Here is a 58679-nt window from a genome sequence, read left to right on the forward strand (position 1 = left end):
TTAAAATGGTGATTCTTAATTCAAAACATTAAAGCAAAAACATGACATTAGCAATGAATTAAAAAAAAACACTTATATCTAAATTAACTTGTTCTAAAACTTAGATACAATTACTTTTTTTTTCTTTTTTAGTGTAAGTAGGAGTTTTCGAATCAGAAACTTTTCACTACGATTAGGGCTGCAAACGAATCGAATCGCTCGCAAGCGGCTCGAGTCGAAATCGAGCTCAAAATATTAAGCTCGTTAGCTCGCGAGCCGGCTTGCGAGCTCGAATATATATATAATATTTTTTATTTTAAGTATATATTTTTTTATTTTCTTATTTTAATAGTAAAATTACATATATATCCTTAATATTTTATTATTTATTAAGAAAAAAGTATTATTTTATTTATTTTTTAAAAATAAAATAATTATTTTTTTTTTCGAGCTCGAGCTCGACTCGACTCGATTCGAGCTTTAAATTGCCGGCTCGTCGAGCTCGAGGTCGAGTTCGAGTTTGGTAAAATTTAGTCGAGACTTGACTAGATTAGCTCAAATCTCGACTCGACTCGGCTCGTTTGCAGCCCTAACTACGGTAATATGTCAAGATTTCTGCCATTTTGCCTAAGCTAAAATCACAAGTCTGCGTGACTGCCACTTGAGTTCGGCTCAAGATTGTTAATGTGTGAACAAGGTCAAACAAATTCTATTCACACGATTAGTATGACGCAACCGAATGAATTCCTAGATAAGTTTTAAGTGCTATAGAAATTTATTTTCTATGGCTTATGCAATGCAACATTGCAGCTTTCTTTCAAACGCGTTAGGAATTAGGATTTGATGCCCACTGCTGCAATCGTTTTCCTTTCCCTGCAGTATACTACTCGAAAATAAAGATAAAGACATTAAAAAAAAAGGAACAAATATAATTACATATAAGGCTTGGATTGTGTTTTTTGCAATAGTAATTTTTGGATTTCCGTGAGAATATTCCTTATCAATTTTTTCAATCCAAATGGGCTTTAATTTTTTCAGAAACCATTATTAGAGGGTGTAAAAGTCATTAATTGATAATTGCCTCTTTTGTTAGAGGGTCTAAAAGTAATTGATAATTGTCTCTTTTGTTGCACTTCCAAGCTCCATGGTAAATGCTTCAAATAACAAAAGAAAACGAAAAAAGGGTTTAGTATTTTTTTTTTGAAATTTGAAATCAAAAAGATAAATCATTGTCCAAATATATAGTTTTCAATGATTTACATTACATGGCACCATTTTTAGTGATCAATAGGAATACCTATCACGATTTTTTAGTTTTCCTTCTCAATACCCATTGCATCACCAACCCAAAAAAAAAAAAAAAAAGAAGAAGAATTTTTATGACACCTTGTATTAAAAAAAATTGATTCGGTTCCCTACCCGTTTTAAAGAAGCCGGATTGTATCAAATTACACTTGCTGACAAGCATCATTCTTTTAAACAAATTTCATTGAATTAATTTTTCCGGGTTTATGTATATGACACATAATTTCAATGGGACTTTGGATACCAAACTTTACAAATATGTTATGAATCTAAATTCGTTAGTATATATACTGCCAATGCATAAAAGATTTATCCAATTTCATTTAATCAACATGTTCCAATTTGTTTGACATTTCCTTTCAATGCTTCATACTTCGGATCCTCCTTTGCTTCTGTTGATCATTCAAGAAAAATATCTAGACATAAAAACTTCAAATTTACACAAAGATATTGGGTCTTCTTCTTCTTCTTTTTTTTTTTCTGTCCCATTATCTTTCACAAATTGAATTGGGTGCAACTGAAAATATGATTGTTTGAAATTAAGGCTTTTGGACTCGGTATCACAAAATTTTGGAGTAGCGTATTTTATGCATGCCAACACATTGAGGTTCTTAAAATTCATATTTGTCTATTTAGCAGTTACAATCTTCCAGATTTAGGGTGCGTTTGATAAAACTGAAATTTAAAAATTGAAGTCTGAAATCTGAAGTTCGAATTTATTAAGTTATTGAATTATTAAGTATTAAATTTAATATATTTGAGTGCATATTACATTCAGTGATAGGTGAATAGCTTATCGCTTAATTAATTCAAATGTTTAATTTTTTTATTATCAAACTGTCTAAATATATTAAGATCTGAATCTATTAAATTTAAATATTAAATTGAGTTATCAAACGGGACCTTAGTTAGTTTTGACGACAAACTAAAATAAATCAGGCTTGCAACTGATGACACAACAACTGTACAGCTTTCTTTCTTTTGGATATATACAATTTATACAGCTAGCATAACTGAAATGGTTTTCTTTTTGGGTTCTTGCAAGTAACATGATTCATTCAGCAGGCAAAGCATGAAAAGGCTTTCGTATAAAACTTCACTTGGTCCAACGTTTGTCCCATGGCGCATAATCTAACACGGGTCAAATGTCAGCATTTGTAATATGTTCGACACATTATTATTCTTTTTATTAAGAAAATAAAATGAGACAATATAAATTGAGTATTTCAGAATCGCTTGTCATTAAAGGGTAATGGGATGCGTTAAACAAGCTTCCCGGAGAATGACAAGTGAGCATACAAAAATTAATAAAAAGGACGAAAAAAATGCCCTTTCCAAATAAAGTGCAGACTGAGCTGGAAATTGGCTGCAACAACGAATTTCATACACTTTTTTTTCCCCGGCTAATAAGTACGTTATACCTTTCTAACGAACTCGTTTCGGCGAGTTGGACACCGCCCACCGTAGGAACTTTAACTTTTTTTCGTTGGGGTGCTGCTTTGAGTTAATCGAAAAGATGCTTAAATGTGCTTTTCTAATTTAGGGTGTGTTTAATAAAACTGAACTCTGAAATCCGAATCTATTAGGTTATTAAATTGTTAAGTACTAAAGATGTGTTTGATAAAATTGAAGTTTGAAAACTAATATCTGACATCTAAAGTCTGAGTTCATTAACTAATTGATTTGTTAAGTATTAAATCAAGTACATTTGAGTGTATATCACATTTAGTAATAAGTAAATACATTATCACTTATTTTTTTGGAATAAGTTTTGCTTAGAAAATTTAGTACTGGATGTTCAATTTTTTATTATCAAACGCATCTGAACATATTAAGATCTGAGTCCATTAAATTTAAGTACTAAATTAAATTGTCAAACAGGGTCTAAATATGATATATTTGAGTGTATATCATGTTAAATGGTAAGTGAATAGCTCACCACTTATTTTTTGGAGTAAGTTTTACTTGAGAAATTCAGTACCATTTAATTAATTCAAATGTTCAATTTTTTATTATCAAACATGTCTGAACATATTAAGATTTGAATTCATTAAGTTTAAATATCGAATGGATTATCAAACATGACCTTAGTTTCATTTAGGTTCCTTTTGATCCCTTTTAATATCCCCTTCCCTTAGCGTAAGAGTATTCTTTTAGTTTAGTTCCTTCTAAATTCTCCTTGACTCCTTCATGTCTACTCCCTTACCTTAATATAGTATTACGAGAAGGAGTAAATTAGTAAATATCGGCCGGCTTTTGGAGTATGATCTGGGATTAAGGTTTGTTTAATCAGTAAAAGTCAATTGACTTCTTGACAAAAAAAAAATAGTAAATATCGTGTTGACAAGGGAAAAAAAAGTTTCTCATCAAAATTGCTAATAATTTGAATAACCGGTGAGCAATTTCATGTTGTGAATGAAATATAGCTTTGTGAGGGACAAAACTTTAGGATTGAAATAATTTAATGGATGGTTAAATACTTGATAACAAGGTAGTTTAAAAAGAATTAACCTTTTGATTTAATGATTTTTTCACACTAACAATTTTGAGTGTATAAAAAAGTTATCTGTTTAAAAACCGAATTTCAGCCTTTATGGTAGACCATGAATTTTGACCCTATACAATTGTTTTTGCCATCACCAGAAAATGAAAGGTAAGGAACTAGAAAGTGTGAATATCGAGTAAAATTTGACCGTGTTCTAAAACAGGGGTAAAGTCTGGCCGCCGCTTCAAAAGCAACCGCTGGCATGGTGGGGATTCGGCCGCGGCTGAGGCCATATCACAGGAAAGTTCACTCGGCTTTGCCTTCGGATTATTTCTGGACGCAATCGGACCAATCACACTATCTGATCCTGACGACTGGATAAAACTATATTGAAATTTCGACAAAGTTCAAATTAGACGACAGATTGGAGAAAGGGAAACCTTTGGTGATAATTAAAGCAACGTATATGCAAACAATTTATCCTAACTCCCTTTAGTGGAGTTGGCTTTCACCTTTAGTATGGAGTAGGAGGCCACGGGTTCAACTCTTACCTATAATCAAAGGTGCCACTTAATGTGGCTTTGTTTAAAATTCATGTGGATGCTGTGCACTTGTATGATCCGATGGTGATTTAGTCCCGTCGGTTCCCTGTATAGAAACTAAAAATTAATTCGAACACATTTGTTATAGAGGGTTTATTAGAGAATTTCATTAAATGATATTTTAATTTTTGATTCAGATAGGATGGAAGAAATTGGACTTATCACTAATTCAAAATTTGTATAGCATGTAAATGAATTGGAACTTATCAATTGACCAAATTGAATGATAAAAATGAAATTTAGCTAAGGCTTGAATTCGAGCTCGAAAGCTAGAGTCTAGTTCAGGTTTTATATGATTGTACGTACTTGCTAGCTTGAGTTCAACTCAAAAACTTATTTTCACTTTTTCATCCCTTGATTTTTATGGTTTTTATTTAAGGCTAATAAGTTTGAACGTTGAATTAGTATCTTATGCAACTATTCATTCAAGAAAAAGAAAAAATAAATATCTTAAGCAACTACAAAGTATTTAAGCATTGGATAAGATTTCACAAGAAGGGCTTATTAAGTGGTGCTCAATTGTCACTTATCAAGAGGATTTCATTGCACTCAAATGAAATTAAATTGAAATTTTTTCTGAAATAAAAGGAGTATATATAAGTGGCTGTGTGTTCATTAAAATGTGTAATTTTTTTGTGCACTAATAATTCCCCTTCACCCGTTGGAAAATTCCTTACAAGAAATATAAATATTTAGGTTTCCTCTGTACCATAAATGAGATTATGTACAAAATATGTTGATTTTAAATACTTCTTAATGGTCTATTTGAGACATCGTTGTTGACAAAGGTACTCCCTCCGTCCCACTTTGATAGTCCTATTTTTTCCTTTTTCGTCTGTCCCAAATTGTAGTCTACTTTCTTATTGAAGAATGTAGTTGTATTTTAATTTTTCTAAAATACCCTTATTTAATGTAAGTTGTTGTTACTATAAACTTACCCCATTCAATGAGAGTTGATTCTTTTTTTACCATCAATTCAAGTTCCCATAAAGCTGTACTCTAATTAATGTGAGAGTATTTTAGAAAAATAGCTACCTAAATTGATTGTTCCAATAAAGTTAACTATTTTTTATTAAACTGTGTGAAAAAATAACCAGAACTATCAAAATGAGACGGAGGGAGTATTAAATTTAATGAATTTCTCAGGTTCAACTTTCATTTTGATATTAAAATTTAATGAATTTAACTATCTTCTTTAAAACTCACCAACCCTATAACCTAAGCAAGCTATTCTTATACATACATGTAAATGGAAATTGGAATCACATCTTCTTAGTAGCTTTCTTTTTGGTGATACAAAAGGGTGAGGATGACAGTTTGAAGACATACGTACTTTGTATTTTCTCGCATTCTGAATTTCGGATATTAATACATCGTAATAAGTTACATCATGATTCATGTACCCAATATATTGGGAAACCAACCAAGTGTATGCTTTGGATTGTATTTTCTAGGTGCAGGAACCAAAGAGAATAAAGAAATCATCAGAATGTACAATGCTTGGATAGGAGATTTTTTTTTGAATAATATTTTGAAAAAATATGGTAATATTTTTTTAATGTGATGTATATCAGATAAAAAATCATATATATCAGATAAAAAAATGATTAAAAAGATGAAATGGTTATTAAAAAAAAAAGTGTCTGTGGTATAATAAAAAAATTTTTGTAAATAAATCTCTATCCAAACAGACAATGACATTTGTGAGTTTTTTTAGGAAAGTATTTCGAGGAAGTGTTAAATGCAAATAATGAAATAAATGCAAAAATAAAAAAAGGACAATGTGTGTTTTAAATGGTAAATTATTGGTAGATTACGACTTAAAAGAATTATATATCCATTAAAACTTTTCAAAAATAAAAAATATAACAAATTATACATCTCCAAATACATTTTAGCTATTCCGAAAGGATTTTGATTTAATGGCTAAGATTGAAATCTTAGGCCATGTTTGGATTGCTTCTTTCCGTCGGAAAATATTATCTTTTTCCGTGATCACATATTCCTATCATCTTTTTCCCTCACATATATCAAATCGCTACAGTAATTTTTTCATAAAAAATGACGGAAAATGCAATTCAAACACGACCTTAGCATTTAGAAGTTTTGGATTCAAATATCCATTCCCGTTTCATAAATCCTATCGTTACCGGAAAATGAAAAAAAGAAAGGAAAGAGAAAAAGAAAAACAGAGTCCAAGTGTAGTCACTCTTCAGCTTCCCCACCGTACAAGAACATATAGCTTCCCCTCACCGCGTACAGCAGTCTTTCCTCTGTCCTTAGTTTTCTTAGCCGACCAAATGCACCCCCGACCTTTTGCCTTTTTTCTGATTGTCTAAAAATCCCCAAATTTCCGCCGCTCTCTTCTCTCCATTACCTACCAAGGGGAAAAAAAAAAGAAAAAGAAAAAGAAAAATCTGTACATTTCACACTTAACAAAAAGGTCAAAAAAGGGAAGAAAAAACTCATCTACAGTGTCCAAAAGCCATTACTTCACTTACTTAACCAGCATTTCTCGCCAAAATAAAGAAATCCCAGATCAAATCTCCCAAAAAAGTAAGCTAAACATTCAGATCTCTGGGGAACAGGCTAACCTGGGTTTTTGTTTCTTTTTTATTTTTTTGGTTAGTGTTATTTTAAAGATTTTGGTTGAGATTTTGTGAAGCCGGCTCTGCATTTGTGTGGACTGTGGCGTTAGTTTGGGAAAGGTTGAAAAAGATGCTCTGTTTTCACTTCCTGGGACTTTCATCAAATGCTTATTTTCAGAACCTTTTTAGCTGAGTTTTTGATATTTATGGCAACTTACCACTAAACCCCTTTACCAGTTCTTTGCCTATTCTCTCTCTTTTGAATCGGCAATTACTGAAATTAAGTATATTCTTCTAGAGGGCTGTCCTTAATTTTTCGGTTTGATTTTAACTTTTAACTGTTCGATCTGGTGGTGTAACTAAAGTTTCACTTTCAAGATGATAGTTCAAACTACGTACATGCCTGTTTCAGGACAATGTACTGTTGGTAAATCTTGTCACAGTTTTGCTGAACAACGCGAGAGAAAATTAAGAAATCTCTTAAAAATGATAACAGAATGTGGAACCATTTACCTTATCCTGTCTATTTACACACAGTATTTGCACTAATCATAATTAGTTGGTTAATCGTATTACATGTTACTTAATCTTCACCTGGTTGAATATTCAACTGACTCGTGTGAAGAAATTTTTACTGTGGGTATGAAGTAAAAACTAGTATTAGAATATTTGTCTGATATTGATTTTAAATTTGAAATTTCGTGTTTACATGTTGTGGGGTCCTTTGTATAGCTTGGTTACAGTTGTATTACGTTGTAGTAGTACTAAAATTTGACATACGCAATCAGGTACTATTATATCATATTATAAAGTGGTTAATGTATTTGTCCCGTTTGAATGTTTCTTACACGTCTTCAAGGCGCTTTAGTTGTTTTTATATGTATGTCGCTATTATTGTGCTCAATCAAGAGTAGTATTGGCTTAGGAGTGGAGGTGCTCTATAGCTAAGACATGACCAGTACTATATAAGATCTATCTAAATTCTAAAGTGCTTGTTCACACGTTTTATGGTCAGTATATCTGCAATTGAAGGCTTCTTTGGGTGTTTGGTGGAGTTGAACGACTTTCTTGAGGGGGGTGTTGCGTTCTGGTTGGCGTCTGACAAAGTTGGATTTTCCTGCAAATGGTGTGTGATAATCTTGAACGTTTTCCTTGCTGCTTCTGTTTTTGTTTCTCGAGATTGTAGATGCATTTTTTTTTCTTTGTGGGTTGCTTTAGTTTGAACTGGCTTTTATGAGCTTTGATGAGGAAAAGCCCAGTTTTTGGGCTCAAAAGCAGCTCTTTGGTGCTTTTTGTGTGGGAGATGACTTCGAACGAAGAGAAAGAGGGTTATATATTCAATTAGTGATCTTTTGATCTATTTAAAGATACATGATTTTCCATAAAATAATGTACCTATGTATCTTGAATTGTGTACTAAGATTTAGTTTGTGAAATGATTGTTAGTATTGTATGCGACGATATTCTCTCTTTTTGGTATATAGAAGAGATTTTGGTTAAAAGTTTGAATCTTTTTATGGGAATCTAGACGTGTTTTTTGAATCTTAAGCTAATTAGTTTGATTTGTACTCATTGTCAACTTTCAGGTTTTGGTGACAAAAACATAATCTTCTAGTGGTGAAATTGAAGTAAAATGGCTGCAAGATCTTCTCAACTGGGGAAGAATGGTGCCCCAATGGTGACCTTTGCAAGGAGGACATCATCTGGTCGGTATGTGAACTTGTCTAGAGAATCTCTTGATAGTGAGATTGGCAGTGGTGAATTTGCAAACTATACCGTGCATATCCCTCCAACCCCTGATAATCAACCTATGGAACCTATGGATGCTTCTATATCCCAGAGAGTTGAGGAACAGTATGTGTCAAGTTCTATGTTTACTGGCGGGTATAATAGTGTTACTAGGGCTCATTTGATGGATAAGGTGATTGACTCTGAGACTAGTCATCCCCAGATGGCTGGTGCAAAAGGGTCATCATGTGCAGTTCCAGGTTGTGATGGGAAAGTCATGAGGGATGAGAGGGGGGAAGATATTCTCCCCTGTGAATGTGATTTCAAGATTTGCAGGGATTGTTATATTGATGCTGTGAAAACTGGCGAGGGGATCTGCCCTGGCTGTAAGGAGCCGTACAAGAATACTGATTTGGCTGAAACTACTGTCGACTCAGCAAGAGGACCTCTGCCTCTGCCATCAAATGTTGGGATGTCTAAGATGGAGAGGAGGTTGTCTTTGATGAGATCGGCTAATAGATCTGTGTTAATAAAAAGTCATTCAGGGCTGATGAGGAGCCAGACAGGAGATTTTGATCATAATCGGTGGTTGTTTGAGACAAAGGGAACTTATGGTTATGGGAATGCAATTTGGCCAAAAGAGGGAGGATTTGGAAATGATAACAGTGACAATGGTGGCCGTGGAGGCGAGCCAGCTGAACTTCTTAGCAAGCCATGGAGGCCACTAACGCGCAAATTGAAGATATCTGCTGCTGTTATCAGCCCATATCGGTAAGTCATTACAAAATCTTTTGTGAATATTCTTTTATTCTGTCACACTTTTTCTTATATTTTAGTAAATGATGTTAATTCAAATTTCTTCTCAAGCATACTGTGTCTCTAGTTTGGCAATCCATTTCATTCCAATATGGAGTTTCCTACATGAATGATTTATATTAAATAAATAATTATGATAAATCCTTGTATATCTTAAGCTTTCTTGGGTCGTATTCTGCTACCTGTAAACTGTTCTGGATTTGGTGTTCTTGTTAGAGTAACACTCAACTCAATTCACTTCTCAACACTAAAATGTTTGAGTCCTAAATACTTATGATTGACACTAGTCATTGATTTTCTCATTTGACAGGCTTTTGATTGTAGTTCGAATGGCTGTACTTGCACTATTTCTTCAGTGGAGAATTAGCCATCCTAATGAAGATGCTCGGTGGCTGTGGTTAATGTCAGTTATCTGTGAGATTTGGTTTGCCTTCTCTTGGCTACTCGACCAGCTTCCAAAGCTATGCCCAGTTAATCGGGCTACTGACCTAAATGTTCTGAAAGAAAAATTTGAGACACCCAATCAAGACAATCCCACTGGGAAATCTGATCTTCCGGGAGTAGACATGTTCGTCTCTACTGCTGATCCAGAGAAAGAGCCGCCACTTGTTACAGCAAACACCATTCTGTCTATTCTTGCAGCCGACTATCCTGTTGAAAAGCTTGCCTGTTATGTTTCTGATGATGGTGGTGCACTTCTAACGTTTGAGGCCATGGCAGAAGCTGCAAGCTTTGCTAATATATGGGTTCCATTTTGTCGAAAGCATAGTATTGAGCCCAGAAATCCAGAATCTTACTTCAGTTTGAAGAAAGATCCCTACAAGAATAAGGTACGTCAAGACTTTGTCAAGGATCGTAGACGGGTAAAACGTGAATATGATGAATTTAAGGTTAGAATCAATGGTCTACCTGACTCTATTCGTCGTCGATCTGATGCTTACAATGCTCGAGAGGAAATTAAGGCTATGAAGCTTCAGAGGGAGACTGCAGGTGATGAACTACTAGAACCTGTGAAGGTCTCCAAAGCCACATGGATGGCAGACGGAACCCACTGGCCTGGCACTTGGATGGTTTCAGCTCCCGAGCACTCTAGGGGTGATCATGCAGGGATCATTCAGGTATGCATATAGTTGCAGTACAAGTGAGGATGGGCAATGCTCATGTGCAATGCAGTAATTTGAATGAAAATATTTGTTATCTGGAAAAGTGTTGGCATGCTATCCAAACTTGATGAAAAAGTTCTCTCAATTCTATTTCTCTCCCTTCTAGTTTTTTCCTGCATTAGTGAAAAGTATGTTACAGAATTGCTGAATTATGAAATTATGTTAGGACTCTCTTTAGAATGAGATGAGTTATACACTAGCTGACAAGGCCTATACGTCAACCTGCAGGTCATGTTGAAACCTCCCAGTGATGAACCTTTACATGGAACAGCTGGTGATAACAGCCCAATTGAACTGGAAGAAGTCGACATTCGGCTTCCCTTGTTGGTTTATGTTTCTCGTGAAAAGCGTCCTGGTTATGATCACAACAAGAAGGCTGGTGCTATGAATGCTCTGGTTCGTGCTTCAGCTATAATGTCCAATGGTCCCTTTATTCTTAATCTGGACTGTGATCACTACATATACAACTCAGAGGCCATTCGTGAAGGCATGTGTTTTATGATGGATCGTGGTGGGGATCGTTTGTGTTATGTTCAGTTTCCTCAAAGGTTTGAGGGTATTGATCCATCTGATCGCTATGCAAATCGCAACACCGTCTTCTTCGATGTTAACATGCGTGCCCTGGATGGTGTTCAAGGTCCAGTTTATGTGGGCACTGGATGCCTCTTCAGGAGAACTGCTCTTTATGGATTTGACCCACCTAGAAGTAAAGAATACCATCCAGGTTGCTGCAGCTGTTGCTTTGGTCGTCGTAAGAAAAGTGCCTCTGTTGCTTCTGCTCCTGAGGAGAACCGAGCTCTAAGAATGGGAGATTTTGATGATGAGGAAATGAACCTAGCTCTCTTTCCTAAAAGATTTGGGAACTCCAGTTTTCTTATCGATTCCATTCCCGTGGCAGAATTCCAAGGAAGGCCACTTGCTGATCACCCTGCAGTTAAGAATGGACGACCTCCTGGTGCTCTGACTATTCCCAGAGAACTCCTTGATGCATCTACTGTTGCTGAAGCAATTAGTGTCATTTCATGCTGGTATGAAGACAAAACTGAGTGGGGTAATCGAGTTGGATGGATTTATGGGTCTGTAACTGAAGATGTGGTCACAGGATATAGAATGCATAATAGGGGTTGGAAGTCTGTATATTGTGTCACAAAAAGGGATGCTTTTCGTGGAACTGCACCTATTAATATGACCGACAGGCTTCATCAGGTGCTCCGTTGGGCTACTGGTTCTGTTGAGATCTTCTTTTCTCGTAATAATGCTCTTCTGGCCAGTCCAAAGTTGAAGTTTCTTCAAAGAATTGCTTACCTCAATGTTGGTATCTACCCATTCACATCTGTGTTTCTTATAGTTTACTGCTTCCTTCCAGCGCTCTCCCTTTTCTCAGGCCAATTCATTGTCCGGACCCTTAACGTCACCTTCCTTGTGTACCTTCTGGTAATCACTTTAACTCTTTGCATGCTTGCTGTGCTTGAGATTAAGTGGGCTGGCATTTCACTGGAAGAGTGGTGGCGAAATGAGCAATTTTGGTTAATTGGTGGAACGAGTGCCCATATTGCTGCTGTGCTCCAGGGGCTACTAAAGGTTATTGCTGGGATTGAGATTTCATTCACTTTGACTTCAAAATCTGCTGGAGATGACAATGATGACGAGTATGCTGATCTCTATATCATCAAATGGTCATCCCTGATGATTGCACCGATTACAATAATGATGACAAATCTGATTGCTATAGCAGTTGGCTTTAGCCGGACAATTTACAGCACCATACCACAGTGGAGCCGTTTATTAGGTGGTGTGTTCTTCAGCTTCTGGGTCTTGGCTCATCTGTATCCATTTGCCAAAGGACTCATGGGAAGGCGCGGAAGAACACCGACAATCGTCTTTGTTTGGTCTGGACTTATTGCTATTACTATCTCTCTGCTTTGGGTTGCCATCAATCCCCCAGAAGGAAGTACTGAAATTGGAGGATCATTCCAGTTCCCTTGATAATTTTTGGTGCATAGAACTTTGCCCCCTGTACGAAGGTGCTTGATTTTTTTAATTCAACCTGCGTCTTCCACCAAATTGTAAGAAAACAAATGGACGAGGATCTAACTGGAATTTGGATCTAGTGTCATTGCCATCCTCCTTGAATTTTGTTTCTTTTAGATTTATACAGGAAGACTACATACATTCTTTTGTTGTTCAGAAACTTCAAAGTAGATATTGAAGCTTATTCTTTTCTTACTCTTTTGCTGCTTTATGCTTCCCGATGCGCTCTCTCTATTCTCTGTTTCCTCGGGTCTCCAAATGATCCGACTGTTTCTTGTACTTGGGACTCTGCATTTTCTTTACTTAATCATATGCAAAGATCCATTTTTTTCCCAGAAAATTTTTAAAAACATTACAGGTCTGATTGAATAAGTATTTTGGCACTTCTGACCTTGACAGTTCCTTTTCTACTGAGACAGAGACAATTGAAATAGATGCTGGAACCGTTCCCCAAAAGTTGACGGTCATGATAAGCCAAGTTTTAAATTTAATAATTTACTTTCAAAAAAAAGTTTACAATGCTGGCTATGATTGGCTTTAGATTTCTGGAGTTTCAACCTTAGCCTCTAAGTTCCGGAGCCTCTAAAAGCTCCTGTTAAAAATAGTTTACAATGCTAAACAAATGAATTACAATAGTGTGTTCAACTAGAGCTGCACGCAAGAGCATCTCAACTTGAACTCGGTCAAATATCGAGTTTGAGTCGAACTCGATCAATATCGATCAAGTCGAGCTCAAGTTCAATGATGTTGAACTTGTTAGTTTGCGAGTCGATTTGATTTTATTTATATATTTTTTATTTTAATAGTGAAATTACATATATATCTTAAAAAAATAAAATAATTATTTTTTTAGGCTAAAATTCAAACTCAACTCTATTCAAATTTGAGTCGAGCTCCAGTTTGATCTTTACATTGAGAGTTCGTCGAAATTCGATTCGATTAGATCAAAACTCGATTCGACTCGACTTGTTTACAGTCATATATTCAACATCATGTAAACCATAGCGATACAATTACATTCTTGCCCCTAATCCAACAAAGTCCAGTTCTGAATCTGTCCAAAAACCCCCACTTGACTTTGTCCCAACAAAGTCCAGTTCTGAATTTGTCCACAAATTCCCACTCACCAAGTTGGACTTGTTCATCTGATGTTCTTACCGCCCGTCCACATAGCCGCTTGAACCTTCATGCAAGCTAGTAAAAATTTCTTGTGCAAGGAGGTTGGTTAAGGTGCAGTATCAAAAGCTGTTTCTAGAACTCGGATTCCTGTAACAGTCATAATGCTAGAGCTGATTTAGGTATCATAAAATCTAACGAAGTAAACCAACTTCCAGCTGGAACAATTTTTATTTGAACCACCAAATTTTTACAAGTTTCTTGGAGCAGGGTGGGTGGTTATATGTCAACTTATCATGCTCAATATTTCAATATCCTACCAACTTTTATCACTTTGGAATTTTCATGCAATTGACGTCTGAATTTTCTGGTTTTGCAGTCTGTCAACTGCTGATATTTGGTGCTTTAGGTTGTCTTTGGTAGTTGAAGAAACCTACTCCATAATCAGTCATTAAAGATTGGAAAAATTGAAATGGTCTTGGACATTTTATCCATATCTTGTATTAGTTAACATCAAATACCCTTAGATACTTAATTGATTTCTTGATATACTATGGTTTCATAATTAGTGCACTTGCAGCAAAACTGTAGCAATACACACACATTTTTTTCCCTTTTACAATTTTTTATTTTTTTAAATATTTTTTTTACTGAACACGTTTACAATAGCAAACTGCACAAGATAATTTTTTGTATCTGCCTTGTGATACATAATTAACTGCAAAAGAATAAGGTTTTATTCTTTTCTTTCCCTAATATGGCTTGCATCTTCTCACGCCAAATAACTATAAAAAGTGTGTTATTTTCTGCTTATTGGAACATTATTGAAGTTTTTGAAGAGGTCTTCTTTTCCTTTTTTTTTTTTTTTTTTGGCCCTCTCTCTCTAAATTGACTGAGTTGATGAAAGAAAAACTAGACATGGCTCATTCCATATAAAGATAAAGCATTGACTGGTATAGATAATTAACGCATGATTCAGTCATCAATAACAATAATTTTTTTTTTTTGTTTTTGTGTTTTACAATTTCCTTCAGTCTGGAACCATGCATTTAGGATATGACAGCCAGCATATTCTAATGAGGAAATCTTTTGAGAAAATCAGAAGAATTTACAACAGATATTGCATTGTCCCATGCACAATAGCCACCCTTTTGCACCAGTTTTCCATGAGATTTGCCATCCATTTCTCATTCAATCCTGCCCTAAAAAGTCAAGAACTTCTAAGATTGCATGAACCACCGAATTGATGCCTCGATGGCTTGAACAAATGAAAAACTTTTGGATTCTGAAATGAAAGAGGCTTTTACCATTTCCATATCTGCTCTGAAGACTTTTGTGAAAGTAGATATATCCATTTCTTCTGTGCAGAAATTCAACCATGTATAACATTTATGACAATTTATGTATTTTTACTCAACATATATAGCATGCATGATCACAGTATTTTCTTCTTCTATAATTGTTGGTTTGACGATTTCACTATCTTGATTCTCAAATACTTTTACACACAATAAAAGTCTATAATCTGCATTTTCTTGATCTGCAAAACGAGAATGTAGGAAGACTATTACACCTTTCAGAAAAGACATTATGGGGCATTGCCAAATTGTCCTTTGAAATGGCAGTGAACTAGATTTTAATGAAGAGACTTCAGATTTTCCATCTTTTGAAAGCATTGAGAATTCTTTTACTGCTAGATTAATCTTTAGTTAGCAAACTGATCCGGATATATTATTGTCATGAGACTCAAGTTACTCGAGAAGTTTGAGATGGTCTATTGCGGTAGTAGCATTGAGAGGATTTATATACTATGAGATGCTGGAGAACATTCAAAATAACTAGCTGCAACTATGCGTGAAGGCTAGTCGGTTATGTTGTTTATTCATACAAGTTATAGATTTGTGAATAGGTACGTCTCATTTTAAAAAGACATGGATATCTCTACAAATACAATCAACCATATTTAGTTGTATCTACACAATTCCAATGATCATATATATTCCATCCGATATTCTTCTAATTTTCTGCATGAAAAAAAGACAAATCTGTCAAACCCTTCAGTACTGTTTCGAGGATTGATTTCGCTAGTGCAGAGCACATTCAATCACTAAGTTTTATTATGTCCTAAATGTTAATTTGTCAAACTCTTTTGTAGACCAAAATGATAGGGACATATTAAACCTCAAGGAAAGCCACATTGTGTTGCTTCTTGAAGACATTTATCTTCCTCCCCCCTCCCCCCCTTTTTTCTCTTTTGGGTAAAAAACTGAGAACCTCAAACACAGCTGAAGCCATTTCTCTTGATCCAACATACAAATATGTCACAAATTTGTGTTCTGACATATGGTAGTAGCAGTTCCTTTTCCATTCCCTCCTACGCTATGAACTGACATTTCACATACCACATCGCAGGAGCACAATGGGCTACTACCATATACCCCTTTTGTTAAGCCAATCTAGTTAGGATTTTAGCAGAAGATTTTAACTTAGTCACAAGCCTGTTTGCATTGTCCTTTCTTCTTTTTTTTTATTGGAAGAAATATACTACTGAATAATATTTTTTACTTATAGAAACTACAAAAGATCTTGATGTTGTCATTTCAAAAGGCTTAATTCTAAGTTACACAAATTCGAGAGAGACTCAGTGAATGTTATAACCACCAGGAACTAATATTTCTGCTAGTGTAAATCTTGGGAGAATTTAATTCATTATAAAACCAAGGCTTTCATTTAGTTAAATGAATTTCCTGGTCTTAGAGTATCTCAACATCAGCCTCTGGCCTTCCATAGGACCGCAAAAGGGAAAAAGAAAAAAAAAAAAAGAATACCCCTACATCATTTTATATCCAAATGTAAAGAAAGATGAGATGACTACAATACCTAACAGGAAAAAAGAAAAGAAAACAAATGACTATGATCTATTCTTGGGGATAAAACATTTAAAAAAAAAAAAGCAGAAAAAGTCAAAACAGTGCATTCTGAAACCTGAAATAAAATGGACGAGAGTTATAACTGGGAATTGTCCTGGTATAATTTCATTGAGCCATGCCCTAGAAGTATGTGTTGGCTTTCATATCTCTGGCCTCTTGGGATAGGCCAATAATCTCTTCTTCCTTCATCAATGTTAGAGTAAACTCGTACGAAAATGAGGCCTAGTTGATAATCCCTCAATTGTTTGAAGGGGAAAATTTTTTTATCAGTCTTGGGCAGATTATGTGTAAGGATAAATCTTTTCTATGCATGTTGTGATTAGTGACTGAAATCTGGTTCCTAGAGCTAAGAGTCTAACCACTCAACCTGAACTGAAAATGGAGTTGATGCTCAAAACATTTAATAGTCCCACTATCAGCATATTTTTGGGCCTTATTTAAGGTACTGGTAGAGTTTTGCTAGTTATATGGATAATGGATTTTGTCAAAAAAAAAAAGAAGCTAATTCCCAAAATATCTGCAATATTTTGTACTTATGAACCAAAATGTTAACTACAAAGCCAAATCCCTTAATTAAGTTAATTTATATCGTGTTGAATTTATACAGGTACATAAATATACAATTTCCCACATCATGAATAATTCACAAAACCACATGGCTCAAATTCTCAAACCAACATGGTACTGTAACATCTCACATATTGTACACTACACAAATCACATAGCAGCAGCAGCAGCCACCTCCTTGCCAGAACCTGAAGCAGCCGGTTTCCTGCTCCTCCGTCTTGAGCTCCGGCCACGGCGGATCCTCTTCTGGCTGCCACCAAACCTCATCTTTTCACGGAGTCTTCCGGTGTCCCTGAACCTCTCCTTCTCAGTTGGAACTATGACACATTCTGGTGGGGGAACTTTGTACCTTAAGTTATCGTAACAGTAAGAATAATACATGTATCTTTCTCGAAACCATTTCATTGCCTTCCGACCCTCGGGCTTAATCGTTGCATATTCTTGAGCAATGAGTCTAGCAATTCTATCAGTGCAATTGGTGGATGAGATTTGCTCAATGGGATCAACTCTACAGCCTTCAAGAACAAGGTCTTTGAATTCAGCAGCAAACGGTTCATATTCGTAGTTTACTTTTGCTTTGCCACCATTTGTAGCCCATGAGGAGGCATCCCAGATTGTGGCATACAGGGACATTGGCTTGGATGGATAATCTCCCCCCAAGTCCGGATGGTGTATAACTTCCCTTATCGGTATATCGTCAACGTAAAATCTGAACAATTTACCAAGAAAATGTTAAAAACTCGAGTATCTAGACAAGATAAGTAACATTTACAAACATATTTTCATGTTAGAATCCTGTGTTTGAATTCCAAAGACTCAGTGGAACTATGACTAGAGTTGCCTGATTCATTTAATAATGTAAAAAATGTAAATATAGATCGTTGAAATGATTCATTCAGCCATCTATCTAAGTAATCGATCTCTAGCAATTTCATGTTTCTAATAGCTATTGTTTCCTTTCCCTCATTCATCTCATGCTCTACCAATCTTATTTTTTTGTTGCATGAAGGACAAGAAATCAGAAAGTAAGATCCCAAGGGAAGCCAAGGAAATAAAGGACAGCAAATGAAAGAAGAGTCATGTGTATCTACTTTGTTTGGAAAAGGACATGACACAAAAAGTGAGAGAAATACTAATGCTATCTTCTTTGGAAAGGGAAGGAAAAGGAAAAAATGGAGAAAATGACTGGGTAATTACAAAGGTAGTCTATTGGATAACTCCAGTAATCTTGCTTCCTTCCGTTTATGTGCACTTTTACACAAAAGTTGGATATTCAAGTTAGAAAAATGTGCACTATATATTACTCACTCTTTTGTCAGTTTGCCTTAATTTCTTTTTTTATTATATACACTATAATCACAACGAACCTAATCCCTCGTATCCCTCTGCTAATATCATCCTATGAAAACAAAAACTTAATAATTGGTAAAGGGAAATGCTCAAGAAACTAATGCACAAGAATAGCAACCAAAGGCACTTAAATCAAGCAGTCCATTAACTAAGCTCATATGACATGTGCTTTTGTCTTTTTGGTTCCTACTTCCGCTTAAAGTTGATCATTTTAGGTCCTCTTCAAGCAACTTTTCTTTCTTCAGTGATGGTCTCTCAACCATCTCGGGTTGAAGAAACATGCAGCTTAAGAAAAGAAAGTTTTCAGATCGGATGAACTCACAAAATACTGCCAAATTTTTTGCCAGAAATTGGTTCTGAAGCAATCTACAAAAAAAAAAACGGCACAGAAATTGAGGAAAGCGATAAATCTATGCTGTACTATTTCATCAACTTATGAAAATCAAAGCTCGTACAGTTCTGGGGACAATACCTGATTTAGAAAAGTTGGGGCAACTATCCCTTTCAATCTTTTACGGCCTACATTTTTTTCGTTACAAATATATGATTATTCACAGACTTCCCTGCACGCTTTCTATTCTTCTTTACAGCCAAGAAGTACACTTGATTTCCTTTAGAGGTGGTCCTCTATCATCTGGTCTCCATACAAAATCAAATTTTCTTTCTTAAATTAGGGATCTTACATTGAACTACAAGTCAAGAGTTCTTTTACTAATCATTTCTTTCCATACATTTCTTCAGAACAAATGGAGAAGCAAAGGTGTAATAAATCTATAACTGTGACGACTACATAACAATTTGCGGAAGCATTTTAAGGGCATACCTAATCTACATAGCATGCACTAGAACTAGGCAGGTTATGGGCGCACTGTAATAAAGCTAAATACTCTAGTGTTTTAATTTATTTGTTCATATTGACAGATTTTAAAATTTAGTTTAAATTTGGCTTATTTGTTTTTCAAGCCAAATTGAGTTGAGCTCAAGTCGATCTTGAGCAACTTCAATATTTTACATAAATTTCAATTTTCTCCTAATCAAAGCCAATGAACTTTAACCTAGTCAAACTCGATTGAGCACCTATATAAATATATTTTTCCCCAAGTACGAAGTAGTTTAGTTCGACTATGAGTTCTATCTAGAACATCTCAAAAATGAAAAAATATTTAGTACAAAATTTTGCTCAACATTAGGCAACCATAGATCTCCAAATGTCACATCCTTGATAATTATGTCTAACAAATGTAGCTAGATTTTAAAATAAGTAAAGAAGACCAAAATAATTTCGTCAATCAAAGTTTAGAATTCCATTCAGTTTTTTGGCGAATGTGCTTTTGCCGGCAGATTGAAACACTTGCCTTTAGGCTTTAAGGTTCATGATAGATACGTAATAAAGCTTCTTATCTTTTCTTTTTTTGTTGAGTTAATTAATCTTCTTGTCCTTTCTCTCTTTCTCTTTCTCTTTTGTGTTAGGCCAGAAAAAATGAGTGCAAAACCCAGGCAAGCATACCACGTTAAGATTTCATATGTACTCAAAAATTTACTAGAAAAAGAAGGAGAATGACATAATGATGAAAATTAAAGCTAATAATATGACTTATGATGCTTACATGATGTTTTTGGGGGACCAAAAAATGCTGTACTGATGAGACTCCTTGCTTGGATCAAACCACAATCTGTACCTCTCTTCCCTCCCACGGGATACGCTTCCACCGCCATACATATTGGTTTGAAACCTCCATGGCCGGTCATTAACATTGCCCAGAAACTCGAAATCCAATTCGTCGTAGTTCTTCTCCCATGTGTCGATGTTCGATGTCTAAGCAAACAAACAGGGAGAATCAACCTTCCACGGAATTTGATCACAGAAAGGATTTAAACTCTACCAAAAAAAATTTTTGAGAACCATGAAATGAATTAGGCTGAAAATCCTCTATTACAAGAAGAATGATGTTATGATTGCAGAAATTTTCATATGCCTGCAGGGTAATATGTTTGTACTTTGGAATTAATGAAGTCTTTTTCATGATCACAAGTCATTCTTGTACCTAGTCCAGCATGGTCTAGAGCCTAGAATTATTGGGTAGGTACCTTAAACAACATCAAATTTTCAAGACAATTTGCACGTTCAGCATCAGGTAGAGCCTAGAATCATAGGCTTTGTACCATGAAAACATCAAATTATAGGGCTACAATTTGCACGTTCAGCATCAGGTAGAGCCTAGAATCATAGGCTTTGTACCATGAAAACATCAAATTATAGGGCTACAAAGAACTTTTCCTTAACATCCCCTACCACCCAAAAACAAGGAATTAAAAAAAAAAAAAATCCCATGCATAGGTTTTTGCATATCAGTATGAATTACAATAAAGTGATATAAAGGTAATAATATACGACTGAAACTTACGTAAAATGCAACAACAATGCCTGCTGAGTAATTCGCTGGCATCTTGATTCTGGCGCTAAAGAAACCATGATTGTAATAATCAGATGATATAATCCCAGAACCTGAATTAAAAAAAAAACCCATATATCATTAGTCACCTTAATAAGATCATAACAAATAAAATCCTTGAAAAGATGCATATCAATATTTGACCATGCAAAAAACGAATTAAAAGTAATTTTTGTTGGGGTGACCTGACAAGCGGTTGAGGAGGAGGCGGACGGTCTTGTCATCGGGTGATCGGTCGATATTAAAGTCACTGAAGAGAGGGGTATAGCCTTCATCAAATCTGATAGTGGTGCGGTTGAAAGCTGAGACAGTGGTGGTGATTGTGATGGATAATACTAGGCAGAGAGCTAAAGGGAGGAGAGAGATTCTTCTTGAAGCACAAGGATGAATATGATACTCCATCTTCTCTTCTCTTTTTTTTTCTTTTTTTTTTTTGGGTTTTCTGTTTTTTCCTTATTGATTTCTCTGTCTCTCTCTCTCCTCTATAATCACAATTCCTCTCTGCCTTTATTAGTTTGCGGAACTTTTATTTATACGTGTGTGTTTGTTTGTGTGGGAATGAAAACAACTTTGCTTTGAGAGTGGAGAGTGGAGAGGAAAGGAGAGAAAATATAGGGTCCCTTTGTTTTGGATTGTGCATGGACAATGTGGCCCTTTGAGTACTTTTTTTATGTATAGGGTGGCCAAAATTTTTCTACGTGATTCATGCAGCTCCCACTTTAGGGATGGAGTTCCTTATAGCAAGTGATGCCACGGCCAAAATTGTGATATTTGCAGGTTTTGAGGGTTTTACATAATTTTATTTTACATACGCTACATTGTATTGTATTACGAAGAAGACGAAAGATCTCCAAAACTTAATTTGCCTGATAAAATATTAATTAGCTGTCTCTGAAATTATTTATTCGACTCTCAATCCCTCCTTTTTTTCTTACTTCCTCCTTATAACACACATAATCTTTGTTAAACTAGAAAAAAAAAGAAGAAGAAGAAAAGAGCATAAAGTAAACGAATGATGAAAGAAGTACGAACTAATTCACAAGAATCTGTCTATTGAGATGTCAATATTTGTGTCGGTACAATGAGTATAATTATGACCAATAAAACGAAGCGAGGTGTGTAAATAAAGAAAGTTAACTTCATTGTTCAATCGCTACTTAAGATAAAACAGACAGCAAATTATGGTGGTGGCAGGTGGATGAGATGTAATACTCCCAAAATTGAAGATTGAAAATCGTGGTTTTGACTCATTCACTAAAATTAGATGCATTGAAAGCAAATTGCTGCTTTAATTCATGCTTAAATGGAACTTGGTTGTATTATTATGAACCCCACAATGCTTCCAATTTGCAAAAGCATGGATTAGATGCTTCTATCAACATCATCGTTATTCAATTTGGACTAATCATCATCATGCAACATCAATATGAGAATTATGGTGATGTATATATATAGACAATTGCATGTGGAGATGGAAGATTACGATGGACGTTTATTAATTACGCGTCCTCTTCAATCTCCCATCATTATTCAATTTGGACTAATCATCATCATGCAACATCAATTTAGGATGTGAATGTGTCCTAAATTTCTCATGTGAGACTGATTTTGGAAATTTTAGGGATCAATCTTTTGTACACGGACAATATATATACCTTCGCTATTAAATGCATGACAATTTATATAAATTTAAATTTGAAATGTAAACTTTGTTCATATGTCATACATCTAACGGTGATAATATATAATGTCAGTATATATAAAATTTAGTCAAACTTTAGAGCATACAAGGCTATCTTCAAACTTTACGGATTAATCTTTTATACACTGATAATATATACACTATCACCATTAGTTTCATTATAATTCATATAAATTTAAATTTAAAATACAAATTTTGCTCATGTATCATACATTTAACGGTGACAGCGTATTAAACACTGTTAGTGTATATAAAATTTCCTCAAACTTTAGAGCATACAAAGCTATTTTCAATTTTTTTTTTTTTTGGTTTTGTTGTGGGGAAAAGAAATGGCATAGAGGGATTTTAACTAAGAATGGCACGAACTGGAAAAATGGAAAATTTTGGCATGTGAACTGTAAAAGCGCATTTAAAGAAATTGAGGAAGTTTATATTCATTCCAGGGAGAAATGCGTCCGAGAATAAAGGCAGCTTCTTCAAATTTAACGCCTCCTCCCGATTTTGGCTTGTCTCTCAGGTCTCCATATACTGAACAGATAACGAGAAATGGATTACGTGGAGCCATTTATTCTTTAGCTTCCTGATAAGTATTTGATCTTGATAATGATAACATGATAGGCTTTCAAAAGACTAAAACATGATACCTCAGAAAGACCTTTTTCTTTTTTTCAAAGAAACACAAGAACCAAATCTTTTTCTTTGTTCTGTTGAACAAACCAATCTAGACTATCATCTTTCGGGCTAATTAATAATTTCTCGAGTCACTCCATTCAGAATCTGAATCTTCTATAGTTGTACGTTTTTTACAATTCAAATCGACTCAAGCATGTTTGATAATCAAATTCAGCACTTAAATTTAATAATGAGTTCAGATTTTAATATAATCTAACGCATTTGATAATAAAAAATAAAATATCTTAATTAATTAAGTGACATTTAATTTCTATACAAAATTTACTCCAAACAATAAGTGATAGTAAAAAAAAAGGATAAGGCATTTTCCTTTCTGCAAACCAGATGAACTGAAATGAAACTTTCTTATAACTGAAATAGAAGCTCAAGTATCTGAGCAACTTCCATGGAGTGAACACTTCATCCTATTGTGGAAACCTCAAAACATTTTTAAGGTAGCAAGTTTCTAAGTTGAATACAGCTAATAATTTGATTAAAACATTTTAAGCAATTCCATGTAGAACTTGTCACACAAGGTCACAAAGTTCTGCATGGAATTAAGTTCCAGAAATGGCCTAAGTACTGTTTAGCAAGACAACGTTCAGTCCTAACACAGACAAAACTTGGCATCACAGCTGTTTAGTAAGATTTGTCATAAACTGAACCAGTCAGCAAAGTTTCAGGGTTTCTAGTACAAATGCAAAAAGATCTACTGATGTGACACCATCAAAACCTTATAATCAAACTACCAAAACCACCACTCCTGTGCTTGTGTCATTTGTCCAACCAAGAGATACGGTTTTTTTCTGCATATGGTTTTTTCTTGCAAATGGTTTTTTCTGCACGACGAAACCTTACTCATTTTTGGCCAATTAGTCCATGTGGTTGAATGATGCCACTATCCGAAATGATGGGAGGGAGGAAATGTTCAACTTAGGCATGATGAGATCCAATACATGTCTCCCATAATGGCTTTATGAAGTCAGTCTACTTCTTCATGGCTTCAACAGAAACTGGAAAATGTTTATGGTATCTGGTGTCCAGAGCAAGTGAACAATAATGCATGTACATTCATGATGCACCAACTCTTGGGACCATGACAGAGATTAATTTCGTCTTGCATTATTTGGAACTCATACTGAGAAAAGCGAAGCAAATTTTTGTGGGCATTTGACAGAAACGAAAATTCTCAGTAGATGGATTAAAAGAAAACAACAAAACAAAGGAAACAGATGTAAACAATTCAGATTACATCATGGAAATAGCTTTGTTCCCATTCAAAAGGCTCATGCTCTTATAGAATCTTAAATAAGCTTTGGTCCCATTCGAAAAGCTCATGCTCTAATAGAATCTTACCTGCAGGTTGCCCTGCTTGATATGTTGAAGTGATGATTAGTCCTTATTTCAGTATCTCACCTTGAAATCATGTCAAGAATATACCGCTCGGTTTAGGAAAACGTATCACCATTTCCATCCTCAATATTCTTTAATCTTTAATCATTAAATTGTACTGAGTAAGCCTTGAAAATGGTTCAGGCGGGATTGAACTGTTTAGAATCTACTTATCTCATTATTGTAGGCTATCCTGGAAATACCAGCTTGTGGAGTTCTGAACCATTTGGTCCGCATTACATTTTATTCATCAGCCAATTCTTGAGACAATTAAGCTCCAAGAATGGAGATAATGTACACCAGACAAAAGCTTAGAAGCTTGGGCAATTCACAAGGACTTAGATGAACACATGTTATTTTAGGTTGGTAAAGATATACTGGTTTTTCTCATAAAAGTCGGGTACTCACAAGGCTACAACTACAACCATAAAAATATACAACTATCCTTGAGCAAAAAGAGCAAAACTAATAGTACCTTTATATCTTAAAGAAATGGTACTTAGATTCAGCATAGCCTTCAGCATCCCATAAAAATGACCCGAATGCAACTGCCTCCAGTACCAGCATTGTCAATCCAGAGAATGTCAACGAGGTAACTTCATCCCTGGATGCATCAAGGGAACCATCTTCAGCAATCCTAATATCGGGCCTTCCAAATAATGCCTGTGTTTGCTTTTCAATTAAAGAAACTGCTTCTTTGGACCTAATAGTTGCATATCTCTGAAGTGTTTCTGCATCCAAATACATCACATAGGATCTCAACCTATATGATTTACCATCACCACCTAAATCCATTGGTTCACCATCATCAGCATCGTCAGGTGGGATCTGTATCAATGACTCTGGGGCCCATAGTTGCTTTCCCGGTGTTGGCCCTCGGAAAAACGGCTGCCCCTTGTTTGGCTTTTCAGGGAGGGTGTTCATTGATCTCTCAAGTTGATACCTCTCATCAACTCTTCTGAGAAAATAACCATACATGATAGAAGCAGCATAAAGCTTTCCAAGTCTAATTTTGCTAATCTGCACAATTGTGTCTAAGGGACCTACTACCCTCTCTCCTAATACAAGAGATAGGTGACTAAGTATCATTTCAAATGCTTCAGGAGAGTGCACAGATTCCAGCTTCTGTTCTTGGTTTGGCCAAAAGTCCACCCTTCCAGCAGGATCAGAAGTAGAAGTTATTTTTGGTATCATGGAAATTTTATTGTCTACAAATTTGTGAACAACCAGGCAGTAGATTATGTCCTCCACAGCCTTCCGCCTTTCTTTATCCTTTACTTCAGCTATTCTCCTGGAATTTAGCATGCACATATGTCAAAATTGTAAAGCTTCCACTGGATATACATATCAGCAGCGTAAATGTAGATAATGACTGTAACTGCCCCATGAATATTGATGCAATAATCAAGTTTAAACAAAAGTTAGGGGCAAATAAGTATATGCAGAAGAACAAGAAGATGAATTTTGAATTAAATAGACTTAGATGCTAAGCAAAAAGAAATATCCATCACACAAACATCATCAGTTTCTATTGGATACAAATTGTGCGACCTACTCTTTCAAGAAAACAACAGTCCAAGCTCAATACCAGATCTCTTAACAGTTTAGCCCAAGCACTCATTTACATGTGATCTGTTGATGCTTAATTCCAATTCCAATGTTAACAATTCAGTTATAAATGGCAGATCTTTTCTAATCTTTAGTAGAATTGGCTAAAATTGATAGGACAAGATCTTGTGACAGAAGCCATATGCTCCCATTGTTATTTGACAGTCTATTCATATGGATAACACTTATCAGACATAAGAGATAGGTTGCTCCGTAATAAAGGTCCTTTATAACTTCATTCCATTATTATCGCTGTGCTTGATTTGGATGGCAGGCCTGCATGACTTCCATCATAGCCTGGCCAAATCTTACCATTCCAAAATTTCTAACCTTGAGAATGGTTATGCAAACTCCTGCTTTAATTCCCCGTCAGATTACTAAGAAGAGCTCAACAGCAAAGAATCTTTAACGGTTACTTTCCATTTTCAGTTCTTCCCATATAAAACCAATTACACAGTGGAAGAAGCTACCATATCCAGCTATTACAAGTAGATCAACTAAAGTCACGTGATCCATGTAAACATTGCTAATTCAGCTTCAATCAAGTTGGTTGACTTCATTGGCTACATTTTCAAACTAAAAACGTACATGAATTAGAAACCATGTAAAAATTAGCAACATGAATATTAAGATGGTCAGATAGCTTACTTATATAGGAGGAGATCTTGGGATGATGGTGGATTTTTCTCGTTTTCTGCATCTCTCTCGCTCTGAAGATTTTCAAGTTGTTGATCAATAGCTGCAGGGAGTAGATGTGGGTGGTTTTGTAATATTTGGGCCAAAAACTGACCAACTGGGGACTCAAGTTGTACAGGAGCAATTGGAACCAAATCACCAGAAAAACTTTCAGATGCCCTTACAGCAAAGCTTCCTTTTCTTTGGTCTGACCCAATTCCTAGCGCCCGAAAAGAATATGAAGGACAGCCCTGTGACAAGGAATTCATTACATCTGAAAGTTTTGCAGACTTGAATGTAGATGTTAGAGAACAGATATAAATGCAAAACTCCACCTTGCTAAGTGCTGTAACAAAAATCATCCAGATAATACATGTAAACCGCTTGTTGCAGTTAGTATCCATGGCAAATAAAAGTCAGAAAAGCTTCTCTAATACCTATCACGGTATGGCTAATATCTTTAACTTCCAGGGTCCCAATTGTTTTCTGTTAGAGAACAAGAAACTCAGCTTCATTCTATTCAATTCTTCCATTAGGAGGACCAAAGTAGCTTAGCCGAATATAGAATAAGAAAGCTCCAGAAAACATAAGCTCACATCTATTACAACCAAACATTCTACGGTGCTCACAAAAGTGAGCTGAGTTAGACTGCTGACTGCTGCCTGCTGCAATATAAGAGGTAACAACTTCCAATACACCTAGCCCTTATCTAAAAATGACAGAATTCGGGTGCATATGTTGGACCTTTTTATAGGGAGGAACTGGAGCAAACTTAGTTTGCCGTTTCCACATTATGCTCATTTGAGACAATTGCTAGCCAATTCAAACTGCAGTCAAGTTGTACTGTAAATGGTCTTAAGTTCAACAACAATATAGAAAACATCAGCATAGAGAAATCTGTTATCCTCTACTACTGAAACTCAAAAACATATCCGCCACGAGCATGATATCTATGCACTAGTATAATCAAACAAATCTCACATCAATCTTTGGGAGATGTAAAAATTTAAAGAATTGGTTATAAAATCCACACAAAATCAAACTCGAAGTTTATCGTCATCTAAAAGATTACAGCAACATAAAGTACCTGATTCTCAGTTGGGATATAAAACAAGCAAAATTGTTATGAAAGTCAATATTTTTTTATTTATCCCATTATGAAGATGCAGTCAAATTCCTCCTATTTTGTTAAAAAAAAGATGATTTTTCTTTCTTGATTAAACAAAAAAGAGTAAATTTTTAATACAGTGTTAGTATAAAAATTTTAATTGAGGGTCATAAATGCACATAATCCGTATTTATATAAGCTTATTCCTTCAAACCAATTACCCTAAGGCACCTACTTATTACACCTAAACTACAAAGAATTCCCATCTTTAATAGAGATTCAGAAACTTTAACAGAGCTTTCCCCAAATTAAACTAACTGCAATAAGCTCCTCAGGTGGACTCAATAACAATTTAGGCAATTCAATGATGGTATGAAAATACGGGAAAATAGAAGTGTAAAAAAAAAATTACTTTGGGTATACTAAGGGACAGTGAAGACTTATGTGAGTCGGAGAACGGGTGGAAATGCTTGGAATTGTAGCCACCGCTGGTCGGAAGAACCACCGCTGCGTCGGTAAATACGCCGGAGATTTGCATATTTACTCTGGAACTTCCCGGCGGAATTATTTTCGCCGTCTCTTTGCAATTTTTGGGTAAATATTTTGGTGTTCAGATTTTAAGGAGGAGGAGAGACTAGAAGAGTTTTTATGAGTAGAAAGAAAAAGTGTTGGAAAGATTTTTTTTCTGTTAACAGACATAGCAGAAGAGGGGGCGAAAAAAAAAAAAGGAGATTTTTGCCCTTTCTTGTTTATGCTGCCCAACTTTTTATATTTAAGGCTTTTTATTCTTTAATTTATTGGAAAAAAACTTTAAAAGCTCTTCTCTATCACCCACCCAAACTAAACTAGTGATTTTTAAAGAAAAACTTAATAAATACTATTAAATTTAACAATCTCTTTTAGTACCTAAAAAAAAGGAAAAAAATTATAATTCATTTAAATTAGTTATTTTTTAAAGTATTTTTATTATAATAGTGTATATAAAATTTTTTTATTATAAATATTTTTTAAAATATTTAATAAATTATATGAATGGGATATTTTTTAAATTATTTATATTTATATATTATTATAACATTATATTTAAAAATTTTATTTTTAAAAAAAATATCAATCCAAACAACCCGTATTTCAAGATTTATATTAGTATTTGACCATTCTAGTCTCTTCTTCTTTATCTGTGGGCTGGTGGAAAACCTAGAGAGAAAATTTGTGTATACTAATTTATATATACGTGGTTGGTGATATTGGGAAGAGGAAGTGCAAATCTATTTCTGACACAGCAATTTTGCTCAAAGTACCTAAACTACCCTCACAAAAACTAAGAGAACTTCATCCTTTCTTTCGCCTCTCATCAGAAGTCGTCGCGCTTCCTTTACCAACTTCTGAACTTCATCACCTCTTCCCACGCTTTCTATTGAGATTCCTCCGTCACCATCTCCGATCAAAGGGCTTCTATAACTGTCTGTTTTAATTGCACGGTATTATGTAGATACTAACACACAATAAATATAAACATATTGTAGAAGCCTGAAGTATTAGTGATTTTCTTTTCTTCCTTTCTTTCTTTCTGTTTTGGATAAAAAATTTCAGCGGTCACTAAACTATTAATCAAGCCAAGTTTTGACCATCAAACAACTTTTTTATCACAAGTTGACCACTATACTAACTATGTAACGCTCTTAAACTATGCCACGTACTTTGCTTATTTCATAGATTAATACCATTAATCTATGCAATGATTACAGATTACTCATTAGTTAGTTTAGTGACCAACTTCTGATGAAAAATTATTTGATAGCCAAAACTTGATCCGACCAATAGTTTAGTAACCGCTCGATTTTTTTGCACTTCCTTTTTTTTCCGGTGGGTTCAAATTGTACAATGAGCTCAACGATCCTGAGACTGCTGCGTTCTTTAGCTTCTCAGGTAAACCATCAAAACTGAGAGCACCGGCAATCAATTTAGCTGATTAAATTGGCCGGGCGCAGCAAACGAGTTGTACAGGTTAACAAAGCTCCAAGAAATGGATAGGAAAACAAATGACCATAAAAACAACAAAAAAAAACAACGAGAGAAGATCATGTACAAAAGCAAAAGCCCAGAATTTTAATATAAAGGCAATCTCATATCCCATACATTATGCTTATTCGTCGATCCATCTCAACCATAATTAGTACATACGGATCTTAGATAAATGGGGATACTACCTCTTGTCACAGAACAAGGGTGCAACACGGATCACCCGCTCGCTCTACATGATGCCATCAATGGGAATCTCAGACCATAAAAGATTGGCCGACCCAAGATATGATGGGGAGGGTATTAGACAAAATACTACAAAGGTCAGCTCCAACGAATTTTAAACTACATACTATGCCCTACTAAGTTGTTAGGTTAAGCCCCTAGAAATCATTTTGCAGCTAAAATCTTCATTGCCCTCTTTGCAGAGGTTCTGCTTGCCCAGAATGTTGGGCATCATTGCCCGCATGCTGCTCATTCCTACTAGATCTTGGATCGTCTGGCCCAGGGACTTCACCGAGTCTCTCCTGCAAGAGTTCAGAAACCTTTTGTTATTTAAATGACTCCAGAAAGAAAGCAAATGCCGAACCATTAGTTCCAAAAGTTCGAAATAAATAAAGCTACAGCATTGACAGTTACACAAATCTGAACATAACCCTCACCCCTTGACTCATCATATTGATTACGAGTTCATTAAAGGTGAAAGTACTAATTCCTTGCGGAAATGTTTTAAGCTCCTTATCATTCTTACCAGCGAGCTTCCAAAAATGCCTTGACCAGAGAACTATGCTCCACATGGATACATTTCCAACACTTTCAAGAAAAAATTATCTTCATAGAGAGAAGATCACGATCATTATCCGCATAAAAGCCGTAGCCATCCAAAAATCCCACTTCCTCGCAACCCAAAATAATTACACAAGCTCCACAAAGAAGAGAAGGAAAAAGGAAATTTCCTTAAAAAATTCAAAGCTAGGTTAAAAAGGGAGAGAGAACCACAGCATGCATGTCCCAATGGCAACTTCACGCTAACCATGTATTTGTTACACAAAGTATAAGAAAATACCTTCAGAGATGCATTTTGAGCCAGGAGTTGATCATACTCGCTCCTGATACGATTCACTTCTGCTCTAAGAGAGGCATTTTCTTCTTTCAAAGCGTCAGCTCGCTGTGCTAGTTCATCACATTCCGCCTATCAATGTACATAGGAACAAAACCACGGATAACAAGTTTAAGCAAGTACCAAACTAAACATTTTTGAATAAGAAGAGAATGTACTTCTCACCTGCTTGCGCAACCTGGAACGACGAGCAGATTCTCTGTTAGACTGCTTTCTTCTCTGCCTTTTGAGCTCCCTTTCATCCTGACCCAAGGAGGGAAAAGAAGCGGATGAAACACGGGCATAAGAAACTTTTGTGCTTTTACACAAAGTTATAGTTAGCAAATAAATAATCTCACAATAAGCAAGAATATAGCAAACATTGCACAATCAAATAACTTGCAAGAATTCCAAAAGTGAATCCAGACACAAACAGCTACAGGAGACAGAATTCAACATTTATTTTGGCATCTTTGTCCTCATACCACCACCAGTAACAACCTCCCTATCATAGAGAAGAGCAAAACCTGACCACATTTACAATGAATACTATTTTAACAAGCTATTACCTTTGGAGAAGTATTAAAAACAAAGCACATAATTAGAGTCTACTGAGCAATATTCTTTCTTCCTATCATTTATTCTACTGATGGGTTCAGCTTCTATGTCTTTTCTTCTGTCCCCAGAATCATTCAAACACCCACCTAAAGCCCCAGTTTGTGAATGCAACTTACAACTTCCATTCTGCTTCACCTACTAGCACTGACAGCAATCTCATAGCATTTAGTCTTTTCTCTTGTAAAACCAAAACACTTTGAACTTGTACAGTTAAATGGCCACCGTAAAACCATAAACTTCACTGCCAGACCAAAGATAGAAATGAGTAAGACTTCATTTTACAACCCAAGGGAAGATCTCGAAAAACATAACAAATTACCACATTCAAGGTCAACACTGTACTTGGGAACCAAACACATACACTGCCCATAGCACAGAAAGAAAAAACAGAGAAAGGACAACAATTTAAGAAACTAAGAATCATTTAGACGAAAAAAAGATACCTGTATCCAAAGCTGTGATTGAACGCCATCCCTCCCACCAGTGACCATTCCCCCTGCAACTGGTGCAGTGGGCACCTTCCCACGCATTGCAGGAACAGTAGGTGAAGCAGCAGATCCCCAGTAGTCCATTCCAATATTCAAATTAGTGGTGGGACCAGAAAGACCTCCAGGAGCCCCAGGTGCCGAAATTGGCACCATAGGCACAGAGTTCACCATAGAATGAGGTGTGTTGGGTCCACCATTCTGTGAACCATGAGCAGCACTTCCATTCTGGGATGTCTCGGCTGTATTGAAGGCACAATAACTTTTACCATCAACAAAATGGGTTCCAAGATACTGTCTGCACATCCAGAAACATTCCAAGAATCATACCTGAATCTTGCCTCTGTCCTGACTTCATTTGTGACTCCTACAGAAAATAAACATAAAAATGAGAACAGAATACGAGCAAATCATCAGAATGCATTTCTTCTCAATTTCCTCACAAAGCAAATAATCATAGCAGCAATCCAAGTGTGTGAGCACAAAATATCTTCCTAGAAAGTGTTATTCAACACACAGCAAATATGATTGTAAACAATAAGAATGTTTGTAAGGTCTGTAGAGAGAGAGGTCAAGTACCACAACGACAAGGTATAACTCTTTTGAGCCTCAGGGAGTGCTGCTAAATTTTCTATTTTTTCTACAGATGGTACATCTTCACTACCAGCTATTTTGCACCAAAAGTATCATGATGATTCTATGCACATAAACAAGACACCATTGTCCATGTAATGGTTGGATAAAGTACCTCAGAAGTCAGAAGCATAATTTGATTGTGGCTTGACACAGACATAATAATAACATAACTTGAGACAGGAAGTGGCTTAGGGCACTGAAGCCCTGGCACATGTCAACACCTCATATATGGTACAAATAAATAAACTGGAGCCACAATTAATTTGACCTCAGAGAGAACATATTTGACAGAAAACATAGTACTAAAAAAATTGCAATTCAAATAGCACAAATCCATAAACCAGAGCCACAATTAATTAGATCTCAGAGAGAAGACATATCTGAAGAAAAACATGGTACTCACAGAAACTGCATTTCAAATGAACTAACTTTAATTCATAACTACCAACCTCAGCTGGCAATTCTTCAATGAACATGTCTTATATAAAACAAATAATTGTTTCAACTACCCGTTACCAATCACTTCACAAGTTCCAACTACCCATTACCAAAATAACAATAGAACTGAAACATTATAAAAAAGCATTCAAGCTAATAGTAGTAGACCTGAAATAACATGTTTCTTGTTTTCTTGACCTCTAATTCTGTGTTATATTCTAACTTGATCAATTATAAATGCTTTTTCCCATCAGTTCTAGGTTGACTGTCCTTCAAATGTGTCTCTAGTCAAATCCAAAATGAGTTCATACTACAAAAAACAATCTAGCAACTGCTAAAAATTTCAACAGCATCTCAATGCAGATACTATATTCAAAAGAAAGTTATTGTGGTTATCAACAAGCAAGATAGCTTCCATTCATATTATGGCATCTATCCACCACTAATTAAGCACAGCTACCAACTAATATTTTGATATACCAAAGCAATCTACTTATTTAAGAATTAACTCATTCATATGAATTGAATTGTTAACGAACTGACAAGAGAATGAAGTTCATCCGCTACAGGATGCACTCAACCATCAATAAACTTGAGTATTTTTGGTGTACCTACTTGACATATGTTTCAAACGGTTGATCAGAACCTAGCAGGTAAAGATTCCAGATAGCAGATGAGATCATAGTCAACAAGTATTAAATTTGAAGTTCATTCACTTGACAAACGAACTCCATCAACCATAACTACCAACTCCATCAAAATGTAGTTCCATGGAAAATTAGGAAAGAAGAGGAAGAGGTTAAAATATTTATGATACCGTATAAATGAAAAACCTTTTGACTCAATATATATCAAAAGTGTCCCAATAAAGGAGGAAAAGGAAACCATCAATCATATCACCTGCAGGACAAGTATGATACTCCCAGGGCATATAGAAATTAGGGTCCAAGGTCATAAGATCACTAGATTTCATCTCAAGTATGAAAGGGAAGGTCGAAATACCATACGAGCAAAAAAAAATCTGTTAAGAGCTATAATACAAAACAATTTTAAAGTAATTGACACCTACATTTTGAGAATTGGCATCACTTCCTTCACTTGAACCATCACTTGCACTCTCGCCACTGCAAATCCAAAAAGATTGTCAGTTAAAAATAGGAAGACGATAACAGAAAATTTATGCGTAGTTACCCGATTTGCACAACAACCTTGGGTTACAAATAGATTTTAGTCATGTCAAAACAGGGTCAATAGTCAATGCAGGCCAATTTGGTTAAAGGGTTACCTCGATGGGTGTGGAATCAGTAGTAATGTAAACATCAATGGGATGCTCATTTGCCACTTCTATGTATTGTAAACCAAGATGATAGATCCATTCTTGATTAAAACATATCATTTCCTTCTCAATTCCCAATTTATTCAAAGAAATAAAAGATAAACGAAAATTAAATTGAGAACAAAAGACAACTACTGTCCTCTCAACCTCTCTGAAGCCCACCTTCAAAAACTCCTAAGCCCATCTGCCTTCCACTAAACCTCCCAGAAAAAGTACACCACGTATTCAAGCCACACACAAGGAAGATGAACAGAGATACGATCTTTTCATTTTAATTTTAAGCTTCATAGCCTTGCAAATATCTTGCGTCTATCAAAGAGCAACAAAAGTAGTGTAAAAGAAGAAAGTGTATGACCAGTCAACAAACAAGAGGAACGGGGAAGGGAAGAAGAGAACTTAGGTTGTGCACCTAAGCATAAGAGGATTTCTTTCCTAGAATTTCTTCATGGATGGCAGGCATTTATAAGAAGCTTATACATGTATTTATAGTGCAATACTCAAGCAACACAGGTAGCCTTATTTAACACACTGGTGGGAAAGGTGGTCCGCTAAAGCTGCTGCAATGGTGGCTGATCATTGGACTTCCACCAAAGCCTGTCCCTTGAACTACCACTCATGGCTGTCCCTGGAACATCTACTTATGCCTTACCCTTAATCAGGTTTGCCCTTAAACTTCCACCTAAGGTAGTTGAACTTGGTTGCTACAATGGTGTCATTATTAAACAACAGCAAGCTAACTACTTTTGGAACCAAGGCTGCTATAAACAAGCGGATGTACTTTGTGCACACAAATTAGAAGACAACATATATCAAAAGTCATATAGTAATTCCAGAATACAGGAAGCAGTGTTTCAAGGGTGGACAGATCAGTAACATGTAAGAAGTTGCCCTTGGGAGGGGAACAACAGCGGGAAACAGCTGCTAATACCCATAGGCTTAGAAGCAAAAAAGGAGGACTCCTGCCAAGGAGGTAAAATCTTGTCAAATCCCAGCTTCTTTGCTTCAACTATTTTGACAGCTTTCCTGGCATGCGTCGAATAATGTAGCCATTTGCAGCTTTGGCCAGGTTTGACTGGAGTAAGGGAGAAAATTCCTTCTCTTTTCTCTATTTTCAATTCTTCATTTTGTTACTTTATCCATTTTCTGGTTAAGATTTCCATTGTTATTTCTTATGTAATTTAGGATATTATTGCCATTAGAAAAAGTTTAATACCATCTCACATCTATCAAGTTGAGAGGGGTAATAGTTGTTCCTTTGAAACTGCAGGGCATACTGGTAGTTTGGCCTAAACACAAGATAAGCAGATGTAGTTATGCCTATTACTTAGTAATGCAGTGTTTCTTTCCTTCTCTATTTTCAATTGTTGAAGCCACTTTATGACATTGCAATCCTACATAGCGCCCTAGTCAAGGTAGTTTCCTATAAATAAACATAAATAAAAGAACAGGCATGCAATATCTGTACCTTTTAGAGTAAGCACCATTGGCCGATGCTCCAGCAGTTTTACCGGGTTCATTGTTCCTCCCAGTAATCATGTTCAGACTTCCAAGGCTTCCCTTAGATCTTTTAATAGGAAGTTTTTCTTTCCCTTCAGATGGCTTACCATCCACCTCCGTGTTTCCAGGAGTGTTACCCTTAGGAAGACAATTTCAAGTGTGATCATTAGATTGTTTTTTGACCAGAATATAAGTCCTTGGGGAAAGATGACTAGTCAAGGCAACTTACAGAAGCTTCTGCCACACCATTCGGGGAAGCCATTGCAAATGGACTGAATGGATAAGATCCCTAATTAAGTTTAGAAGAAAGATTTATGACTTTTAGAGGCATCACAAGAATCAAAAAAAGATTTGACTAAACAAAAATAATCATAAGATACCGGAGGAATGGATGGATGAGCATATATGCCACCAGGGGGATACATTGCTACATATGGATGAGGTGGAGTACCATAGGGTGGCATAAGATGCTGCAAAATATTGGGGGCAATAGTTAATAGCAGTTGCAGCTATCACACAGAAAGAAAAATTCTTCTAGTAAAAATAGAAGTTCCATTTAACTTCTGTCACCAATGACAAGCATTGGGACAATTCCCCAACCTAATCTAGTGCTTTCTTTGATTTCATTAACATATACTCTCTCACTTCAAACAAAGTGCAAAAAGTAATTAAAAAAAGTGACAAACAAGACAAGCAGTCCCCTTTCTGTACATGCAGTGAAATTAGGATCTAACAGAATCAGACAACAAAGAAAATTTTGTACCTGAACTCCCCACATATAGGGATGCGCTTGGGGACTTGATGCCAAGAAACCATGCGGAGGCATAGGTGAATATGCCTGCATTGAAAAACCCATACACTATCAAATAGAAGAAAAATTTGAAGGCAAGCAAGGAGACTGTTGATGAGTATTTCCACAAACGTGCACCTGAAAGCCAGACCAGTCTGGAGTTCCAGTACTTGGAGCAGATGGCTGCTCCTGAAAGTACCCCAAAAAAATAACAAAAAGCATAGTAAAAAAAATTAAAAAGCCATCACCAGAAGAATGCACAAATAATTCAAAAGAAAAGGTGAGCTTGGGTGAAATTAGAAACTGAAAACATAATTTCACCTGAGGAGGAGTCTTTGACTCCTTTGCTTCCTTTGCCTCCTTAGAGGACTTGTCCATCTCACTACTGCCCATGGCTCAACTGCACCACCTTGTTACAAACGCCTCAAACCATTCTGCAACTTGTACCAGTGGCCCCGTAATTATCGAGAAGAAACCAATAATCTAACTGTTCCAACACTTTGTATTGAAAGCAGCTCAAAAACATTTCCAATCTGTAGCAATTATAATTAATTCTTTTTTATTTCAAATAACCCTAGATCAAAGTGGTTGAATAATCACCCAACTATTCGTCCAGCCAACCGCAAATACTGGAATTAAATTCAGCCTACATATATGCATAAGCTGAATGTATCTCAGCACACACTTGTCTGTCATGTCATAAAAAAAAATCTAAAAATTGGAAACTACACCCAAAGAAAGACGATTATCCATTAAACAAATAGCAACTAAACTTACCATGAAATTCTATCAAATACACCAAATTAAAACAAAGTAATTCATCGCCACACCCTTTCCGCCAAAAAAGTACACAAATTCAACCAAAAGGAGAATAAAAATTCTCAAACCCTACAGCTTCTTAGCAACATCAATTATTTAAACAACAGGACTACACAAAAATTTAAATAGCTTAATTGAAACTTCAATTACCGCAGAAGGAAACAGACTGAGCGAACTTGGAGGCTTGACTCACAGAGTCAGCTTAGAGCCTTCAAAGCTCCAAAATTCACTGCTTTCTCTAGTAAAAACACAATTCAATTATACAAAGCCGACCAACCCTTAACTAAAAGTTCGCAGAAATTGAGAAGATTTCGGGAGAGGAGACAGAAAGGTAGGGTTTTGGTCGGAGTTTGACAGATCGTCGGCTCCGGCGGTCCGCTCTTGCGATGATTTTCGCAGAGAGAGAAGGAGAGACGAGAAGAGGAGAATAGAGATGGTGGTGCTCTTCAATTTGGGAGGATGATGATGATTGGTCAGTTGATTGAGTCGTGGATTGATTTTAACGGCTGAGATTTGCATGTGCAGGGAGCGACATGTAGGGTAGCTGCTCTTCAGTTTGAGAGGGTGATGATGATTGGTCAGTTGATGATTTTAACGGCTGAGATTTGCATGTGCAGGGAGTGACATGTAGGGTAGTTGCACTTGTGTGTTTTCTCAATTATGGCTATGCGTCGTGTAATTGGCTAATTGCTAATGGGAGGCCCAGTTTCACGAATGAATTTTTGGGATGTTTGTCTCAAACTCTCTGTAAAACTTTTTATTCTTTTGTTTTTGTTTTCCTTTTTTTTCTTTTTAATTCTTTGTTTCTTCTTTTCTTTTTTCTCCTTTTTCCTCTTTCTCACCCCGCCACTAGTCTGACTCCTTTCCTACTGTCACTGCCGGACAATAGCAACAGCAGGAGACGTAGAAGAGAAAGCAAAAAAAAAAAATGTAGCCAGTGTTGGCTGCGGCGAAGGTGGTGGTGGGTTGAGGTGAGAGGAGAAAGAAAAAGAAATAAAAAAAAGAAATTTTTTTGCATATTTTTTGGCTATTTTGAGATCTATATTTTAAAAATTTTAAGGACTTTTTTATGTTATCGTAGGTAAAGTTATTAAAAAATTTGTAGTTGAAAATTTTGGAAAAAAAACTTATTGCCAAACAGGCCAGAGTTGTGAGTGCAAACAAGTTAGCGTTACAAACGAATTAAATCAAATCAAATTTTGGCCTAATTGAACTAAGTTTCGACTCAATTTTATCATGTTCAAACTCAACGAACTTTCAACATAAAATTTGACCTTAAGATCGATCTCAAATTCAAACTCGAGCTTAACTATCGGGGTTAAATTCGAGCCTAATCGAGTTTAAAAAATAAAAAATAATCTTTTTAAATTTAAAAAATGAATAAAATAGTCATTTTTCTTTAATAAATAATAAAAAATAGGAATATATATGTACTTTCACTATTAAAATAAAAAATTACACACACGTGCACGCTCAAGCGCACACACACGTATATATATATTGTATGTATGTATTTGAGTCAGCTCACGAGTTGAGTTCGATAACTTAATCAACTTGAACTCAATGTTGATCGAATTTGGATCAAGTTTGACTGAGTTCAAGTCAAACTTTGACCAAATCGGCTTACGAGCGCTCGTGAGCGACTTAATTCGTTTACAATCCTAATGACTCAATATTGATTGAATTCGAGTCGTACTTTGATTGAACAAACTTACGAGTGCTCATAAACGATTTGATTCATTTACAACCCTAATGGTAACCACGCATATTCATACCTATGTGAATAGGAGGATTTGATTAATTTGTTGAAAGGGTTAAAAAAGGAAAAGAAAACGAAAGTCTCTTTCTTATGGCCTTTTAACATGGAAAAAAGGAATAAAGCACTTGGATTCTTTAAACATTTGACTGAAACAAGACATATAATTGAGAACATTTTTTGGAAGGTAATATTGATGTTTGTGTTGTCCTTAAAATAACCCGCTTGGATTGCTATTTTTTTAGAGGTTTTTGTAGAAAAATGTACTATATCAATGTGAATAATGTAACGTAAAAAAATGATTGAAAAATATGTTCACGAAAAATATAAAGATTTTTTGAGAAAAAAATGCTTTCCAATTAAACACTCTAATATGAAATAATATTTTATACACTGGCAGTGTAGTAATTTTTTACATTAGTAGCTATTGTTGTACACCACATGTATGATTTGAATTTTAAATTTGAATTCATGTTATATGGTATGATTTAAACCTACCAGTGTAAAAAAAATGTATACATTAACGGTCTATAAAAAGTTGATGCCTTTAATATATGCAAAAATGTTAACCTTGAGCTTTTCCAAAATAGTACAAGAGACCAAATTTACAAAAAAAGGCTTGGACCAAGCCTTTTTTTTCCTCTTTTTGACAAACTATGATTTTACGACTGACCAGACTATTGGTCACCAAGAAAGGAGTAACGGAACGAGCTGAGTATTTTGTCCAATCTTCCATGTTTGTTGCAAAACTATTTGCCTTCCCTACCATTTAACTTACATCCAAGTATAAACCTTTAACAAACATCTAAGAATTTAACCAATAGCCCTTAAATTTTGATGCAAGAACATAGGGCTGACTAATAAGTAATTATCAAGATTAATTCGCAGATCAATGTAGTAGATGAAACAAATTAGTTTCTACTATTAGAATATCTGATTTTTATTCTTATATGGATCAATTCGCTCATATACCATCTTATAAGCATATGAGTCCATAGTTCACACGTACAATTCATCGGTGGATCATTTCACAATCATGCGATTGTATACGTGTGAGATTCACATTGCTTGTAAGATGATCTATGAATGAACTAGATATACAGAGACCTTTTTCAAAAAATTTCAAGAAGTTTGTATCGTGAAAAAACCAAAATATTTACTAACCAATCATATGTCTAATAAACCATTAGTCTTTGGGCCGGTGGCCACTACTAAGCCATTTAAGGCTTAATTGCCACATTAAGTAGTTTCTTAAAAAATTCAGACGAGTCCGATAATGGTTCAATCCCCACCAGCTCCTCTAGATCCAGTTAAATTTCCCCCTTAGAATATGATAGTATAGTTAAAATGACGGTTGACAAAAATAAAAATAAAAATAAAAATCGTATGCCTAATACGAACACGCGTACACCTATCAAAAATGGCATTTGATTAACTTCCTAAAAGCAAACTCTAAAGGGCTCAAACCTGTGTTCTCCTGAAGTTGGAGAAAACTCATCTCTAGTTTTAAGGCCTAAAACTCATCTTAAGCCAATGTTCACAACCAACAACCCTAAAAGACATTTTCATGCAATGAAATCAATAGATTTTTAAGCTTAGCTATAGTTATCTTGTTGTTTCCGACTTTTGCCCTAATTGATCTACCAAAAATGAATAAATAAGTAAAAAAGTTTTGCTCTTAAGTTTATTTTCTACTTTCCCAAATGAATCAAGCAAATGTAGGGGAAGATTCTCTAAGGTTTCCAAAGACCAATAAATTCCAATACACCGTTCCAAAATGAGCACACAACAGAATGCTGTTTATTCATCACTGTATCTTTTATACAGCATTTTTTAGACACTTGATATGTGTGTAATTACCAATCTTTTGATTCTTTTAGTGTAAAAAATAAATGGAGATTAGTTTTATGTGAAATAATTTTATTGACTTTATGTGTTTTTTAAGATCAATCTTTTTACACTGACAGTACTAACAGTATATACACTGTTAGCGCTCGATGAATAACAACTATGCAAATTTTGAAATTAAAATTGAACTTCTATACATATGTCGTAGATCTAATGATGATAGTGTATACACTGTCGGTGTATATAAAATTTTCTATTTTTTCTTTTCTTTTCTGAGTTTCAACACAAATGTAATATGATAAGTAGAAGGATTAGTGCTTATGCTGCTAAGTTAGTACAAGATGAAGAATATTTAAATCCTCAGTGTCTCGCGACACTCTTGTAAAGCTCAATATGAGCCTTTACTCAAGTTGTATAGCTTGTTTTTTATATTAATAATATTTCTAATGTTTCGGTAAAAATAAAATAAAATTTGGCAATGCATAGACCGGTAAAAGCCCTAAAAGTAGGACGCTTTTATGGGTAGAATTTGCAAAAAAAAAACAAAAGGAAAAGAAAAGAAAAAGAAAGTGGTACAATGCCTAATGAAATAGGGATAATTGGTAAAATATTAAGTGGCATTTTTTTTTCTTAACACCAATACATATATTGGAAATGTTTAGAAAGAGACTTAAGATTCAATCCATTTCAAGATCAAGGCGTACAAGGATTAGATAGGTTTATACTAGGTTTTTAACTGGTAACAAGATTCGAATATGCCTTGTTTGTATTGTCATTTTCTAAAAAAAAATACATTTCTTATTAATATATTTTTCAATCATATTTTTATCTCACATACATCAAATTATTACAATTGCTACAGTATATTTTTCTTAAAAAACTCCAAAAAAATTGTGAGAACTCGAAAATTTTCACATTTTCTAAGTATTATTTTATCTCTTTGCCTACATTTTTATATTGTCCTTTAAAATATTAAATTTTCTATACATTTTATAAGTAAGTATTATTTTTAAATTATTTTCATAGTATAAGTTAGTGTACGTTAAATTAAAGTGCATTATAGACGTGGGACCCGCTACTGTGGTAAGTGTGATAAAATTTTGCTGACTAAGTGATTTTTGTATAAAGAGATATTACTGTAGAAAGTGCTAGGAGGTAATTGGAGGTTAGCTAGATAGGTTAACCATTGGTAGATAAAAGGATGAGAACAAAACCCTTAAAGTGCCAAGTGTCGCAAACCAATTGAAAGTTGGACTTTGACCTAATTCTTACATTTACTAAATATCCAATTTTGACCCAATTTTCTCCCATTTTTCTTTGTCTTGGCCGGCTGTTTTGAGGAGAAAAACAAGAGAGAAAAACTCCATTTTCTACTTCACTTGCTAGCTTGGATCTTGAGTTTTAGCCAACCAAATTGGAAACTACACCATACAAGTGCTCACTAAGGAACCTTAAAGGCTTTGGTAGAGTTATTTTGGAGGAGGAAAGACTAAGCTACCATTTTCCTTGAGGTTTCAAGGTAATTTGATAAGAACATTTTCTTTTGTTCCTAGTAGTTGTAAATTAGTGGCTTGTGGTTGCCACTTTGGTAGTTTTATGTAAAATTTCTGGGTTAGAAGTAGTGATGTGTGGATTTTCAGTTTTCTTAGAGAATTTTCTGCCTCATATGATGATTGATGGTTAGCCATGTTTTACTAGTTTTGATATGTGAAAAATCTAGTGTTTTGGTGTTAGTTTCATTTGCCCAAAGAAATTTCAACTTGGGGTGCATCAATTTCAGTTTTAGGGTTCATAATTTGAGCATGATTAGGGTTAGTTTTGGAGCTAGCAATTGGTTGTTTTTTAAGGGGTTTAATAGCCTATGATGTATATGTGAAATTTGGTTGATTGTTATGAGATTTAGTAGTTGGTTGTAACATGGAAAGTAAAGGAAAAACAAGGGAAGTGCTGCTGAAATTTTCCGCAGGAACTCTTGAGCAGTTTTGGGAAATTTGCTATATCTTGTTGTAAAAATATCAAAATTGAGTTCCGTTTGTTGCTTTTAAACTATATTCATAGAGCTATAAACCGTGAAAATTTCAGACCCTGGTTCTATTTGTCCGATTTATGGTGATTTTTCAAATTTGACTGAAATTGCATACCTATTCTGTCTTTTACTGGATAAAACAGCAATTTGAAACTCGAATTTGACTGACTTGTAATCTGAATCTTATAAATGTGTCTTCTGAGAAATTGTACCCCTTTAAATTTATTTTTCGACGGTATAAATTTTATCAATTTTAGATTTAAGAATCTTAAGATATGATTTTTCAAATGATGGTGCGCAAAACTGGAAAATCCTGTTTTCCTATAAGTGTCCTTACTCTCATTTTCCACATTAAGTTCGGAGTTAGTAAATCATTGTAGGTATGGTTTTGGTATAAGTGAAGGGTTTGGAGTCATTTATGTTCTTAAGATCAACCGTTACCTTTTTACTCTAAAGCCGCCTTTTTATCTCCTTGTACTAGTAGTTATTCGGATTTTCTTTGATTCAGCTAAACTTTGGATGGTTGAACCGTAATATTTTCTCTTGGTTATTCTTAGGGTTTTTTGGTGATTGAGGGTGTTATCCGGAAGGATACTTTGGACGTTATTTTACTTAAATAGGTAAGTGTTATTTGTACATTATGCTTCCAATGACTATGTGGATTGTTGTGACTATGTGGCTATTTGTGAATGTTCGATTAAATGTTAAATGTTTTCAATGATTTCTAAAAATGAATTTTACTAGGCGAGTGTGTATTTTATCACGCTTGACTTAAATGAATGTGAAATTTTCAATGATTAAATGATTATATGTTTACATACTACTTGTGCATAAATGTAAGATTTTTGGCTGAATTGGACTCTTGCCCTTCGTTGCCGGTCGACTCGAGCCACAAGCAGATTTGGTCGGGGCGATTGGTGACCCTGGATTAATATTTGGTATACTCGATTATGACCACGAAGTCTGGTGAAGACCGGCCAATGACCAGTAGGGGGAAAATAAAATGAAGGAATGAATGTCAAGAACAATGGAGGAGTTTTCACTTACAAATATTTTTTTTTAATGATTGAAGGAATAATGAAAATGGTCGGTGAATGAATGAACGAATGGCTCCACGTGAGCATGTATCCCTTTAATGAATGTGCTATCATTACTTTTGTGTAAATGTTTTCTGGATTATTTGCTATTCAATGCTTAAATGTCCTGGACTGGGCTTTTAGCTCATTTTATTAGTTTTGTTTTCCTTACAGGGGATGCGAGCGAGGGCGTGAGTCCTGTACGGACTAGCTTGGTTTAGTTTTTTTGAATTTCTTTTTATTGTACTCGCGCTAGTGCTTGGATAAGGTTGGATGTATTGGGAACTTAAAATTTTTGTTATAATTGGGATTGTATTTCTATTTGAATGGATATTAATGTAAGTATATGTTTCAAGTTTAGGAATTGTTATTTCGCTTAATCTCGAGGTTATATCTTTTCACTTGAAGAAAACGATTGAGTTCTGACGAGAGTTGAGCAGGCAGTCCGCCGAATCCTTTGGTTCGCCTTAGGGGGAGCAATCAAAACAGGTGAACATAAAGGCCAAATGCGTCACGATATGTTGATTGAAGTTACACTATGAAATTCTATTTGGATCCAGGAGTTTTTCAAATACTATAAAAATTTTTAAAAAGTAGTCTAAATTTTTTTATTGTTTAAAAAATATTTCAAAATATATTTTAAAAACTTTACTACTCTTTAAATATTTCAAAATATTTTCTAAAAATATCTCAAAATATAATCTAAAAACCCTGCTATAGTAAAATTTTTCAAAAATACCATAAAAAATAGCTAATTCAAACCGATATTCGCAAGGGGGTCTTTCAAATAGCCTTCGGAGATTCCTATATTGAAACTTCAAATTTAGCACTACTGCTCCAGCAATCATATAGTAGGATCTCCCTAAAGAATATACCATCTATTCCAAATGCACCTGGACTTTGGTTAAACACTGGGTGCAATTTATTATCTCATGGAGTAGTAGCTTATATGAATAGGAATGGAAAATCTCAAAAGAGTGAGTCATTATTATGAAGAAAACTACTTTTAACAAAAAGGGTTTTAATTCGATTGAAAAAACTGTAGCTTTATATTTGTGAAAGATTAAAGTATCCATAATGAAACGCATTGCAAGGAAACACGCATACTAATCTGCCCCCTAAACCTCCAATTTTGATTCAGTCCTTCCCATCTAATTTGGATGCTTGTTCCACTTCGAGTATTAGAAAAGAGATGTCGCACTTTAACAAACATTAAACCTTATGGTACTGTATGGTTTGAGGGCCAAAATGTTCAAACCTTTTCATTAAAGGGCCTTGTCCGTGTGATTAGCAAATTCATAAAACTATAGTTAAAAAGTCCTTTTGGCCTAAGTTAAGCTAGGATTAGATGAACAATTTAGATAAACAATAAGTGATAAATGATTGGAATAATCCAAATTTCCATTTATCCTTTATTATTCAAGTTTCATTTTAAAAAGCCACATTAAATTGGACTTTGTTAATATAGATTAAAAAAATTTATAGAAGTACTAGTAAATTGGTCCAATTTGGCTTTGGGATAATTTCATATATATATATATATATATATATATATCGGATTTTTGATAATTTCACTTAGCACTCTGGAAGTTTAAAAAAGTACACCTACTTCTATTGAGCTGCGGCTTTTGGTAACCAAGCATTGGACTTGGTAAAAAATTTACATGAAAATCCTAAATGTCCTCAGGTTATAAAGTTTATATTACTTATCCCAAACATTTGTAAAACAAATTAGCCCAAATGTAAAGAAAGAGCAATTTCTAATAATCATTTATTGTCTGATAAGCAATAATAATAGTCCTATCACTATTGACAAGTTTGGATTGCCATTTTTCTTTAAAATTTTTATATTTTTCATAAATATATTTCCCGATTATGTTTTTATTTTACGTGTATCAAATCGTTATAATATATTTTTCTACAAAATTTTTAAAAAATAGGAATTCCAACGGGCTATTTCTCATAGTGCTATATATATATGTGTGTGTGTGTGTGTATATTGGAGAAGTAAGTATTATCATAATTCTATCAGAGTGTGGTGAATTTCTTTTTGAGTTATTCTTGCTTTTAATACAGAAAAAAAAAAAGATTGACAAAAAAGAATAGTCACATTCAAATTTTTTAGGAAAAATGTCATTAGTCTAACATTTGACAGTGGAGGTGGCTATAATTTTTAAAATTTCTGAGAGAGCTCAGTGAAATTGTCCGAAGAATATTTCTGAAAATTTCCATTTGAATTTAGGAGAATATACCAAACTCAACTGAGCCAAGTTGGAAATAGTCGCCACAGTAATAAATTAATAATAATACACCAAAACAAAGGTATAACTAATAATAAAAAATAATAATACGCTCTTTTTTTTGGCACTTTTTCTTCTCCATTTTTTATCCTTTGTCCCTCGTCTGCGTGATCTTCATCACAGCACCGCCCTACTCATCCCTACATACACGACATCTATATATATTTATATAGTGTATATCTCTGCATATCGATCTCTATTTATTGAATCCAAATTTCTTTTTCTCATTCCCTCAGTTTCATCTGTAATCTCTCAAATTATGGGCTACGAAAACGACCCGTAAGTTATCATTCCTTTCTTTTCTCTGTCAATTTAGGGTTAGGGTTTCAAATTCAATCACTCTTTTTTTGCTTTTTTTTTCCCCGAATTTGATTTGGTTTCTTTTTGCTGTGTTTTTAGGTATAGAGATGAAGATGGAGAGCCATTGATGGATTACGACGGTGATGTCAACTCCGATCATGAACAGGACCAGCAGCAGCATCATCATCTCCTCGACGAGGATGAGGAGAACGATGACGGTTGGAACCGCAGGGAGCGGTCGCCGCCTACTCCGGTCCACGATGAGTACAAATCAAAGCCACGAAAGCGGCTGATTAAGAAGTCGTCTGCGAGAGAGCCAGTGGCGGATTTTCTGCCGAGGGACGATGATGCGGGTGATTTTGGGGTTGGAGAGGAGGATGACGTAGCGGGTTTGGTGAGGGATGAGTCGGAGGACGGAGGGGGGCCGTCGTCGTCTTCTGGAGGTGGAGGTGGTGGGAAGAGGAAGAGGTTGGGGAAGGAGAGTGGTGGTGGAGAGAGGAAGAAGAAGGAGAAGAGGAGGGAAGGGAAAGGGGAGAAGAAGTTTAAGGTGAGAAAAGCAGGGCATTCTGGAGGAGGGAGGTCGAGGGATTATGAAGATGAGGAGGGGATGTGGAAAACGGTTGCTGGAGAGAATTCTGAGGTTTGTGGGTTATTTAATTGTGTTAAAAGTATTTTGTCTTTTCGTCACTGCTATCCTGTTTGAGATTCTTGAATTGGTCTTCTTGGCATTCGTAGAACATAACTCAACGTGCATTTTGCAATTTTTGATTCCTAGAGACATTTTGGGGAATGTAAGAGTTGGTTATTTGCCAAGTTCAGTGGTTTGTGATGCTGGGCTTCTAGATTGCGATGTAGTAGTGGAATTGCTAAATCAGGAACTTTGATGTGCCATTGTATATGGTATGTGGGAGTTTGTGTAATTCTTTTGCAAGAATGAAAATTAAATGGAAAGATTGAATGTAGGACATAGTTTGAGTGGACAAATTTTGGTTCTGTAGACTTGGGAATCCTACATTGCCAAACTGGATGCCAATTTCTCTCTGCAGTTGACACTTCACTTATGCAATAATTGGCTGCATATTGATGAGAGCATATTTATTAACCCCCTCGTACACTTGCAGGATTACTCAACGTCTAGTAATGGCATGTGATTATGGTGGCATTTTCAGATGGTTTTCCTTTCTCATTCGTATTACTTAAGTGGAACAGTGTTTAATTGATCTCAATATGATTTAGGATGACCGAGAAGGTGTTAGGACGCTGGATGATGATAACTTCATAGACGACACTGGTGTGGATCCCGCTGACCGATATGGAAGTGACCGTGAACATTCTCCTAGCAATGTGCCCCAGGTTAGGATGCAGGGATTGCTTGTGTCATAGCATGATATTTTATTACTGGTCTTGTGATCATCCTCTAGAGAGTCCTCTGAGTTAGAGTTCAACTTGAAAGGAATGCAACTTGTAGGGTTTTTTGCAGCTTACTTTTCCATGACTCTTGAAATAATTGCTTATAAATGCCTCTTGTCATGTCATTGATAGGCCGAAGAAGGAGAGGAGGATGAGGAAATCAAGCAGCTCTTTAAAAAGGGCAAGAAAAAGAAGAAAAATGAAAAAAGTGCTTCAGAGATTGCATATCTGGTCGAGAGTGTCATGGCTGAACTTGAAGTTGTTGCTGAAGCTGATGCAGACCTAAATAGACAGAATCAGCCTGCGATAATTAAACTGAAGAAGCTGCCTCTTCTTACAGAGGTGCTTTCAAAGTGAGTGCCCTTTTCATATTTGTCTCCCAGTTCATGTTCACGTTGCATTTAATTAACTTTTACTCTCATTAATGATGGCATTTACTCCTCATGATTCAGGAAGCAGTTGCAACAAGAATTTTTAGATCATGGAGTTTTGAATATATTGAAAAACTGGCTTGAGCCCCTTCCTGATGGAAGCTTACCCAATATTAACATCCGTGCAGCAATTCTGAAGATTCTTACAGATGTATGAACATTGTTTCCTCATTGTTAGTATTACTTATCTTTGAAATTCACATTGTCTTCTTTTTTGGTCAAATCGGATCTAAGGAAATACCATGTATGCTGCAGTTGCCAATTGATTTAGAGCAGCACGATAGAAGAGAGCAATTAAAGGGAAGTGGTCTTGGAAAGGTCAGGATTCTCCCTCATTAGCAAGAATTTGCAAATTGAATTCTTTGCCCTAGTTTGCTATACTTTTGTAGTGGGATTCTACTAGTATCTATTATTTATTAATTTATTTGTTGATTTTGTGGTGCAGGTTGTTATGTTTCTATCAAAATCGGATGAAGAGACTACTGCCAACCGGAAACTTGCAAAGGACTTGATTGATAAATGGGTAATGTGAATTTCACATCTCCAAATTTTCTGTTTCTTTCTATTTTGTGCTACTTTTCATTGACCACTTTTTCTTGCCATTTGTTGTATGAAGGGTAAAGGGGAAGGTAGTGTGCTAGGAGCAACTGCTTCTCATTTCATGGTCCATGGATATTTAACATGAGTCATTAGGAGAGAAACCTATTATGGATGAGAAATTGGCTTTCAAGGAAACCTCAGTCTCATTTGTATATAATAGATGTCAATTGATGTAGTAATTTGCCTTGAAATACAGCTACAAGAATTTACAGCCAATTTGCTTTAGTCATTGCAAGTTCTGTTTCTTTTTCTTGCCAAACTTGCTTGCAGATCTTTGCATTTGTGCCATTTTCTACTACTCGTTCATTTTGGCTTATATGGCCTTAAAATGGGCATTATTCTGGACCTCTAAATTTTTGATGCAGAGTCGACCCATATTCAATAAGAGCACAAGGTTTGAAGACATGCGAAACTTTGAAGATGAGAGGGCTGCATTTAGGAGGCCATCTGTTAAAAAGTATATTGATCTTTGGTCTTTCTTTCTTTTTATATTCTTCCCTTTGTAGATCTCAAAATATCTTGTTCCGTCGAATTAATGGTTACCACTTCTTGTGAAATTGTTTCAGGCCAATGAGTAAAGGTGCAGGAATGGAATCCAGAGATGACGATCTTGATTTAGCTGGCTACTCACAGTAAGACTTTTGCTAATTTATGTGAGATTTCCCATAGTAATATGCCCTATCTTCAGGTTTGATTTGTATGAGGTTTTTTTAGGGGATCAAAATCTGGCCAGTCATCTTCTAGACAACATGCCTCTAGACCTGAAGCCATGTCTATGGATTTTGTGGTACGACCCCAATCCAAGGTTGATCCTGAAGAAGTTAGGGCCCGGGCTAAACAAATTGTTCAAGATCAGCGTCGTCTGAAGGTGGCTCTTCTTCCTCTAATTGTTTGGAAAGGATTTATGGTGCAGGTTAATGTAATTATATTCTAGTAACCATGCTATATACATATGTCGAGGAGTAAATCTCTCAAGTGTTCCTTTAAACTTCATTATCTTGAATGCCTGAAGCCCAATAATGGATACACCAGGTATGTTTTCCTAGCAATTTTTACCATGTTTTAGACTCTGTTTGCATTAGAAAGTTATATACAGATCAATGAACTTATGGACATTGAATCATGCAACAAGATTGGATGATAAAAGTTTTCATGCAGAGGTAGCTTGTGTCTTTTCTTGGAATCTCTGGTGGGAAATTTTTTCCTCTTCTGTAGCAATTTCTAGTAGCGTGTGTTTATTTGATACATTTATTACTAGCAAGTTATTTAGGGGGTCGAGAAGGGAAAGTTCCTGTTTTGCGATTAACCTTTCATGTTAGCCTGAGAATAAGGTGGATTTTAGCATTCTCTAGGGAGTTAGCCCGAGAATAAGGTGGATTTTCATCTTAGTTTGTTGCTGAAATCATCAAGTGAGTTGGTCATATGCAGATTCATTTTTCGTAATGTTTGTTGAGGTTTCATTTTTTGCTGTTACATTTTGTACTCTCTCTTATGGGCAGGGTACCATGTAGTTTTATACCTTCTGATATGGTATTCTTGTTTCACTGTTTAACTTTTTAGACGAGTCCTCCCTCCCCTTTCACCTGCCTAAGGCTTGTAGTCAGTCTCCCCTTGAAAAGGGAAAATGGATAGATAATAATGATTCAAGTTTCTTGCAGATGAATAAGAAGTTGCAGCAGTTGAAAGCTCCGAAGAAAAAGCAGCTGCAAGCTACAAAACTCAGCGTGGAGGGTCGTGGGATGGTTAAATACTTGTAATTGCGGTGCTTATTTGTTTATTGGGTTGGCTGAAAAATGTGATGCCTCTCCTCTGTGTTAACTTGCGCGCTTATTGCATGAAGTGGAAACATCAACACGTAGTTGTGGTCCCTTGGCCAGTCATACTGGTGTAACTTTCTTGAGCGACTAAAAAACTTGACGGTTTCTTCATTCTGCAGTCATGTTGGAGAGTTCTTCAGACGGACATAACTGGCTTAAGTACCGGTTTGTGCAGATTCTGAAGTGTATTCGAATATCATTTCTGGTTTTCTTATATATATGACCTTCATGGTTATTTCTTAAGCACCTGTCGACTAGCTGTGGCTCATTGATACTTTTTCTTTTTTTCCATAAGCGGCAGATGTGGCTCATTGATACTTGATAAATGCAAAGCTGTAACTAAATAGTGTATTGTCCATGGAACCAAGAATTCAGAAAACAGTTTTCCATTGCAATGAATCATGAAATGATTCTGTGCAGCTTTTTTTGGTGTAAAACCTGTTGATTCACTTGGCCTTCTATATGAGAGAGTATGGTTTTTAATTTTATGGAAGCATAGGTTTTTTTTTTGGTCAAAACAGCAACATTTCATTTACAATCGTCAAATTACATTGCTTGGAGCAACAGCTCCTCCACGTCTGCTTGAACACACTCAAGCAACCAAATTGGAAAACTACCTTTTCAATTAGCAATTGCTCTTAAGTTTAGAGCAAATCTTGCTAACTTGATCCCTCAAGCAACCAAATTGGAAAACTACCTTTTCAATTAGCAATTGCTCTTAAGTTTAGAGCAAATCTTGCTAACTTGATCCCAACAGAGTTAGTCTCCCTTCTCACAAAGAAGAAACAACATTCCTCAAAATTATATTTTAGCAGCCTTATATCCTGCAGAATTGTGGAAATAATTACATCCTCCATGTCCTTCTCTATCTTGTCTATTACAGTCTTGCAGTCAGACTCTGATAATTCTCTCTCATACTTCCAGTGCAGCTTTAACCATCGCAGTTTTGATTGCCAGAGCTTCCTCGAGTTTTGGTTCAGTGTACGTGAAGGAGGGACATGCCCATGTAGCCACCTGCTTTCCCTTCCAATATCTAGCAATAATTCCCCAACTTGTTCTTTTTGTCTGTTGGTTCAGTGCTACGTCTGTATTTAGCTTAATCCATCCTTTGTCGGGAGCATACCATCTTCCTGGTTTCCTCTCCATCTGTTGTAGTTCCACCTCTTCCTCTTTTTCTTTTTCCTGTATTTTTTGGTATTCCATCCACTCTGTCAGTGCTGTATTCACTACTGTTAGTGGACATCTCCCCTTCCCATTGAAATTTATCTCATTCCTTGCCTTCCAAATTTGCCATAACAGGTTGATTGTGAATGTAATATGCTCTTTCCCCTTCTCCCTTGCAATAGCTTCCACCAACTCAGACCATCAAAGCCAAAATTTTCCTTTCAAGTTTTCCAGCCCACCCCATTGTATTGGTGCTACTTTCTAGATCTTTTCTGAATGACTGCATAGGAATAGCATATGTTCTATCGATTCTGAGTATATACCACAACATTTACATAATGGATTTGATTCCTTCATTGATTGGTAGAATGCCCTTCATACACTTATAGATAAAATGTTTTAGTTTATGCTTCATCTTTAGGTTCCATAGTACTTTCTATTCTTTAGCATTGACCTCACTTCTACTTCCTGATTCCTCATTGCTTCCTCCTACAGATCTATATCCGGACTTAACTGTGTATTCTCCAAAGGCAGAATGCACCCAGAATAGCCTATCCTTTGTTTCCCGAAGACTTAAAGAGATCTTCATAATCATCTCCCTATCCTCCTCAACAAACACTTTTTTCACTAGCTTATCATTCCAGCTACCATCTTTGATCAGTTCACTAACTTTACACAATCCCAATACTGGGTCTCTTTGTGTGCTCACCTTCCCTCCTGCCACCTCTGGGATCCATCATTTCAAATATCTATTGTTTTCCCATTTTCCACCCTCTTTCTCACCCTTTCATCAAATAAAGGCCTCGCACTCAAAATGCTTTTCCATCACCAAAAATCAGTGCTTCTCCTTTTCATTTTCCAAATTGAAGTACCTTTGAAATATTTGGCTTTAAGGATTTTACTCACTAATAAATTTGGCCTTGTAAGTATCCTTCATAGCTGCTTAGCCAAAAGTGCCTGATTGAAGTTTTCTAAATCTTTAAAGCCTAGGCCCCCATTTTGTTTCACTTCAGACAGCTTCCCCCATCCTATCCAATGCATCTTCCTTTCCTCTCCTATACTTTCCCACCAGAACTTTGCCATTTCTCTTCCAATACACTTACATAACTCCTTTGGAAGTTTGCAGCATGACATCACATATGCAACGAGAGCCATAACCACAGATTTTCAATAACACTTCTTTCCCTGCCATGCTTAGCATCTTTTCTCTCCATCCTGATATTTTACTAATCATCTTTTCCTTAACAAAATCAAACACCTGTGTTTTGTATCTTCCAATCACCAATGGTAAACCCAGGTACCTGCTTTGTTTTACTGCCTTCATCTCTCCCAACTTCTCCAGCACTTTCAACCTCTCCCTTTCTTGAACATTCTTATTGAAAAACACTGAGGATTTCTTAGTGTTGATTAGTTGTCCTGAAGCATTACCATACTTCCTTAGTACCTCCATCAGTTGCCCTGCCTCCTTTTCCTTTGTCTTATAGAAGATTAGTGAATCATCTGTAAAAAAGAGATGAGACAGTCTAGGACCACCACAAGACAGTTAAAGGTCTGTCAATTTTCCTTTTCTCACTGCTTGATTGAGCAATGCTGAGAAACCTTCTGCACAAATCAAAAATAAAAAGGAGGACAAAGGGTCTCCTTGTCTGAGTTCCCTAGTTAGTTTGATAAACCTCTTCTTCTCCCCATTAACACTCACTGAATAAGAAACACTAGACATACATATTTTTTTTATAATCCACTCCACCCATTGCTGATAGAACCACATTCTTAACATAAGCTTTTCTTGGAAAATCCATTCCACCCTGTGATATGCTTTAGACATATCTAGTTTGATAGCCACATATCCCTCTTTAACAGATCTTTTATTGTTAAGGAAATGAATGCATTCATGGGCGATTAGAACATTCTCCAGAATTTGTCTGCCAGGAACAAAAACAGAATGATTGGGATTGATGCAGCAATTAATAACTCTTTTTAACCTATTGACTAGGATTTTTGATATGACTTTGTACAGGACATTACACAAACTTATAGGCCTGAATTGAGTAACATTAACAGGGGAATCAACTTTGGGAATCAGGCAGATCAAAGTTTCATTAACAGCTTTTAATAAGTTGCCAGAATGAAAGAAACTTTAAACAGCATTGATCAGATCCATTTTATTAACAGACCAAAATTTTTGAAAAAAGATAGGGGTCATACCATCGAGTCCTGGTGACTGGCTTGGATGCATAGAAAAGATAGCTCTGTAAATTTCCTGCTCTGTCACTGGTAAGGTAAGTTGCTTGTTCTTCACACTGGTTATAGACTGTGGGATCTCATTTAAGATGTCATCTAACCCCTGAGGTTCTTCAAAGGTAAAAATGTCTTTGAAGTATTGGATTATCTTAGCTCCAGTTTCCTTCTCATCTTTACACCAGTCCCCACCCCTTTTCTGTATGAGACCAATCCTATTCCTCTTTTTCCTGCCAGCCACACATGCATGAAAATAGTTGGTATTCTTATCTCCTTCCTTTAGCCATTTCTATCTTGCCTTTTGACTCTAATATACCTTTTCGTTTTTATAGGCTTCAGCCAGTCTCTTCTTCAAAGCTACCAATTTGATCCTATTCCCACTCATATTGTTTTCCCTTATATCCTTAATCTCTTTTTTGATCTATATTATAATTCTTCCAAAACTACTCCCCTTCTGCTTACTCCATCTCAATAAGGTCATTCTGCATTGTCTGATTTTGTTCTGTATCCTGAAAAATCTGGACCTTTTGCAATTTGTGCTCCATGTAGATTTTACTACATTCCCCACCTCCTTGTGCTAGAGCTAGTTCTTGTCAAACACAAATCTCTTTTTCCATCTCTTTCCACCAGGTTTTGTGTCCAAAAGTACCATATAGTGATAAGAGGCTTCTTTCTCTAAATGACTGCACCTGGCATTCCTGTAGCTACTGAACCAGCTCCCAGATTCTAACACTCTATCTAACCTTTCTCTAATTTCCCTTCAGGATCCCACCTATTACACCGTGTCCAAGGTTTCCCCTCATAGCCTATATCCACTAGTTCATTATCAATAATGAAATCTCTAAAGTTCTTAAAACTATTGTCGGCTCTATCCCTATCACCCCATTTCTCTCCATTTGATACTATATCATTCATGTCCCTCATAATGACCTACCGCTCACCCCAGACCTGTTTCCTTCTAGACACCACTTTCTATTGTTCTTTCCTAACATTAGCATTTGGACTAGCATAAATGCACACACACCACGATTCGAAATTTGTATCCCTATCATCAATCAGCAATTCTATAGTAAAACTAGTAAACAGAACTTGCTTAACATTAACCTCATTCTTCCATATCATTGCCAAACCACCAGCCAGACCCACAGGATCCACAACAAAGTGATTATCAAACCTTATTTTTTGCTTAACATTATTCAGAACACTCTTTTTATTTGTTGTTTCAGAAAGAAAAACTAGAGAAGGGGAATGGAGTACCACAACCTCCTTCAGTTGGGGAACTGTCAAAGGGCTCCCAACACCTCGACAATTCTACACAAGGGCTCTCTGATAGGGTGTTAATTGTTAGTAATTTTATTGTTAATTTTCCCCTTTGTCCTTGCCAAATATTGTTTAAATTGTTAATATATACTTATTTTTGGTATCTGGACGTAATTTCAGGGAATGGAGTAGAAAACTACAAAAAAGAAAGGAAACAAGAGACAATTGGGCTAGGGCCCACCTTTTGTACTTCATTGGTTCAAGTCCTACGGGAGATAGCATTAGTAATCTTTTTTGGCTTCTAAGATGATCATCGGCGGGGACCATGAGAGGAGAAAAGGCTTTTCTTCATTTGGCCTTTAAGAGAAAAAACGTAGAGAGGCTCAAGACAAGAAGAAGAATTCGGCAGGCTTGTGCTACTTCGTGGGGACCAAAAAACTACATTTTCGGCTGCTGATGAAGAGAAGGCTCGTACTTGGAGTCCTACTATCAATCGGAAGCAATGAGCAATTCGGCAGGGCCCCACCTTTTTGTATTCTCTTCTCTTAATTCGGCAGGGCATTCTTCTAGTAGTTTTTGGACTCTAAATTTCGACGGGGAACACGGAGAGAAAGCATTAGGGATTAGTCATTTTGGCTTTAAAAAGAAAGAAACGTACAGGCGGCTATTATCAATAGTTTTAGCTTAGACTTTTAGCATAGTTTTAGTTTTCTTTTCTTGGCTCTTTTGATGACCTGGATCTCAGTGAAATTACTTGGAGATTTTCTTATGAGGCGTGGCTAAGTTTGTCTAGTCGAGGAACAACGGAGGACTTGGTTCTACTAAATTTGTGAGATCGAATTAGTTTTTATTTATTTCCATTATTCACTGGTATTCGTCTATCTTCTACTTTATGTTCATATGGTTGTTTTATTATTCAATTATCCAAGACCCGGATTCTAGATTAATTCAATAACCTGAAACCAATTAGGGTAGTTAAATCCGTAATTGTTTAATTATTCTAAACTGGTGGCAACTGGCATGATTGGGTTTGTGTCAGGGAGATAGACATGCTAACTTAAAGAGACACTCGTAGCGTATTGATTGATTAGAATTAGGCTCTTCTAATTATTCATGCAATTAGGGAATTGAACTTCTATGATCGTACTTAAGGTTGTTTCCTGATTAGAGAAATAGTCAACGGTCGTACCTTGGCTATCGACAAATTGAGGAAGAGTTGGTTGTTTATCGCGTGTATGACAACTATAACTAATTTATCAGATAGTAACTAGAATAATTCTTGAATCTGTGATCGAATTAAGTGAACCATCTCCGAAGTTGTCTCTTGACTAGAGTTTGTCCATTATTATTTTTATTGTGATAATTAGTTATTTGAGTTGTAGTTATTTTATTTTATTTTAATTTATTCCAAGTAATTTAGTTACTCTCATTTTCAAAAACCCCCCATATCTGGAACTTGAGAAGAAATTAAATTATCCCCAGTCCCTGTGGATTCGACCCTACTTACCGCTATATACAGAAATTATATTTTATTTAAGCAGGTATTTATTATTGCACAGGTTCGACAACCTGTCAATTTTTGGCGCCGTTACCGGGGACTGGTGCCAGATTAATTTTTTTTTTGAGTTCATTTATTTTATTTTATTTTATTTTATTTATTTTTCTCTTATTTTTTTTAATATAGTTTATGGCTTCTAACACTCCGTATTTTGGTGATAGACTGGATTTTGTTTCCAGGGAAGGCAATGAGGCTAGTTCTTTTGCTAAGTTTGCATATTCAGAGGCACTAAACTCTATTAGAGAAAGAATGACTGCTGCAACCTGTAAAATTTGTTATGTCAGGGATCATTCAACCGGTATGTGCCCCGAATATCCAGATAATCTGAGTGTCCCACTCAATAATTATGGAGATTTTTCACCCTGGTCTCAAACGTGGTATAACCCTAATCCAAACGGGTATGATCAAGAATAGTGGGATAACTCCAGTTATAATTATACAATAGGGCCAATGAATTTTCAGCAGTACGAGTCTCAAGAATCATCATCTATGTCAGGTATGTCTCTTGAAGAAATAGTTGAATCAATAGCTACTAATACATATCAATTCCAACAGGAGACACAAATGAGAAATGGGATGATGAAGGATGCAATGAGTAATCTGGCAGATCAAATATGTCTATTGACATCCAGAATAAATCGATTGACTTCTCAAATTGACGAATTGCCCTCGAAAACCATTGTTGATTTTGAAGAAAATGAGAGTGCAATTTGCTTGACTAGTGATGAGGAGATGCAAGAGTGTCAAAATAAGAGATCTACAGATGCAGTTGAAAAAGGAGCCGAAAAGGAAGAAATGGAACCCCAATCGCAACCCATTCAAGTGAAAGAATCCAGTGAAGAATCATCAAATGTGGTGACACCACCTCCATTCCCTAACCCGCAT

General features: G+C 35.6%; 5 protein-coding genes and 1 long non-coding RNA gene across 9 annotated transcripts; 3 read left to right on the forward strand and 3 right to left on the reverse strand.

The window, feature by feature from the left end:
* Positions 1–6796: 6796 nt before the first annotated feature.
* On the forward strand, positions 6797–12892 carry LOC113706908 (cellulose synthase-like protein D3). 2 transcript variants are annotated; one of them, XM_027228965.2, is made up of 4 exons: positions 6797–6927; positions 8546–9458; positions 9814–10621; positions 10895–12892. In XM_027228965.2, exons 2-4 carry the CDS (start codon positions 8593–8595, stop codon positions 12650–12652), a joined length of 3432 nt encoding a protein of 1143 aa, XP_027084766.1. In that variant the 5' UTR covers positions 6797–6927; positions 8546–8592; the 3' UTR covers positions 12653–12892. The 2 variants fall into 2 exon arrangements, with proteins under 2 accessions (XP_027084766.1, XP_027084764.1); XM_027228963.2 differs by lacking the exon at positions 6797–6927 and adding an exon at positions 7809–8085.
* A 4399-nt stretch (positions 12893–17291) lies between these two features.
* LOC113706524 (probable xyloglucan endotransglucosylase/hydrolase protein 30) lies at positions 17292–21719 on the reverse strand. Its single transcript, XM_027228447.2, has 4 exons — positions 21299–21719; positions 21066–21166; positions 20268–20476; positions 17292–18019 (listed from the first exon to the last, which is right to left on the reverse strand). Exons 1-4 carry the CDS (start codon positions 21513–21515, stop codon positions 17461–17463), a joined length of 1086 nt encoding a protein of 361 aa, XP_027084248.2. The 5' UTR covers positions 21516–21719; the 3' UTR covers positions 17292–17460.
* Positions 21720–25217: 3498 nt separating this feature from the next.
* LOC113705357 (UV-B-induced protein At3g17800, chloroplastic-like) lies at positions 25218–28977 on the reverse strand. The gene is made up of 3 exons (XM_027227187.2): positions 28683–28977; positions 27136–27413; positions 25218–26170 (listed from the first exon to the last, which is right to left on the reverse strand). Exons 1-3 carry the CDS (start codon positions 28806–28808, stop codon positions 25357–25359), a joined length of 1218 nt encoding a protein of 405 aa, XP_027082988.2. The 5' UTR covers positions 28809–28977; the 3' UTR covers positions 25218–25356.
* Positions 28978–30354: 1377 nt separating this feature from the next.
* LOC113706945 (bZIP transcription factor 16) lies at positions 30355–38481 on the reverse strand. 3 transcript variants are annotated; one of them, XM_027229035.2, is made up of 13 exons: positions 38161–38481; positions 37513–37625; positions 37330–37380; positions 37165–37239; positions 36782–36871; positions 36631–36690; positions 36370–36539; positions 34638–34692; positions 32825–32861; positions 32453–32736; positions 31578–31655; positions 31359–31484; positions 30355–30819 (listed from the first exon to the last, which is right to left on the reverse strand). In XM_027229035.2, the coding sequence occupies exons 2-13, from the start codon at positions 37582–37584 to the stop codon at positions 30703–30705; spliced, it is 1215 nt and encodes a 404-aa protein (XP_027084836.1). In that variant the 5' UTR covers positions 37585–37625; positions 38161–38481; the 3' UTR covers positions 30355–30702. The 3 variants fall into 3 exon arrangements, with proteins under 3 accessions (XP_027084836.1, XP_027084838.1, XP_027084837.1); XM_027229037.2 differs by having other exon boundaries at positions 37330–37374; positions 38161–38440; XM_027229036.2 differs by having other exon boundaries at positions 37513–37678; positions 38161–38300.
* Positions 38482–42945: 4464 nt separating this feature from the next.
* LOC140013305 (uncharacterized) lies at positions 42946–45052 on the forward strand. The gene is made up of 3 exons (XR_011820379.1): positions 42946–43133; positions 44198–44260; positions 44891–45052. It is a non-coding gene; the product is annotated as an uncharacterized lncRNA (long non-coding RNA).
* Positions 45053–47079: 2027 nt separating this feature from the next.
* LOC113706802 (protein IWS1 homolog 1) lies at positions 47080–51817 on the forward strand. The gene is made up of 11 exons (XM_027228814.2): positions 47080–47295; positions 47416–47956; positions 48553–48669; positions 48859–49079; positions 49179–49308; positions 49413–49475; positions 49603–49680; positions 50123–50214; positions 50324–50389; positions 50472–50625; positions 51416–51817. The coding sequence occupies exons 1-11, from the start codon at positions 47276–47278 to the stop codon at positions 51512–51514; spliced, it is 1581 nt and encodes a 526-aa protein (XP_027084615.1). The 5' UTR covers positions 47080–47275; the 3' UTR covers positions 51515–51817.
* Positions 51818–58679: the final 6862 nt, after the last annotated feature.

Source organism: Coffea arabica, chromosome 8c, assembly GCF_036785885.1.
Source record: "Coffea arabica cultivar ET-39 chromosome 8c, Coffea Arabica ET-39 HiFi, whole genome shotgun sequence".
Classification (NCBI taxonomy): Eukaryota; Viridiplantae; Streptophyta; class Magnoliopsida; order Gentianales; family Rubiaceae; genus Coffea; species Coffea arabica.

Coding starts and splice junctions, on each gene's coding strand:
- LOC113706908 (XM_027228965.2), top strand. CDS start 8,593: ATGGCTGCAAGATCTTCTCAACTGGGGAAGAATGGTGCCCCAATGGTG. Junction 9,459..9,813: donor GCTGTTATCAGCCCATATCG/GTAAGTCATTAC, acceptor CTCATTTGACAG/GCTTTTGATTGTAGTTCGAA. Junction 10,622..10,894: donor ATCATGCAGGGATCATTCAG/GTATGCATATAG, acceptor GTCAACCTGCAG/GTCATGTTGAAACCTCCCAG.
- LOC113706524 (XM_027228447.2), bottom strand. CDS start 21,515: ATGGAGTATCATATTCATCCTTGTGCTTCAAGAAGAATCTCTCTCCTC. Junction 20,477..21,065: donor GCATTGTTGTTGCATTTTAC/GTAAGTTTCAGT, acceptor TTGTTTGCTTAG/ACATCGAACATCGACACATG. Junction 18,020..20,267: donor TGGTCCCCCAAAAACATCAT/GTAAGCATCATA, acceptor TAAATTGTTCAG/ATTTTACGTTGACGATATAC.
- LOC113705357 (XM_027227187.2), bottom strand. CDS start 28,808: ATGCAAATCTCCGGCGTATTTACCGACGCAGCGGTGGTTCTTCCGACC. Junction 27,414..28,682: donor TGTCCCTTAGTATACCCAAA/GTAATTTTTTTT, acceptor TCCTTGTCACAG/GGCTGTCCTTCATATTCTTT. Junction 26,171..27,135: donor CAAGATCTCCTCCTATATAA/GTAAGCTATCTG, acceptor GCTAAATTCCAG/GAGAATAGCTGAAGTAAAGG.
- LOC113706945 (XM_027229035.2), bottom strand. CDS start 37,584: ATGGGCAGTAGTGAGATGGACAAGTCCTCTAAGGAGGCAAAGGAAGCA. Junction 37,240..37,329: donor CAGACTGGTCTGGCTTTCAG/GTGCACGTTTGT, acceptor TTTTCAATGCAG/GCATATTCACCTATGCCTCC. Junction 32,862..34,637: donor GTGATGCCAATTCTCAAAAT/GTAGGTGTCAAT, acceptor TATTTTCTGTAG/GAGTCACAAATGAAGTCAGG.
- LOC113706802 (XM_027228814.2), top strand. CDS start 47,276: ATGGGCTACGAAAACGACCC. Junction 47,957..48,552: donor TTGCTGGAGAGAATTCTGAG/GTTTGTGGGTTA, acceptor AATATGATTTAG/GATGACCGAGAAGGTGTTAG. Junction 50,215..50,323: donor AGGAGGCCATCTGTTAAAAA/GTATATTGATCT, acceptor AAATTGTTTCAG/GCCAATGAGTAAAGGTGCAG.